This window comes from Carcharhinus amblyrhynchos, chromosome 33, assembly GCF_965287045.1.
Source record: "Carcharhinus amblyrhynchos chromosome 33, sCarAmb.v2.hapA, whole genome shotgun sequence".
NCBI lineage: Eukaryota > Metazoa > Chordata > Chondrichthyes > Carcharhiniformes > Carcharhinidae > Carcharhinus > Carcharhinus amblyrhynchos.
In genome coordinates this window covers 433,900-505,988 of record NC_137356.1, presented here as the reverse complement: position 1 = coordinate 505,988, position 72,089 = coordinate 433,900, and the positions used below count along the sequence as shown (strand labels likewise).

Here is a 72,089-nt window from a genome sequence, read left to right as displayed (position 1 = left end):
GATGTTCTGGGCCAAGATGTTTGACTCCATCCGCCACAATGGTCCTTTATCTAAGGTATGACTCCAAGTAATGGAGAGTTCCCCGACTCCTCTTGACTTCAGTTTTGCTTGGACTGCTTGATTGAACACTCAAGTTAAATACTGTCTCGATGTGTAAGTCATCTCACCTCACCTTTTCAGCTCTTCTATCCATATTTGGACCAAGGCTGTAATGAGGTCTGAGGCCCTCAGGAACCCAAACTGAGGATCACTGAGCAAGTTACTGCTGAGTAAGTGCTACATGACAGCACTGTCAACAACATCTTCAATCAGTTTGTTGAGGATTGAGAGTGAACTGATTGGTGATAATTGGCCAGATTAAGAGTTATTCCTGCTTTTTCAGGATAGAGGTATACAATTTTTCACATTCTCGGGTAGATCTAGGCATTGTAACTATTCTTGGAACAGCTTAATTCAAGACTAGATCTGGGGCACACACTGAGTTGTTGGACACATAGCCTTTGCTGTATCCAGTGAACTCAGTCATTTCTTGATATCATGTGGAGTGAATCTAATTAGCTGAAGCCTAGCATCTATGATGTTGGAACCCAACGACTTGGTATTTCTGGATGAATTTCAATTTCATTTCTCCCTTTGCATCTAGTAGAGCACTAAGGCAGATACTCAGAGAGTTTTATAGCACAGAAAGAAGCCCGTTGGCCTATCATAACTGTGCTGACCATCAAGCACCTATCTTTCTCATCCCATTTTCCAGCACTTTGATCCATAGCCTTGTACGCTACGGTGTTTCAAATGCTCATTAAATGCTTTTAAAGGTTGTGAGGGCCCTGCCTCTACTGCCCTTTCAGGCAGTGAGTGCCAGATTCCCACCACCCTCCGACTTTTTCCTCAAATCCTCTAAAAATCCCTTGCTCCTTTAGTTTAAATCCATGCTAACTGGTTATTGACCCCTCTACTAAGGGGAAAAAATATCTTCCTATCTACCTTATCTACATCCCTCATAATTTTGTACACCTCAATGAGGTCTCTCCCTCAATGTTCTCAACTCGAATGAAAACAACCCCAGCCTAACTAGCCTCTTTCATCTGTTATCAAAGTTAGTAATTCCTAAAACAGGTCACTAGTCTGTCACCAGGGGCTTATAGCTTGAGGGGCGCCACTCCATATTAGATGTGGCTGACCAGGAGTTTCTCCCACTCGTCATCAACCATTGATGTGTTTGAGAAGATTTGCAGGTTGATACTCATCAACTCAGTGTTTAACCGCATTATAAACATACCTTCCTTGGCCATGAAGTCCTGGGATTGGATTCCAACCGGAGCCTCTGGCTCAGAGGCAGGGATGCTATCCACTGCGCCACAAGACCTCCTCACTTCTGGTTGAAGATGGTTGCAAATGCTTCAGCCTTGTCTTTTGCAGTGACATTTAGGGCTCTGCCATTGTTGAGGATAGCTATGTTCATGAACCATCATCATTCTCTGGTTAAATGTTTAATTGTTCACCAACATTCATGACTGGATGTGTCAGGATTTCAAATCAAATGCATTAGATCCTTTAGTTCTAGGACACAGAGATTTGTGGACATAATACTACTTCCGCTGATTAGCCTGCATTGGTTTTATGCTGTAACTCCACCAGATGGTGCTAATACAAGGAATGGTTTAGAAGAGTGAGACACAACTTGCTTGAAACCATTAAGATCCTGATGGGTCTTTACAGGTGCATATGGAGCAGATACTTCTTCTTATTGGAAATGTCGAACTAGAGGTCACAGTTGCTAATTTCAGATGGAGATGAGGAGAAATTATTTCTTTCAGGGACTTGTGAGTCCTTGGAACTCTCTTCCTCAAAATGCAGTGGAAACCATCTGAATATTTTTAAGGCAGAGCAAGATAGATTGATTAACAAGGGGGGGAAACGTTTTTGGGTGTAGGCAGGAATGTGGGGTTGAGGTTACAGTCAAATCAGCAATGATCTCATTGAATGGTGGAACAGGCTTGAGGGACTGTGTGGCCTACTCCTGCTCCTAATTTGTATATTCATATTTGAACGTAGTTTTATTTTTTATTTCAGCTATTTGCTTGGAGCAGATTTTCTGATTTCAGTTTGTTGTTTAACTGTTATTACATTGTAAAATGTGCTTGCTACAGGTGTAAATTGAAACTTGGTGATTTTGTGTGAGAAGTTTGCAAAGGGTGGTGGAATATGGTAGACCGAAAAGGCTGCTAAAACTTGGTGGGAAAATGGACAATATTGTAAAGGCGCAGAGTGAACTGTTCCGCAAAAGGTTAATGGTTGATCTCTGACTGCACTATCTTGAGGCACAAGGACTGCAGAAGTAATAAACAAATTATCGTAAAGTTCAACAAAGCAAGATATGGTAGTGCCCTACGATCGGAGAAGGGAAAGATGATTAACTTTCATTGATTTAAGTGGTTGAAGTTGAGGAGAACAATCAGTAGCAGTTTGACCTTTGGCTCAAAACATGATTCAATTCACTACTGTGTCAAGATAAAGATGCAAAGGAACTACAGTGGAGACACAAGGTGTTGTTAACTATGACAGTGTTAAGTATGAAGCAGTGTTAATTGTGTCAGTAATGTTAACTATGACAGCAGTGTTAATTATGTCAGTTCTGTTAACTCATCATGATCCCACTATATTACCCTTATGATGATGGGCTTCCGTGAAATAGGTACTAAATAGGCTCAACCCCAAAAAGTTCCTGCCTGTTGGGCTAGCTTTTAGATAAGAACATAGAACAGTACAGCACAGTACAGGCCCTTCGGCCCTCGATGTTGTGCCGAGCTATGTCCAAACCCAAGATCAAGCTATCCCACTCCCTATCATTCTGGTGTGTTCCATGTGCCTATCCAATAACCGTTTGAAAGTTCCTAAAGAGTCCAACTCCACTATCACAGCAGGCAGTGTATTCCACACCCCAACCACTCTCTGAGTAAAGAATCTACCTCAGACATCCCTCCTATATCTCCCACCATGAACCTCATAGTTATACCACCTAGTAACAGGTACATCCACCCAAGGAAATAGTCTCTGCACGTCACTCTATCTATCCCCCTCATTATCTTATAAACCTCTATTAAGTCACCTCTCATCCTCCTCCGCTCTAAAGAGAAAAGCTCCAGCTTCCTCAACCTTTCTTCATAAGACCTACCCTCCAAACCAGGCAGCATCCAGGTTAAGTCTCCTCTGCGCACTCTCCAATGCTTCCACATCCTTCTTATAGTGAGGTGACCAGATCTGAACACAATATTCCAAATGTGGTCTCACCAACATCTGATATAGTTGCAGCATAACCCCATGGCTCTTAAACTCAAACCCCTCTAGCCTCTAAACACTATAATACACTATAAGCACTAATACACTATAAGCCTTCTTCACGGCTCTATACATTTGAGTGGCAACCTTCAGAGATCTGTGGATATGAACCCCAAGAACTCTCTCTTCCTCCACATTCCTCAGAACCCTGCTGTTGACCCTGTAATCCGCATTCAAGTTTGTCCTACCAAAATGAATCACCTCGCACTTATCGGGGTTAAACTCCAGTTGCCACTTTTCGGCCCAGCTCTGCATCCTATCAATGTCTCTTTGCAGCCTACAAGAGCTATCCACCTCATCCACTACTCCACCAATCTTGGTGTCATCAGCAAATTTACTAACCCACCCTTCAGCCTTATTGACCAAGTCGTTGATAAAAATCACAAAAACAGAGGACCCAGCACTGATCCTTGTGGTACACCACTGGTAACAGGCCTCCAGTATGAAAATTTTCCTTCCACCACCACCCTCTGTCTTCTATGAGACAGCCAGTTACTTATCCAATCGGCCAAGTTTCCTTCTATCCCACACCTCTTATTTTTTTCATGAGCCTACCATGGGGAACCTCATCAAATACCTCACTAAAATCCATGTATACGACATCAACTGCTCTACCTTCGTCTATACGATAGATAGGAATGAATTCCAGTTTGGATAGCTTTGCATCCAGGATGATTTTCATTGATGGACAAATTCAAATTAAGAATGTTGGTTCTTAGAATCCTTACAGTGCAGAAAGAGGCCATTTGGCCCATTGAACCTGCACTGACCACAATCCCATCCAGGTCCTATTCACGTAACCCCATATAATTACTCTGCTAATCCCTGGACACTAGGGTCAATTTAGTATGGCCAGTCAACCTAACCTGCACATCCTTGGACTGTGGGAGGAAACCCACACAGACATGGGGAGAATGTGCAAACTTCACGCAGACAGTGACCCAAGGCTGGAATTGAACCTGGGTCTCTGGCGCTGTGAGGCAGCTGTGCTAACCACTGTACCACCGTGCCACCCCATGCTGGGGAAATATTCCATCACATTCCTGACTTCTGCTTGTAGCTGGTGGCTTCCATTCAGTAATTTAGACATTTTTGATGTGGAGAAAGATCATGCAATCAAAGCTATTTGAACGCAATTATTCTTGACACTGGAGTATACAAATTTTTTCCCCACAGATATTTTGTCAAATGTGTTTTAGAAATAAAATACAATCAAAAGTGATGTAGGGTATAGGGTATCATATATATTTGATGCGTATAAATAGAGTGAATGCAAGCAGGCTTTTTCCACTGAGGCTAGAGGAGAAAAAAATCAGAGGGCATGGGTTAAGGGTGAAAGGAGAAAAGTTTAAAGGGAATATTAAGGGGGGATTCTTCACGCAGAGAGTGGTGGGAGTGTGGAATGAGCTGCCGGATAAAGTGGTAAATGCGGGGTCACTTTTAACATTTAAGAAAAACTTGGATGGATTCATGGATGCGAGGGGTGTGGAGGGATATGGTCCAAGTGCAGGTCAGTGGGATTAGGCAAGAAAATGGTTTGGCACAGACAAGAAGGGCCAAAAAACCGGCTTCTGAGCTGTAATTTTCTATGGTTCTATGGGGAACTAAGAAAATCAGTTGACGAGAGGTGACTTACAATTGCATTAGTTAGTTATTTGGCTTGTTCAGTATCTTTCTACACAGTTACAAATTGGTCAGTACTTTCTGTTCCATCTTAGATTAAGAGCATTGGGTTGTTCCCTTATCTGTAACATGTCTTGATTCTAGGAGTGAGCAAGAATATTTGTTGAAGAGGGAGTGGGAGAAATTGTAATAGTTCAAGTATTTCTATTGATGGAGCTTGTAATCTAATTTAGAATTACAATGTGATTTTAGTTGGAATAATAAGTCTATAAGACTTTGAAAAGGAGTCTATAATGCACAGCAACATAGTTAGAACAAACAGCTATAAATATTGCTGGGGAAGAGTTGGAAGCAGATACCTTAGTCAGGCTCAGATCCACTCCCCTTTCCTGGTCTCCATTACTAGAATTATATTAATTGATATGCAAGTAGAATCTTAGCCATAACCTATCAGAAGCTGCTGTGTATCCAGCCAGTAGAAACCTAGTGGCCTACCCCTGTGGTTAACCGTTCGATGACCATTTCTTCAGCTGTTTATTGTGGGGCAATGGCGATTGACTGCACAGCATCATCCCATCCTGTCCAAATCAGTAGATTTGCCTGCATCCAAGGGTTAAATAATTCCTGTTTTTCACTAACCGCCTATGTTTAGACACATTCATGTCATGTGTTTCATTAATGAATAACTGTCTGAAGAATCTTTCTTTGAAAGGGATATTCGGAAGTGATTCACTCTGTGTAAGGTGGTCACTTTATTAAAAAATGATTTTGTTGAAATAACAACTCGCCTCTCCAGGCTAATAGTTAAAAAATGATTGAAGTGAAATTGGATAAATGCCAAGTTCTCTGTCTGTGGTTGTCAGTATTGGCTGTGACTATGAACTTTAACTTGAGTCACACGGCATACTTGCTTTCACTGTTTGGAAGTGTCTAAACAGCTCCATGGTAGAAAGATCTGAATACTTCAAACCACATGGTTATTGATTCCTTATTGATGGGTCATATCGGGAAAACACACTTGGCCATGTCAAGTTGAAGATAAAAAGTACACAGTCTGACTCTCTGGCTTGTAGGAGCAGCCGACTGTAGGAGCAGGTTGGAGATGCTGCAGAGATGGAAGCAGACTGATACAGACCCAACACAGTTCTCAGAATGAATAGTTTACACTAAGGGACAGGACCTGCTTGGCTGCAGTGGTACAGTGTGTGCAGTACTGTATATACTTCCTGACACTCAAGATTTGCATATTTCTGCTCAGTGATCTTGCAGGACCATTCTTATAGTGTGTACAATCATCTGTGAGTCATCAGTAATCAGGTCAGCTTTTCACAATCCCAACCACAGTACTGAGTGTGTGTCACCAGACAAACAGTTTAAAATAAATTGTCCCTGGGATGTGACTGCCAAGACTATAAGTGCATATAGAAAGTAGGAGCAGGCCATTCGGCCCTTTGAGCCTGCTCCGCCATGACCATGGCTAATCATCCGATTCAATATCCTGATCCCTCCTTCTCCTCATATCCTTTGATCCCATTCGCCTCAAGTGCTATACCTAATTGCTTCTTGAAAACATTCAATGTTTTGGCCTGAACGACTTTCTGTAGTAGTGAATTCCATAGGCTGACCACTCTGTGGGTGAATAAATTTCTCCTCATCTCTGTCCTAATCAGCCTACCCCTGTATCCTCAGACTGTGGCCCCTGGTTCTGGACATTCCCACCATTGGACAAAACCTATCATGTCTAGTCCTGTTAAAATTTTGTAAGTTTCTATGAGATCCCCCCTTCATCCTTCTGAACTCCAGCAATTACAATCCTTACCGAAACAATCTCTCCTCATACATCAGTCCCGACATCCCAGGAATCAATCTGTTAAGCCTTGTCTGCACTCCATCTAGGGCAAGAACATCCTTCCCCAGAAAAGGAGACTAAAAGTGCACACAATATTCCAAGTGTGGCCTCACCAAGGTCCTTTATTACTGCAGCAAAACATTCCTTCCCTGTTTCTGTACTCAATCCTTTTGCTATGAAGACCAACATAACATTTGCCTTTTTTGTTGCCAGCTGCATCTGCATGCTTATCTTCAATGAATGGTGTATGAAGACACCCAAGTCTCATTGCACATTCCCTTCTCCTAACTTATAGTCATTCAGATGGTAATCTGTTTTCCTGGTTTTGCTACCAAAGTGGATAACCTCATACTAATCCAAATTATACTGGATCTGCCAATCATTTGCCCATTCACCCAACTTGTCCAAATCACACTGTAGAATTTCTGCATCCTACCCAGTTTTGTGTCATCTACAAATTCAGATATATTACATTTAGTTCCCTCATCTAAATCATAGTGAACAGCTACAGTCACAGCACTGATCCCTGTAGTACCCCACTGGTCACTGTCTATCATTCGGAAAAAAACCTTATTCTTACTCTGTTTCCTGTCTGCCAACTGGTTTTCTAACCATCTCAGTAGATTACTCCCAATCCCATGTGCTTTAATTTTACATGCTAATCTCTTCTGTGAAAGCCTTCTGAAAGTCCAAACCACATCCACTGGCTCTCCCTCATCAACTCTGAGTATCCTCAGTAAATCTTCCTTGCACAAGTTTCTTCAGAGAAAGATAACAATATAGACTAGTAAGATATAATAGGCCAAATTCTAACTAATACTGCTGAGAAATGGTAAAATTAATAGGCCATATTAAGGTTTCTTTCTCTGAAGGCTTCATGGTCAAATCATGAGATGTACTAAATTATTTTTCAGGTGGGACTTGACCTCATGGTTACCAGTCCAGAATATTACAATGCATAGCCAGGAAATATCCTGCTTTAAGTATCCAGAGGGGTAATAATCCCACTTCAAAATAGCAAAAAAGATAAGGATAAACCCAGCAACTTGTTCTTTGTTCCAACTACAGACCAGTCAGTTTAACTGTGGTGGTGGGAAAACTTTTGGAAAATATAATTTGGGATAGAATTAATCAGCGTGTGGATAAATGCATGTTAATTAAGGAAAGCTAACAGATTTCTTAAGGGAAAATCGTGTTTATGTAACTTTCTGGATGTTTTTGAAAGAACATAAGAACATAAGAAATAGGAGCAGGAGTAGGCCATCTAGCCCTTCGAGCCTGCCCCGCCATTCAATAAGATCATGGCTGATCTGTCGCGGCTCAGTTCCACATTCCCGCCCTCTCCCCATAACCCTTAATCCCCTCTCTTATCAAAAACCCATCAACCTGCGTCTTAAAAATATTTAGCGAGGCAGCCTCCACCACTTCAACGGGCAGAGAATTCCAGAGATTCACCACCCTTTGAGTGAAGTAGTTCCTCCTCAACTCCGTTCTAAACCGCCCCCCCTTTATCTTGAGGCTGTGCCCCCTAGTCCTACTGTCTTTTTTGAGTGGGAAGAGTCTCTCCACCTCTATCCTATCCATCCCATTCATCATCTTATACGTCTCAATGAGATCTCCCCTCATTCTTCTAAACTCTAACGAGTACAAGCCTAGTTTATTCAGCCTCTCCTCATAGCTCAACCCCCTCAACTCCGGTATCAGCCTAGTAAACCTCCTCTGCACTCCCTCCAAGGCCAAAATACCTTTGCGCAGGTGCGGCGCCCAAAACTGCACACAGTACTCCAGCTGCGGCCTCACCAAATCCCCTATACAGCTGCAGCAAGACCTCCCTACTTTTATATTCAATCCCCCTCGCTATGAAGGCCAGCATCCCATTTGCCTTCCTGACCACCTGCTGCACCTGCAAGATGGGTTTTTGCGACTCATGCACAAGGACCCCGAGGTCCCTCTGCACCGTCGCCTGCTGCAGTTTTTCGCCCCGTAAGTAATAGTCCTTCCTACCATTATTCCTACCAAAGTGGACCACCTCGCACTTGCCAACATTAAATTCCATTTGCCATTTCCTGGCCCATTCGCCCAGCCTATCTAGATCCTTCTGCAGACTCTCCACACCCTCCGCACAATTTGCCGTTACCCCAATCTTGGTGTCATCAGCAAATTTCAACACCCTACATTCGGTTCCCTTCTCCAGATCATCTATATAAATGGTAAAAAGCTGAGGCCCCAGCACCGACCCCTGGGGCACTCCACTAGTCACCATCCGCCAATCCGAATAGCACCCGTTGTCCCCCACTCTCTGCCTCCTATTTGACAACCAATCCTCTATCCACGCTAACACCCTACCCCCAACTCCATGTCCCTCGACCTTCTGCAATAACCTCTTGTGAGGTACTTTGTCAAACGCCTTCTGAAAATCTAGAAAGACCACATCCACCGGCTCTCCTCTATCCACCGCCCTAGACACATCCTCATAGAACTCCAGTAAATTTGTCAGACACGACTTCCCTTTAATGAAACCGTGCTGTGTCTGCTCTATCAAGCAATTCCCTTCAAGATGCCTTGCAATTTCCTCTTTAATGACAGATTCTAACATTTTACCTACCACAGACGTTAAACTAACCGGCCTATAATTCCCCGCCTTTTGCCTGGCACCCTTCTTAAACAACGGCGTAACATTAGCCGTTTTCCAATCATCCGGCACTTCCCCGGAATCCAGCGATGTCTGGAAAATAACCACTATCACCTCTGCCATTTCTTTCAGAACCCTCGGATGCATTCCATCCGGTCCTGGGAACTTGTCCACAAAAGAGGTAACAGAGAGTTGATGAGAGTAATGCTGTTAATGTGATGGTGACATAGTTGTTAGCACTGCTGCCTCACAGTGTCAGGGACCCGGGTTCGATTCCCACCTTGGGTTACTGTCTGTGTGGAGTTCACATGTTCTCCCCATGCCTGCATGGGTTTCCTCCGGGTGCTCCGGTTTCCTCCCACAGTCTGGAAGACGTGCTGGTTATGTGCATTGACCTGAATAGGTAATTAAGCGTGGCCATTTCACGGAAACTTCATTGCACTGTTAATGCAAGCCTTACCTGTGACTAATAAATAAACTTTAAACTTCACATGAATTCTCAAATGACATTTGCTACAGTGCCACACCTGGAAAAAAGTCATAGTTCATGGACTAAAAGAGACAATAGCAACACGGGTGGCATGGTGGCACAATGGTTATGCCTGCTGCCTCTCAGCACCAGGGACCTGGGTTCAATTCCAGCCTTGGATGACTGTGTGAAGTTCTCCCCGTGTCTGTGTGGATTTCCTCTGGGTGCTCCGGTTTCCTCGCACACTCCAAAAATGTGCAGGTTTGGTTGATTGGCGATGCTAAATTTCTCAGTGTCGGAGGGGTTAGCAGGGTAAAGATGTAGGATTACAGGGATAGGGCCTGGATGGGATTTTCATCGGTGCAGGACTGATGGGCCAAATGGCCTCCTTCTGCACTGTAAGGATTCTATTCTAAAATGGATACAAAGCTGACTGATTGACAGGAAGGTTAACGGATTCTTTTTGGGATGGAAGGAAGCTTGTAAAGACAATTGCTGGACTTATGACATAATTTGTTCCTGCCAACGGCATTGTAAATTAAAGGGTCGTAAGTCAGAATCGATTTATCTATGGGAACAATATTATAAACTGGGGACTGATTCCTGAACCCCTATTTTGACTGAAAAGTAACATTACCTTTCCATCAGCTGTGGCCGTGATGGCATGAACGGAGGTATAGAATCACCCTGATTTGATATTTTGTAGCTTCAAAGCGAAAACCACTTTCTAATGAGTGTTAAGTAAATTCAAACTTCTTGTAAAACATGCATCAGCTCACCAGTTTCCGCTGAGTCAATTAATTCTAAACTGGGGCTTTTGTTAGGTAAAGTTTGTGAGATTTTCTATATCTGAGAAGCAATGACGTTGTAAAAGGCAGAACATAAAGGAACACAAAAGTTGGTAAAGACCAACTGTTCACTGGCAAGGCATCGCAAAGTAAAAATCAGCACTGTAAAACTGAAATAGGGTGTACATTTATAAATGTCAGTAAGCGCCACTCATCAGAAACTGAACATCATAAAGTTGATCGATACCTGTCTGTATTGGAGTTCCCCAGGGTATTTTGATCTTCCTGATAGATATTAATGATCTAGACCTTGGTGCACAGGGGACAATTTCAAAATTTGCAGACATGCTAAACTTGGAAGCTTTGTAAATTGACAGGAGGACAGTATACAACTGCAAAAGCATATAGATAAGTTAGTGGAATGGGTGGATAGGTGGCAGGTAAAATTCAACGCAGAGAAATGTGTGATGATATACTTTGATAGGAGGAATGTGGAAATACAGTATAAAATAAAGAGTAAAACTCTAAAGTAGAAGAGGGACTTGGGTGAATGTGTGTATAAGTCATAAAGATGACAGGGCAAGTAGAGAGTGTGGTTAATAAAGTATATAGTATCCCTGAGTTTTATTAATAGGTCCACCTTGTTGTCTAACGAGGGGCATGCACACGGTGGGTCGTGCGTGAGCCGCTCTTGGATGGTTCGAAAGTGGCCTAGTACTTCGCGTCGTTGTGTGTGCTTAAAACTGGACCAGCAGATGGGCACCACAACAGCTCAGTGACTATCACTGCTAGCTGTGCAGATACATGGATTTGGGCCAGTGTCTGTGGGAGTTTGCACATTCTCTCTGTAGATGCGTGGGTTTCCTCCGGGTGCTCCAGTTTCCTCCCACACCCCAAAGATGTGCTCTTAGGCTGATTGGTGTAACAAATTGTCCCTAAACTATTCTCCCTTGAATCTGGTTTCCAATGGGGGTACCATACGCATACACACGGGTCAAGGTAGGTGTAGGAAAATGCTTTGTTAAGATGGCGGCGCGGGCTCGTTGGGCCGAAGGGCCTGTTTCCCGTGCTGGGTTGTTCTTTGTTCTTTGAGCATAGAATACAAGAGTAAGGAAGTTATGTTGAACTGACATAAAGCACTAGTTGGTCCTCAACTGGAGTATTGCATCCAGTTCTGGTGCCACATATTAGGAAGGATGTGAAGACATTGGAGAGAGTGAAGCAGAAGTTTACACAAATGATTCCAGGGATGTGAAACTTCAATTATGAAGATAGATTGGAGATGTTGGGACTCTGGAGAAAAGAGGGCTGAAAGGAAATTGGGGCCTGGATAGAACATAGAGGAGGAAAACTGTTCCCTTTGGTGGAAGGATTGAGAACCAGAGGGCAGAGATTTAAAATAATTGGTAAAAGAAGCAAAAACAAAAGCATGGTGAGTGGTTAGGTTCTGGAAAGCACTGTCTCAGAATCTGGTAGAGGCAGGCTGAATTGTGACATTCAAGAGAGAATTAGGTGACTATTTGAAAAGAAACAAGCTGCAGGGCTACAGGAAAAGGCATGAGAATAGATGAAATGCTCATTGAGAGAGTTTGTGCAGACATACTGAATGGTCTCCTTCCACCCAGTAACAATTCTGTGATTCTCAATCTCTTACAAAGTGCCCAGGCACAGAGTACACACATAGTCAGGGAATTGTGTTCTTCAAACTGAGGATTGCTGAGCATGAGAATTAGCTGCACAAATTTGTGGAGACAAGTGATTTCTGAGAAACACATTCTGGAAGTGCGCACCCCTACAGATAATGAAACAAGAGGAGGAAAGTTGATGTTGAGAGGTAGAACATAGAACACTACAGCACAAATAGGCCCTTCGGCCCACAAGTTGCGCCGATCACATCCGTACCTACCAAGCCGTAGAACTATCTGTAACTCCCAATCCCATTAAATCCCATTTACTCATCAGAAGTCTTTTAAAAGACCCCAGCGAGTTCGCCTCTACCACCACCGACGGCAGCCGATTCCACTGACTCACCACCCTCTGAGTGAAAAACTTACCCCTAACATCTCCTCTGTTCTTGCTTCCCAGAACCTTAAACCTGTGTCCTCTCATAGCGACCATTTCAGCCCTGGGAAATAGCCTCCGAGAATCCACCCTATCTATTCCTCTCAACATTTTATAAACCTCTATCAGGTCGCCTCTCAACCTTTGTCTCTCCAGGGAGAAGAGACCTAGCTCCCTGAACCTATCTTCATAAGGCATGCCTCCCAATCCAGGCAATATCCTTGTAAATCTCCTCTGCACCCTCTCAATAGCTTCCACATCCTTCCTGTAGTGAGGCAACCAGAACTGTGCACTCCAAGTGGGGTCTGACAAGGGTCTTATAAAGTTGCAGCATTACCTCGTGATTCCTAAACTCAGTCCCTTGATTAATGAAGGCCAGTACACCATACGCCTTCTTGACCACATCCTCCACCTGCGAGGCTGATTTAAGAGTCCTATGGACCTGGACCCCAAGATCCTCTGCTCCTCAACACTGCTAAGACTCCTACCCTTGATATTGTACTCCTTCATCCCATTGGTCCTGCCAAAATGGACCACTACACATTTATCCACGTTAAAGTCCATCTGCCACTTCTCTGCCCAGTCTTGCATCCTATCTATGTCACGCTGCAATTTCTGACATCCCTCCAGACTATCCACAACACCACCAACCTTTGTATCGTCGGCGAACTTACCAACCCATCCCTCCACTTCCTCATCCAGGTCATTTATGAAAATGACAAACAGCAAGGGTCCCAGAACAGATCCCTGGAGCACTCCACTGGTGACCGACCTCCATACTGAAAAAAATAGGCTGGGAAATCTTGAGAGTCTGGTCTGCTTCAATAGGTTTACAATTCCCAATGCCAATGATGAGGACAATGGGAAAGTCACTGGGCAGCAACGTATAAACCATGGGGAAAAGAGATATTTAGCATGAGAATATGAGATACTACGATTAAGGGGCTCATCGGCCAGTTTGGCATTGATGACCTGAAGGACAAATTGTAAGGAAAGAGGTGCATCAGAGTTGTGGAAAATCTTCTGAAAAATGAATGAAACCAATCAAAAGTCATGATTCATGTTGTAACCAACAACAAGAAAGATAGGGTGAAGGTCTTTCATAGAGCATTTGAGGAATTAATCTCTGGTTTAAAGTACAAACTTTGAGGTTAGAAACCTCGGGAAAACCTGGTATCATGTGCTAGAAAAGATCAGAAGCAGATTAAACATTTCAACAATGGCTATAAATATGGGAATATGATATAGAAAGGCCATCAACAGCATCACAATTGTAATTTTGCCACAATTTGTAATCGCATGACCTGACATTCCTCTTTTAACCATTATTATTAAGCCAGAGATCCAACTGTAATTCAGTGAGGAGAGGAGGGTAGAAGAGCATTGGGACAGCACAGGATGTATGTAAAAATGAGCTGTCAACCATGAGGATATATATCACAGGACCACATGCACATTAATCAGTACTTGTAGAATGTTATAAACAGAGCTAAACAATTCCACAACCAAGGATCAAAGCTCTGCAGCCTTGTCACATCCAGTCACAAACAATAATGAACAATTAAACCACTAGTGGGAGGAAATGTTCTATTACTTTCTTAGTCTTAATAATGGAAAAGCCTACCAAAAGACAAGGTTGAAGTATTTGCAACCATCTTCAGCCAGAAACACTGAATGGATAATTCACCTCTCCCTTTTCCTGAGGTTCCCACTATCACTGGCAAGTTTTCAGCCATTTAGATTCACACCATGTGACATCAGGAAACTGCTGAGGGCACTGGATACAGCAACAGCTATGGCTCCAAATAACACCCTGGTTGTAGTGCTCAGGACCTGTCCTACAGAACCAGCCACATCCTTAGTGAAGCTTCACGAGTAAAAGCTAACCAAAAAATTGAAAAAATGCCCAATTACATTCTGTCCACAAAATAACAGGACAAATCCAATCTGGCAATTACCACCCCATCGGTTCACTGTTAATCATCAGCAAAGTTATGGAAAAAGTAATTGACAGTATTTTGATGTGCACTTGCAATGCTGGAAAATAGGATTAGAATAATTGGGTGGCTTGTCTTTGATCTGCACAGGCACAATGGTGTGATTGGCCTTTTTCTATGCTGTATACAATGATGACTCTATGACAGTGTTATCAAATGGTACTTACTCACCAATAATCTGTTCATCATCGCTCAGTTTGAATGATACCAGGCCCATCTGGCTCCAGACCTTGTTACAGCTTTCATTCAAACATGGATAAGACAGCTGAATTCAAAAGATGAGGGGGCAGTGACTGACCTCAACATCAAGGCAGTAATGGCCAAGTCTGGCACAAGGATCCATAGCAAAATTGATGTTAGCAGAAATCAGGAGAAACACTCTAAGGCATTTCTGCAGATGTTCCTCAGGTTAGTGTCCTAGGTATAACTATCTTCAGCTGCTTCATCAATGACCCTCCCTCCATCATAAGGTCAGAAGCAGGAATGTTCACTGAAGATTTCACATTATATAGTTCCTTTTTAAAACTCCTTAGATAATATAATAGTCTGTGTCCATACTTTACAAGAGTAAGGAAGTTATGTTGAACTGACATAAAGCACTAGTTGGTCCTCAACTGGAGTACTGCATCCAGTTCTGGTGCCACATTTTAGGAAGGGTGTGAAGACATTGGAGAGAGTGAAGCAGAAGTTTACACAAATGATTCCAGGGATGTGAAACTTCAATTATGAAGATAGATTGGAGATGTTGGGACTCTGGAGAAAAGAGGGCTGAAAGGAAATTGGGGCCTGGATAGAACATAGAGGAGGAAAACTGTTCCCTTTGGTGGAAGGATTGAGAACCAGAGGGCAGAGATTTAAAATAATTGGTAAAAGAAGCAAAAACAAAAGCATGGTGAGTGGTTAGGTTCTGGAAAGCACTGTCTCAGAATCTGGTAGAGGCAGGCTGAATTGTGACATTCAAGAGAGAATTAGGTGATTATTTGAAAAGAAACAAACTGCAGGGCTACAGGAAAAGGCATGAGAATAGATGAAATGCTCATTGGGAGAGTTTGTGCAGACATACTGAATGGTCTCCTTCCACCCAGTAACAATTCTGTGATTCTCAATCTCTTACAAAGTGCCCAGGCACAGAGTACACACATTTAGGTATGTGACAAGTAACATTCACGCCACACATATGCCCAGGAATGACCAACTGCAACAAGAAAATCTAACCACCTCTCCGTAACATTCAATGATATTACCATCATTGATTTATTCGCCATCAATATTCGAGGGCTGCATTATTGAACTGAAAATTAACTGGGCTACCAACATAAATACCATGGCTACAAGACCAGGCCAAAAGCTGGCAATTCTGTGGCAAGTAACTCATCTCCTGACTCCCCAAAGCCTGTCCACCATCTACAAGGTACAAGTCAGGACTGTAATGGAATACTCTCTACAGCCCTGGATGAGTGCAGCTCCAACTTAAGAAGCTCAAGACCATTCAGCTCACTAGATCGATGCCTCCCCCACCAAGAAAAGATTGCAGCAGCATGTATTATCGACAAGATAAGCTGCAGCAATGCATTTAGACAGTTAAATGGGTAAGATGGGTATAGAGGGATATGGGCCAAACACAGGCAATTGGGACTAGCTTAGAGGTTAAAGAAAGGGCAGCATGGCAAGTTGGGCTGAAAGGCCTGTTTCCTTGTTGTAAACCTCTATGATTCTATGAGCCTGATTTCACTATCAAGTTTTGCCCATTTTTGGGCAACAACATTTAGTAAAGTAAAGCTTGAAGCAAGTAGTGTGGCGATCCGCATCCACATCTGCACCAGTTGCCTCCTTATCAAGGTCCGAAAATGGCATCCGTCAGGGTCGTGTCCAAAATGGGTTGCACGCCCAAAACGGGTTGCACACCCAAACTTAGCGGCACTTCCCCCTTTACCACTGTGTTCACATGTCCAGGTTCAGCGCGATATGGTCCACAAAGGTCCTGGTTTGGGCGCTCCAGCTTCTGAGGAGGTATGTCCCAAGCTTTTGGCAGCTCTCTGACTCAGATCATTGTAGGGGGAGGAGGAAGGTGGCTCAGATAGTTCTCTGACTCAGACCGGTGGTGGAGGAGGGGAAGGGAGGTGGGTCAGATGGTTCTCTGATTTAGATTGGGGTGGGGGGGGGGGGGGTGCGAGGGAGGTGGGTCAGATGGTTCTCTCTCTCAGATGGGTAGCGGGTGGTGTGAGGGAGGTGGGTCAGATGGTTCTCTCTCTCAGATGGGTAGCGGGTGGTGTGAGGGAGGTGGGTCAGATGGTTCTCTCTCTCAGATGGGTAGTGGGGGGTGCGAGGGAGGTGGGTCAGATGGTTCTCTCTCTCTCTCAGATGGGTAGTGGGGGGTGCGAGGGAGGTGGGTCAGATGGTTCTCTCTCTCTCAGATGGGTAGCGGGCGGTGTGAGGGAGGTGGGTCAGATGGTTCTCTCTCTCTCAGATGGGTAGTGGGGGGTGCGAGGGAGGTGGGTCAGATGGTTCTCTCTCTCAGATGGGTGGTGGGGGGTGCAAGGGAGGTGGGTCAGATGGTTCACTGATTTAGATTGGAGCGGGGGTGGAGGGAAGTGGGTCAGATGGCTCCACTCAGATTGGTTTGGGTGGGGGGGAGAGGGGGAGTCTGCTGCCACTCTGCCTCTGCTCAGTGAGGGGGAAGCGGGGTCTGCTGCCACTCTTTATGTGATTGATGGGGAGGAGAAAGGGGTCCACTGCCACTCTGCTTGTGATCGGGGGGGGGGAAGGGGGACAGGGAGCCACGATCGGCCTGGGTAGCTGGGGATGGGGGGGTTAAGAGGGTCATTAAAGTTGTTGGGGGGGACAATGTCTGTGGGGACTGGGGGAGGCATTATCCGGCCCAGGAGCGATGTGACAGGGGAGCGTTTTTCTATCTTTTTTACTGCACATGGGCAGTTGGAGCTGCTGACTGGAGCTGCAGGGTTTTGGCCATGTTAAGCCCTGCCCATAGGCTTCTGCAGCACGATTCAGAATCGCTGCTATTTTTTCAGGCAGAGTGCATATGGGGGTGCCTGAGAACGAGACTAAAAGTCGGATCTGAAACGCTCCCAGTTTCAAGTCTGCCCAGTACCTAGAATGAAAATGGTAAAATAGGGCTCATGACTCTATGACTGCAACAATTGATGAAGGGAAACTTCAACGCACCTTCCGAGCCCTTGGTAGTAGGTGCGGATGCAGGATAAAAAATGTCCTCCACAGAATCATTGAATGGTTGCAACACAGGAGGAGGCTGTTCAGCTAGTCGTGTCCAGACTGCATCTCTATAAAAACAACTCAGCTGGTATCTTTGAGATAAGCAGTGGGGTCTAACAAGGTCTTGTTCTGGCACTTTCTGCTGTCATTTGCCATCAGAGTGTGTCCACTTTCATACTGGAACTGGTGAAAAGATGTTGAGCTTTGCTTGCCTGAGATCCAAGATAAAGAAGTGCCGGAAGATTGGAAAGCGGCTAATGTTACGCCGTTGTTTAAGAAGGGTGCCAGGCAAAAGGCGGGGAATTATAGGCCAGTTAGTTTACCGTCTGTTGTAGGTAAAATGTTAGAATCCGTCATCAAGGAGGAAATAGCAAAGCATCTTGAGGGGAATTGCTTGATAGAGCAGACGCAGCACGGTTTCGTTAAGGGGAAGTTGTGTCTGACGAATTTATTGGAGTTCTATGAGGATGTGTCTAGGGCGGTGGATAGAGGAGAGCCGGTGGATGTGGTCTTTCTTGATTTTCAGAAGGCGTTTGACAAGGTGCCTCACAAGAGGTTATTACAGAAGGTCAGGGGGCATGCAGTTGGGGGTAGGGTGTTAGCGTGGATAGAGGACTGGTTGTCAAATAGGAGGCAGAGAGTGGGGGTCAATGGGTGCTATTCGGATTGGCGGTTGGTGACTAGTGGAGTGCCCCAGGGGTCGGTGCTGGGGCCTCAGCTTTTTACCATTTATATAGATGATCTGGAGGAGGGAACCGAGTGTATGGTGTTGAAATTTGCTAATGACACCAAGATTGGTGGAACGGCAAATTGCGCGGAGGGTGTGGAGAGTCTGCAGAAGGATCTAGATAGGCTGGGCGAATGGGCCAGGAACTGGCAAATGGAATTTAATGTTGGCAAGTGCGAGGTGGTCCACTTTGGTAGGAATAATGGTAGGAAGGACTATTACTTACGTGGAGAAAAACTGCAGCAGGCGACGGTTCAGAGGGACCTCGGGGTCATTGTGCATGAGTCGCAAAAACCCAGCTTGCAGTGCAGCAGGTGGTCAGGAAGGCGAATGGGATGCTGGCCTTCATAGCGAGGGGGATTGAATATAAAAGTAGGGAGGTCTTGCTGTGGCTACATAGGGCATTGGTGAGGCCGCAGCTGGAGTACTGTGTGCAGTTTTGGGTGTCGTACTTACGCAAGGATATTTTGGCCTTGGAGGGAGTGCAGAGGAGGTTTACTAGGCTGATGCCGGAGTTGAGTGGGGTTGAGCTATGAGGAGAGGCTGAATAAACTAGGCTTGTACTCGTTAGAGTTTAGAAGAATGAGGGGAGATCTCATTGAGACGTATAAGATGATGAATGGGATGGATAGGATAGAGGTGGAGAGACTCTTCCCGCTCAGAAAGGACAGTAGGACTAGGGGGCACAGCCTCAAGATAAAGGGGGGGCAGTTTAGAACGGAGTTGAGGAGGAACTTCTTCACTCAAAGGGTGGTGAATCTCTGGAATTCTCTGCCATTTAAAGTGGTGGAGGCTGCCTCGCTAAATATTTTTAAGACGCGGGTTGATGGGTTTTTGATAAGCGAGGGGATTAAGGGTTATGGGGAGAGGGCAGGAATGTGGAACTGAGCCACAACAGATCAGCCATGATCTTATTGAATGGCGGGGCAGGCTCGAAGGGCCAGATGGCCTACTCCTGCTCCTATTTCTTATGTTCTTAAGTCCTCTTCACAGAATTGCTCTATGTTGTCGCACCTTCATTCCATATTGAGGTAAACCTTCAGCAGAAAATGGACAGACTTGCTCACACCTGTACATGGAGGGGAGAGGGGGCGTCCACTGCCACTCTGCCTCTGCTCAGTGAGGGGGAAGGGGGGTCTGCTGCCACTCTTCATGTGATCGATGGGGAGGAGATGCACTCTTTTAACCGTATTAATATCCTTCCTGTAATTAGGTGACCAAAACTGCACACAATTCTCTAAATTTGGCCTCACCAATGTCTTATACAACCTCTCCATAACATTCCAACTCTTATACTCAATACTTTGATTTATAAAGGCCAATGTTCCAAAAGCACTCTTTACGATCCTATCTACCTGTGACGCCACTTTTAGGGAATTATGTATCTGTATTCCCAGATCCCTCTGTTCCACTGCACTCTTCAGTGTCCTACAATTTACCTTGTATGTTCTACCTTGGTTTGTCCTTCCAAAGTGCAATAAGAACATAAGAACATAAGAAATAGGAGCAGGAGTAGGCCATCTAGCCCTTCGAGCCTGCCCCGCCATTCAATAAGATCATGGCTGATCTGTCGTGGCTCAGTTCCACATTCCCACCCTCTCCCCATAACCCTTAATCCCCTCGCTTATCAAAAACCCATCAACCCACGTCTTAGAAATATTTAGCGAGGCAGCCTCCACCACTTCAACGGGCAGAGAATTCCAGAGATTCACCACCCTTTGAGTGAAGAAGTTCTTCCTCAACTCCGTTCTAAACCGCCCCCCCTTTATCTTGAGGCTGTGCCCCCTAGTCCTACTATCCTTTCTGAGCGGGAAGAGTCTCTCCACCTCTATCCTATCCATCCCATTCATCATCTTATACGTCTCAATGAGATCTCCCCTCATTCTTCTAAACTCTAACGAGTACAAGCCTAGTATATTCAGCCTCTCCTCATAGCTCAACCCCCTCAACTCCGGTATCAGCCTAGTAAACCTCCTCTGCACTCCCTCCAAGGCCAAAATATCCTTGCGTAAGTGTGGCGACCAAAACTGCACACAGTACTCCAGCTGCGGCCTCACCAAATCCCCTATACAGCTGCAGCAAGACCTCCCTACTTTTATATTCAATCCCCCTCGCTATGAAGGCCAGCATTCCATTCGCCTTCCTGACCACCTGCTGCACCTGCAAGATGGGTTTTTGCGACTCATGCACAAGGACCCCGAGGTCCCTCTGCACCATCGCCTGCTGCAGTTTTTCGCCACATAAGTAATAGTCCTTCCTACCATTATTCCTACCAAAGTGGACCACCTCGCACTTGCCAACATTAAATTCCATTTGCCAGTTCCTGGCCCATTCACCCAGCCTATCTAGATCGTTCTGCAGACTCTCCACACCCTCCGCGCAATTTGCCATTCCACCAATCTTGGTGTCATCAGCAAATTTCGACACCATACACTCGGTTCCCTCCTCCAGATCATCTATATAAATGGTAAATAGCTGAGGCCCCAGCACCGACCCCTGGGGCACTCCACTAGTCACCAACCGCCAATCCGAATAGCACCCATTAATCCCCACTCTCTGCCTCCTATTTGACAACCAATCCTCTATCCACGCTAACACCCTACCCCCAACTCCATGCCTCCTTACCTTCTGCAATAACCTCTTGTAAGGTACCTTGTCAAACGCCTCACACTTGTCAAATACCTCACACTTGTCTGCATTAAACTCCATCTGCCATTTTTCAGCCAATTTTTCTAGCTGGTCCAAATCCCTCTGCAAGTTTTGAAAACTTCCTCACTGCCCACTACACCTCCAATCTTTGTATCATCAGCAAATTTGCTGATCCAATTTACCACATTATCATCCAGTTCATTGATATAGATGACAAATACAGTCTCACACTGTCACACTCTCTCTCACACAGTCACTCTATCTCACAGTCACTCTCACACAGTCACCCTGTCTTACAGTCACTCTCTCACACACCACAGGCTGCAATTCTCCCATTGTGACCCGCAACTTTTCTGGCGGGTCGGGCTGGGAGGTGTGCATCGCCGCCTTGTTTCGGGATTTGCACATGCGCCAGGAATGTATGACCCAGAGCCGGAGAACAGCTGGAAACTAGACCACACTAGAAATTGGTAGGAAGGTAGATAAGTTATTTAAATCTGTTTTTAATCTGTTTTAAATATGTATATTAGGTAATTATCGGGATCTTTCAGATCCTGATCTAAAGTCCCACCGCGCTAGGAGTACTTCATTCCAGAGGAGTTTAGACTAGTTCCTCGCATTTGGGGAACTAGCAGGAGACCCCGCCAGCATGAAGAGGGGGGGGCAATCGGAAGTTGGGCAGTGGGGGGTTGGTGACCTCTGGTCATGGGCACCCTGGCAGTTCCAGCCTATGCTCCTGGCACGGCCCACTAGGCATTGGACAGTGTCAAGGGGGCAGGGCCTATTGTGCGTGGGGCCTAGGGGAAATCAGTGGGGTGGGGAGGTCCCATTGCCATTCTGCAGACAGGATCAGTCTGGGATGGAGGGAGGCAGAGATTGGGGCAGCAGAGGGGAGGAGATGGTCTGCCGGGTGGGAGGGAGAGATGCCTCTGAGAGGGGTCTGACCCCGGTGGGGGAGTGGGGATTCTGACCCCCGAGTGCGGGGAGGGGGAGAGTCAGCAGGAGTTGCGGGGGTGGTGGGGGGAGGTGTCTGCTGGGGTGAGGGGAATGGGGGGATTGCCACTGCTGAATGTGGGGCCTGGATACCAGGGCACTCTGGGACGGTGACAGTAGGGTCAGGGCTGGCCTGGGAATTGTTGTGGAGGCTGTGATTGGGCCAGAGAGGGTGCTGGAGGGATAGCACTGCGGAGGTCCTGGGCTGGCAGCAAATGGGAGACTGACAGATCAGAGCCACTGCGCATGTGCAGAGTTCCAGGACTGTTGGACTCGTGTGTCAATAGGCCCTGCCCCCCTGGGTTTTTAATGATATTCATGATTGGGACCTCTGCTATGCACAGAGTACAGAATTCATGTTAGAATATAAAGTAACGAGGGGCACAGATCAGCTAGATAGTCAATATCTTTTCCCAAAGCTCGGGGAATCTAAAACTAGAGGGTGTAGGTTTAAGGTGAGAGGGGAGAGATACAAAAGTGTCCAGAGGGGCAATTTTTTCACACAGAGGGTGGTGAGTGTTTGGAACAAGCTGCCAGAGGCTATAGGAGAGGTGGGTACAATTTTGTCTTTTAAAAAGCATTCAGATAGTTACATGGGTACAATGGGTATAGAGGGATATGGGCCAAATGCAGGCAATTGGGATCAGCTTAAGGGTTTTTAAAAGAAAAAGGTGTCATGGACAAGTTAGGCCAAAGGGCCTGTTTCAATGCTGTAAACCTCTATGACTTAATTTGACCATCAACATCAGGAAGAGAAATGTCATGGTCTAGGATGTTGCCATACTGTATCTATCAGCACTGACAATATGAGTCCGGAGGTTGTTGATAGTTTCACATATCAAGGCTCCACAATCACTAGTTTATTAGTTTATTTATTTATTAGTCACAAGTAAGGCTTACATTAACACTGCAATGAAGTTACTGTGAAATTCCCCTAATCGCCAAATTCCAGCACCTGTTTGGGTCAATGCACTCAACCAGCACGTCTTTCAGACTGGGAAGAGACTGGAGCACCCGGAGGAAACCCATGCAGACATAGGGAGAAATGCAAACTCTGCGCAGACAGCGACTCAAACTGGGAATCGAACACATGCCCCTGGTGCTGTGAAGCAGCAGTGCTAACCACAATGCCACTGAGCCACCCAGTAAAGATGCACCTTCACAGACTTCATGACTGTAGGTTGCCCTCAAAATGTCTCTGCCAAGGAGCCTTTCTCACCCTGGGATGATTACACGCTGAGTCTTGATTGGTCACCTAGGCCAGGTGATCCTTACTCTGCCCTTAAAGAGACAATCACCACACTAACAATCTGTCACTTGAGACTGAAATTAAGATACACATTGTGAAATTTGTAGCTGTTATGCCCAAGCTGAGTAAGAGAGTTTGTGCTAACAGCAACCTGACTGAGAAAGCCTGTGTCCTCAATGTACTCCTCTACAGGGTGAGATCTGGACAGTGCGTGCAAGGCAGGAGAAAAGACTGAGTGGTTTCCACCTGCTCTATCTCAAACATCCCCTTAGCATCTCTTGGCTAAAAGGTTGCAGAGCGTGGTAATTCCATCAGCATACTCTCATTGCTAAACATGTGGTTTCTCACTGTTAAGCTAATGACATCTGTGCTGGCTCAGCCACGTCCATTGAATGGGTAAGGGCTGTATACCCAAAAACCTTCTGTACGGTGAATTGGGCAATGGGACATCCTTAGCTCTGCTACTAGAACACTTGCAAACAAGATATGAAGATGGAGGACACTGACAAGTGGGAGACAATCAATAATGGCCGTAATTTCTGGAGGTTGGCTGTTTGGAAGGGCATTGGAACAGGTCCTGACTAAGGATAAGTCAGGACCTTGTGGGAAACTACTAAATTGGTGGAGAGCAAATTATGTCAGAATTAGGTAGGAGCTAGAGGGAGTTAATTGGGAGCAGATGATATTGGGCAAATCCACATTTGACATGTGGGAGTTTAAAGACTTACTGATCAGAATTCAGGACCAACATGTTCCAGTAAGGAGGAAGCACAAGGATGGTATGGTAAGGGACCCTTGGATAACGAGGGGGGTTGTGAATTTAGTTGAAAGGAAAAAGGAAGCTCTAGCAACCTGCGAAAGATAGAAATTGCAGAAGAGAAAATGATGACAAATCTGATAAAAGGTATCAGAAATATTGAGAAAGTAATTGTTTCTTGCGTGAAGCAATAATCTATACACATCCTGCAAGTGTGGTTACTGCTGGTAAAAGCATCCATTCTCGCTGTTGTGTCATTTCGACAAGCTGCAGGAAGCCCAGTGATCAGAGTTATTGAAAGCTAAATATGTGGTTTCAAATTGACAAAAGGCAGTGGGTGGCTGTTTAGTAATGATATAAAGCACTGAGCCACAAGATTTGCCCATTACAGAGTGAATGATTCTGTCTGGGGACCGGCGGCGCTCTTGAATTGATGAACATCACTTTGGTTTTAAATCTAACTTTACCAAAAAGTTTTCCTTGATTGATTTTTTTTGCACCCAAAGAGCCCCAAAAATGGGGGACAATTATGTTTATCCTTCAATTTTTGTTGTGGATGGACAGACAGACACAGTCCCTTTTGCAACCTCGACTAAACGGAAAAAATTGACTTTTGCACACAAGTTCCTTCTGATGCTGGTGTTATTGGCTCTGATTGGAGATGGATTTGGAGCATTTTATCTGTGGAAACTGCGATCTGATGTTCAGGAATTCAGTTCCATGTTTTTAGCCACCAAGGTAAACCATATACAATTTATCCTTCTCTTATACAAAATTAGGTTGTTGAAGATACATGTAGATAACTGCAATCCGCATACAAAAAGAAAATTTGGAATGTCAGTAACTATTTTGTTACCGTACACTTTTGAGCCTAGTACTATATAATAAATCGGTTGGACTTACACCTGGTGTTGTCAGACTTCTTACTGTGTTTACCCCAGTCCAACGTTGGCATCTCCACATCATGACTTTTGAGCCTATCAGCTAATTGATACCTCTGTGACAACGTATAACAGACTGTATTAATAAAATGCTAGACACTTTCAATTCTGCACAAAATCCTTCAGGGCTGGAAATGACTAGGGTACATTCAGGAAGAATTTTTTTTAAATTAATTTGTGGTACATGGGCGTTGTTGGCTGGCCAACATTTATTGCCCATCCCTCGTTGCCTGAAAGCAGTGAGAGTCAATCACATTGCTGTGGCTCTGGAGTCACATGTAGGCCAGATCAGGTAAGGACAGCAGATTTCCTTCCCTAAAGAACATTAGTGAATCAGATGGGGCTTTTCCGACAATCCACAATGGTTTCCTGATCATAAGTAGATTCTTAATTCCAGATATTTTTTATTGACTTCAAATTCTACAATCTGCCGCAATGGGATTTGAATCCGGGTCCCCATAACATTAGCTGAGTTTCTGGACCCATTGATTCCCACATTCCATGAATGAAAAGAAATATGGAATCATAGAGTCCACATTGAATGTTTAATTGTGATAACACCCCCTCCTGAAGCAATACCACTAGGCCATCACCTCTCCTTGAATGTACATCATTTCAATTGTTGAACAGGTCAAGTATATGTCAGCAAAAATAAATCTAACCCAGGAGTTTAATCAATTAAAGTCAATTAAGCTCTCAGGGTTGCTGTGTTCACCACAAGTCACTAACAAACTCTCCATGAATGAATGAACTGAATTAATAGTCACATTGCTGATAGTCATATTGTTCAAATGAAGGTGATTCTCTGATGTTGAAGACCGCCAGAGTTTATTAATCACCTCAACTCTCACAAGGTTTACTAGTGGGAATCTGCTTTGTTGCCAATGTGTGGCTTGTGTGCTGTAACCACAGAATGTATACACAGGCTACTGAGCAGGTTGGGCCCATTGCTTCAGGAGGGTGGGTTATCACGATTAAACATTCAATGTGGACTATACTGTATAGTCCAGTATTTCCTTTCATTCACGGAATGTGCAATCAATGGATGAACCAGTATTTATTGACATTCCTAATTACCCTTGACCTGATTAGCTTGCTAGGCCATTTCAGAGGCAACCACATCTTGAGTTACATGTAGGCCAGGTCAGCAAAGAATAGCAATTTCCTCCCTTAAAGGACATTAGTGAACCATATGAGTTTTTATGACAATCAGCAATGGTTTCATGGCCATTAGAATTCCAGGTTTTTTGACGGAATTTAAATTTCAGCATCTGCCATGGTGGGATTTGAATCCAGTTCCCAGAGCATCACCCTGGGTCTCTGGATTACTAGTCCAGTGACAATCCACTATGCCATCACCTCCCCATGAGGCAGAATGGAAGGAAATCGTAGAGATGAACAAAAGCTATTTTTCAAATCTTGTTCCTCATAATCAGTTTGAAAACAGCATTGGACAGACCTGACAGTGACAGTGACTATACTCGGAAAGTTAAAGTTATAGAGATGGATCAGATATCTGCAAGAATTTAATTTACATTATAGAATGTTTTGGGATATTTATCTTGTCAATATTTAATAAATAAAGGGGTAAAGATAATCAAATTAAACCACATTAATTTGCAAAAAGGCAGAGTTGGAAAGAGCTGCTATTGTACTTAGTAGAATGTTTGATTGCATAAAATAGCGATACAGCGTGTGATCAGGAGGAAGGTAATGGCGTTGTAGAGTACATTAACTTTGTGATTATGAGAGAGAGTGATAGATTATAATGTTCATTCAATCAGAGATCTGGGGTTATAACAAAGTTTGAGTTGTGACAAAAATTGTGAATTATATAAAAGATTTTGCATAAAAGTTATTTTCAAAATAGCAAAGCATTAAAACTGCAATCTCTTGTTGTTCAATGAATTAGATATAATAATTTTACTGTAAATATGTATGCAAATTACTGTCAGCATATTAACTTATGTTCATCTTTTGTAAAAATCACAGTAGATTAAGACTGAAACAAGATCTGATATGTTGCTCTATTATTTATTAATATTGGGAGCGACTCAGGCGAGGCAGAGGTATTCCTGTAGCAACAAATAATTACCACAAAAATCATGCTATTCAGTTTCTTAGACATGTTAACAAAAACTTACTGAGATAGCAGGACCAGTGAAGATACTCTTCAAGGCACACATAGGTATGATTTGCTTGTGAAACAATTTAAGAAGAGTAGGATAGGCCCAGAAAGGTAATGATAAGTACCTGGAATTTAAATTTTAAAGGAAAGCTAAAATGTTGGACCATTTTTGGAAAAGAGGTTTCAAGGTTGAATTTTTTCAAGATGTGAACTGAATTGGCAAACTGACCTTATGGTGAAGAAGTCCAAAACTCATAAATTAATTGAGAAGGAAGTTATAAGTAAGAAAATAAGTCAGGGCAAGTTTTTCACTGGATTTGTGAATAAACATGAGAAATGCATTGAGTGAGCATTAGAGATAACAGAAAGGAACAATGTAAAAATCGTATGCCATGTATGTGTTACTGTGTGATACAGGCAACTAATCTGCACGCCAGACCCCACAAACAGCAATTAAATAAATTTTGGTGGTGTCATTTACCTGAGATGACAGTTGGGGCTTGGTTTAAAATCTCATTCAAAGGCATTCCAAGTGCCTCCCTCTGTACGGCACTTTAGCATGAGCATAAATATTCTCAGGCCTCCAGAGTAGGGCTTGGACCCACAATATTGAACTCAGATATGAGAGAGCTATCACTGAGTCATGGTTGGTGCCATGAACAGAATGAATAGGGAAAGTTTATTTTTGCTGTATTAAGAATTAGTGATTCATTTAAAATTATCACTAAGAAAGTGAGTAGAAAGATGATCATAATTAAAATAGACAGAATTTTACAAGGAGTGAACACCGAAACTTGAAAAGTAAAATTAGATAAATATCTTAAACAGAACAATGTACAGAGTTATGGGGGAGACAGCATGGTGTTAGGATTAGTATTGGATTGTTTTAGTGAAGAGGTCGCACATAACCAATAGCCAAATGACATAATTTTGTGTGATAACTTTCTATCATTCTAGTCTAGAATTGGGTCAATACCACTGGCGGATTAACCTAATTCTGGGAACATTATAGAAACAAGGTGATGATGTTTCAAGCACTTCACACAATGTAACCTGCCCTCTATGTCTCCTTCCATTTTATATATTTTTGTTTTTATCTATTTTATTGTCAGATATTTATTGTTTGACTGAACATCTATGGTTAATCTAAAAGCCACAGAGACATGTAAGTGTGGTGAAAACAAGTCTTACTCTGAATTTAGACTCCATTTCCTGCTATTCTGCTTTGTCATCAAGTGAAATAAACACTGGATGGAATTATGTGTCAAGCAGCACCAAATCCAGCAAACATATTAATTAAAACAAGAACGATATTAAGATGGCATGTTGTGTGACAGTGTGGTGTCACGGTGAAGGAACGCTCTGAGAAGAATCTCATTCCATCTACTTGCACTACATTTAAGCTTCTGGGGTTAAATATGGTTTTGCTAAACCAGTTCACTATCTAATCCTTCCTGAACCAAATGTTAACATTAAACATTAAACTTGTTTTACTTTTGAGCTTCTGGGGATTCCCTTGAATGTTTGCATAAGATGTGCACGTTATTGATGTTTTTCTCTTTTAATCCACAGGTGCTTCGGTCCACCTTGTTATCCAACAAGGGGCATACACGCGGTGGGTTGTGTGAGGGCTGCTCTTGGATGTTTCGAGAGTAGCCTAGTGCTTCACATCGTTAGTGTACGCTTAAACTGGACCAGCTGATGGGCAACACGACAGCTCAGTGAATATCACTGTTTGCTATGCAGATACATGGATTTGGGCCAGTGTCTGTGGGAGTTTGCGCATTCTCCCCGTGCTTGCGTGGGTTTCCTCCCACACCCCAAAGATGTGCTTTTAGGCTGATTGGTGTAACAAATTGTCCCTAAATTAGTCTCCCCTCAATCTGGTCTCCAATGTGGAGTGCCATAAGCATAGACAAGGGTCATGGGTGGAAGAGGGAACTCACAATGTTGAAATGGTGGCATGGGCTCGTTGGGCTGAAGGGTCTGTTTCCCATGCTGTGTTGTTCTTTGTTCTTTGTTTTGTTGAATTCAGCTGCAATGAAGCTTTCAATGCTTTAATAGAAAAGTCATACTAACTGCCAGAGGCAGTCAGTCGGATAGGTAATGTAAACTATTAAAAACAAAAAATACTGGAAATATTCAGCCCCTAAAAGAGAAACATAATTTAACATTTCAGCTGATAGGTCTTAGTGCAAATGAAATTACTGACTGTAGGAATGGAACACATCAGTGAATCTGATCAAGGTTTCCATAAAACTACAATGCACTGCTTTGGCAATCCAGCCAGGACCTCTGGGTGAGTAACTTCCATTATACTGATATTGTTGCACATTCTGACTGTTTTTCCCTTATATTATTTCAGAACACTTCACTTATTGTTGGAAGTCTCCAAGGTGAGTGAAGCTACCATTAAATTAAAACAAATTTACAAGTGCAGTAATATATTCCTACAAGATGTATGCATTCAGTAGAATTGTATATTGCATGATTGTTATCTAGGAATATGTGTGATTTGCTGAAATAGTTAAGTAACCTTTTACCCTGAGATTTGAATTTGTGTCCAGTCCAGCTTGATAGATTTAAGGTGATAGTGTGAGGGTCCAACACTGAATTGGAACAGTATAAATGCAGTGAAGATCCACAACACTCGGTTTGTCTCAAAATATTCAGAAAGACCACAGGGATGGCCGGTGTAGAATATAGAAAAAAATCATGCATCTTCTTGTCTGATCTTATTAAAAGCAGTTACATTGTTAAATTAATGTTACTGATATTTACCCAGTGCTATATCAGATTTGGGCTGATTGAAGGACAGTTTTAGGAGGAGCTTTATTCTATAACTAATCCACACTGCAAGTGTTTGATGGTGAAATTTGAAAGGGTTAGTGTTGACATTGCAAGGGTTATTGCTGATAATTGTACTGGTGACATTGGCAGAATTTGAAGCAGGTACCAGGAAGGATTGATCATGTTTAGAAGAGTTTGATATCAACACTGGACAAAGTCAGGCAGCAGAAATCAGTGTGAATGTTAGCAATTGATGATGTTGTTGGGTTGTCGACAATAGAAAAGCCTGGAGCTCATTCTTGGATTTTTCGATCATTAATTTTAAATCTGAGGTGATAGATTCTTGTTAACCAAAGGTATTAAACGATATGAGATAAAGGTGGGTGTATTGAGTTTCGTTGCAAGTTTTAACATGCTTGCCTTCATCGGCCGGGGTATTGAGTTTAAAAATTGGCAAGTCATGTTGCGGCTTCATAGAACCTTAGTTAGGCTGCACTTGGAATATAGTGATCAATTCTGGTCGCCACACTACCAGTGTGGAGAGGGTCAGAAAAGATTTACCAGGATGTTGCCTGATGTGGAGGGCATTAGCTATAAGGAGAGGTTGGAGAAACTTGGTTTGTTCTCACTGGAGTGACGGTGTTTGAGGGGCAACCTGATAGAAATCTACAAGACTATGAGGGGCATGGACAGAGTGGATAGTCAGAAGCTTTTTCCCAGGGTGTAATTGACTCTTAAATTACTAGAGGGCATAGGTTTACGGTACGAGGGGCAAGGTTTAAAGGAGATGGATAGGATAGACGTGGAAAGACTCTTCCCGCTCAAAAAAGACAGTAGGACTAGGGGGCACAGCCTAAAGATAAAAGGGGGGCGGTTTAGAACGGAGTTGAGGAGGAACTTCTTCACTCAAAGGGTGGTGAATCTCTGGAATTCTATGCCAGTTGAAGTGGTGGAGGCTGCCTCGCTAAATATTTTTAAGACGCGGGTTGATGGGTTTTTGATAAGAGAGGGGATTAAGGGTTATGGGGAGAGGGCGGGAAAGTGGAACTGAGCCACGACAGATCAGCCATGATCTTATTAAATGGCGGGGCAGGCTCGAAGGGCTAGATGGCCTACTCCTGCTCCTATTTCTTATGTTCTTATGAGTCCAAAGATGCGCAGGTAGGTTGATTGGCCATGCTAAAATTGCCTCTTAGTGTCCTGAGACGCGTAGGTTAGAGGGATTAGCGGGTAAATATGTAGGGATATGGGGGTAGGGCCTGGGTGGGATTGTGGTTGGTGCAGACTCGATGGGCCAAATGGCCTCTTTGTGCACTGTAGGGATTCTATGGAGACATACAAGGCAAGTTTTTTACACAGAGGGTAGTGGATGCCTGGAACTCAGTGCTGGGGGAGGTAGTGGAAGGAGATACGATAGTGAGTTTTAAAGGGCAACTGGACAAATATGTGAATAGGATGGGAATGGAGGGATATGGTCCCTGGAAGGGTAGGGTATTTTGGTTCAGTTGGGCAGCATGATCGGTGCAGGCTTGGAGGGCCAAAGGGCCTGCTCCTGTGCTGTAATTTTCTTTGTTCTGTTCTTTGTTCTGTAGTACTGCGTTGATCACTATCCTGCATGTTCCATTTAAGTTTCATAGTCCCAACATACTTGAAAACCTAAATCAAATGGTCCATATCAAAGGCTCATATAGCACCCTTAGTTTTACAATATACTTCAACATAAAATGCTATTTACTTTCCCAATGGCATTATCTTATGCTGCTTTTGAACATTTAATGCAATATCAGTGATTGTATGATCAACTGAAACCCCCAGGTCCCTCTCTTGATGTCTAACCTTCAACAGGAACCCTGCATAGTACACACATATGGGGTTTTCCCTTTTCAACGACATGATACTGCACTTACCAATATCAAAAGACTTCAGACATTCTCATCCCCAGGCCCTTAACGTAATTAAATTGATTTGCAATCAAATTATTTGTCTAAATATTCCAACCCCTGTGCCCGATTTTGTGCTATCAGCAGATTTATAAATAGCTGCATAACCAACCTCATGTAAATTATTTATCCTGATGATAAATGGCATGGGGCCACAGTGGTTTGCATTGCTGTTTCAAAGTGCCAGGTTCAATTCCGGCCTTGGGTGACGATCTATGTGGAGTTTGCACGTTCCCCTTGTGTCTGCAAAGGTTTCCTCTGGGTGCTCCAGTTTCTTCCCACAGTCCAAAGAGTGCAGGTTAGGTGAATTGGCTATGCTAAATTGCCCCTTAGTGTGCAAAAGTGTGAAGGTTGGGGGATAGGGCAGTGAGTGGGCCTGGGTAAGATGCTGTGGTGGTGAGTTGATGCAGATTTAATCAGCCTTCTGCACTGTAGGGATTCTATAGACAACTATGGATGATATTGGAATAGTGTAGGTTAGATAGGCTTTAGATTGGTTTCACAGGTCGGTGCAACTTCAAGGGCTGAAGGGCCTGTACTATGCTGTAATGTTCTATGTTCTAACAATATGCCCAACATACGACTCTGACTAGTCCATGCACATCTACTCCCATAGATGATGAGCAATAGCGTAACTGAATCCTTCCCACCGCCTCTCTAAATTATGTTAGTCTTTCCTGTAGATACTTAAAGTGAGGGGCTGTGCTGGGGTCACCGGATTTGGGTGCACTGCCCCTCAAGGCAGGTGCAGGACTGTCAGGAACAGAGAAAGGCTGCATGATAGGCCCTCTTTGGTACTCTGGGATTTTGTCCCAACTGTAAAACAAATTCAATGAAACAAAAAATAGTCCTTTGGCCCTCACACACCATGCCCCAGCCATTACAATTCATGCCACTTTGGGCCCCACACCCACCCCCCCATGGCCCCTCAGACCCTTTATGCCAACCATGATTCTCTATCCATCCTCATGGCTCTTTATAGTCCCAATGCCAAATTAGTGCCAACTCATCCCAACCCAGTCATCACTATTTTCCCATACTCTCTCTCTATGCCAACTCATCCAGTATCCACCAAGAGATTAAATAAAACAAAGTTCTAAGTGTCAATTGATGATTTCATTATTTAAAAAATATTTCCATTGATACGTATATTTAAATTCCTTCAAGTATTTAATGCCTTATGAAAAACAACTATTTAAATTCACAGCCCAACATCAAAGAATTTATAGCCACTTGGAGCAGTCAATAAAATTGTGAACCTTCAGGCCCTCCCACTGTAATAATGCTGTATTGTGGAATAAATCAAGCAGCACTAATCCTATAATGATAACCTTCAAGTTTATGTCAACAGACAGCTAGTGACATTGCAAGTAGTTGCAATGTCACTAGCAAGCTGTTTTCTTTTCATTTAGAAAGCAGGAGATTTAATTGCCTTGTCAATTTGACAGTTCCAATTCAATTTTAACAATCTCAAAGGGTACCTTATCTCTCTGAAAGGGGACACTGTTATATATCCAGAAGAGTACAGTACCTCTCCAAATGACTCCAACAGTTTTTTGTCTAAAGCCCAGGAGTTATGTTTTTTACATCCCTTTAATGAAAATTGTATTTGCTTCAGTGTAGCTACACTTTTACATGTGCAGCTGTCTCCATGAATTATGGATGTTTAAACTACAACCTACTCCATTTCTCCACCTTGGTGAAAATGGTGGGTGCTGGGTTTGATTGCGGGATTTGTGGAATCAGGGTTCTGGTGCTATTTTATCCAAGTCAAAGATCCCTTCCATTTCCATAAGAATTCAGGACACTCATCTCAGTGTTGTTCACTTAACCAATTTATCTTCTTCCTCTTCTATTTTTACCCTCAGTGTCTCCTTAAGTTGTTGCCAGAAGAAGGTTCTCAGGTCTTTGTTTCCAATGTCCATACTTGGCTATCTTTTTCTCTCTCTGCCTCTGTACTTAGTAACGCTTTGATTCTTGAACTTCTACTCTTGATTCAACTCATTCATTTATCTTTCCATCCATCCAGCTGATTCTGAACATTCTCTTTCATTTGCACATTTCAAAAGTTGTTATCTTTACCCTCTGTCTTCAGTGTCCAACTCTTGCATCTGTAGAGTGCAACATTTCATTCTAGTGACTGTACTAGGCATTTTTTCAGCTGCACACAGATGCTTTCGGACTCCAAACGTTACTTACGTTTCTGCTCAAGGTTCTTGCTGTAGCTAAATTTAACATGGATTTCACTGTTGGACGTAATGGCATGGTAGCACAGTGGTTAGCACTGCTGATTCGCAGCTCCAGGGACCTGGGTTTGATTCCCAGCTTGGGTCACTGTCTGTGTGGAGTTTGTACATTCTCCTCGTGTCTGTGTGGGCTTTCTCCGGGTGCTCCGGTTTCCTCTCACAGTCCAAAGATGTGCAGGTTAAGTTGATTGGCTGTGCTAAAATTGCCCCTTAGTGTTCTGAGATGCGTAGGTTAGAGGGATTACTGGGTAAAAGATATAGGGCCTGGGTGGGATTGTGGTCGGTGTAGACTCGATGGGCCGAATGGCCTCTTTCTGTACTGCAGGATTTCTATGATCCTCTAGCAGCACTGTGGATCTTCCAAAGTTCTCTCAATTTGGGAACAGTTCCTATACATTCTAAAACTGCATATTTCACTCACCTGTTTAAGCAAAATGAGAGAGAGAAAAACCAGGGAATTATAGAATGGCAGAGACAATGGGAAAGTACTCTAATTGGTAAGATTTGATGACAGATCAAATATCAACCTGTTGATCCTCCCAACAAAGATATACATTGGGGCCTCAACTGTTCACTGTATTTATTGATGACTTAGATTTTAGATAATGGGAAAGAAAACCACATATCCAAATTTGCTGATGTTACAAAGATAAATGCCATTGTAAGCAGTATACATGGAAGAATAAAATTACAAAGGGATACCGATAGATTGGATGAATCAGCAACACTATTGGCAAATGGATTTCAGTGTAAACAAATTTGAGATAAAAGGATAGAATAACGTACTTTCTAGGCAGTGAAATACTTACATGAAGTGCAGTCACTGTTGGAAATGCAGCACCAAACTCCATAAACTACAATGTGCTAATGGTCAAATAAGCTATCTTATGTGCTGTTGATTCAGGGACATATATTGGCCAGGACATTGGAGACTTTCTAGCATTTTTTGAAATAATGCCATTGTCCTTTTACATCAACCTGAAAGGACAGGGTCTCTGTTTAGCATCTCATCTGAAATACAGCGCCTCCTACTGCAGGGAAATGATTTTTTGTGCCAAAATCCTGGTGTGGAGCCTGAATCAACTGACTCAAAGGGCTACCAACTCAGTTACAGCTGACCAAAGCTAGAAACAGTGAAGGCTGAAAGGGACTTGAAGGTCAAAATGTCAAGAACAGTTACAGATGATAATCAATAACGTTCAAGAAATGCTTCTTTTAAAACTTAGAGGACTAGAATGTGAAGGATAGAGAAATCCTGCTTCAGCTATCTCAACCCCTGTCTAGATCAGACCTAAAATATTGTGAGCAGTTCTAAGCACCACATCAGCGGAAGGATATATTACCCCTGTAAGAAGTGATGTGGAGATTTCCTACAATGATACCTGAGCCCCAAGGCTTTAATTAGGAGGAATGATTGCACAAGCTAACATTGTATCGTTCCAATTTAGAAGGTTAGGGAATGATCTAATCAAAATTTACAATATATTAATGTAAGAACATAGGACTTAGGAGCAGAAGTAGGACATTCAGCCCCTCGAGCCTATTCTTCCATTGAAGATTATGGCTAATCTGATTGTGGGCTCAACTCCACTTCTCTCTCTGCTCCTGATAACCCTTGACTTCCTTGCCTATGAGAAAAACTATGTAACATTGCCTTGAATAAATTCAATGAACCAACCTCCAATGCTCTTTGAAAAAGAGAATTTCGCACAGAGAAAAAAAATCTTCTCTCTGTCTTAAATGGGAGATCCCTTATTTTTAAACAGTGTCCCCTAGTTCTAGTCTCCCTGTGATAGGAAACATCTTCTCCGTGAAGTTCCTCTCAGTTTTCTAAACTCCAATGGGTGTAGGACCACCCTGTTCAACCTTTCTTCATAAGGTAATCTTAATTTTAGAAAAGAGTCAAGTGAACCTTCTTTGAACTGCTTTAGTGCAATTGTATCCTTTTTCATATTAGGTGACCAAAACTGTAACTAGTACTCTTAGTGCAATCTCACCAAGGCACAGTATAGCTCCAGTGAAACATCTCTACTTATGTATTCAAATCACTTTGCAATAAATGCCAACAGACCATTTGTCTCCCTAATTAATTGCTGTTCCTGCATTTTGTGACTCATGTTCCAGGCTTCCCAGATCCCTCTATATCTGAAAGTTTTACAATCTCTGTCCATTTAAATAATATTCAGTTTTTCTATTATTCCTGCCAAAGTGACCAAGTTCAAATATTCCCACATTATACTTCATCTGCCAAATTTTTGTCCACTCACTTAACTTGTCCATATCGTTTTGTAGTCTTTTTATCCTCATTTGACAACTTACTTTCCTACCTACCTTGTTGTCTACGATAAATGTTAGCTACCATACGTTTTGTCCCTTCATCAAAGTCATGGATATGATAGGCAACCTATGGCTCGGAGGCCACAAGCGGCCCATCTGTCTTCTGAGTGCAGCCCTCAAGACATTTTTTGACTGTTGCCCACATGAATGTGGAGGATTGTCATATTCTGCTGATTTCCATCTGCAGTTTTTTCCTACCGGTATGATTGAAGTGATACGCGTGTAACTCAAGGCCAAGCGAAATGAGGTGTGTGCTAATTGCTCACAGCATTGCCTGTGAGAGCCGTGTGCTCTCTCTGTGTCCAAAGCGTAAATATTTATTTTGTTTTACCATTTTTTACCATTTGAGATTGATGCTAGTTCTACTAATATATAAATGATTAAGTATTCTTTATAACTCCTTATAGAAACATAAAAACTAGCAGCAGGAGTAGGCTATTTGATCCTTAGAGCCTACTCTCCCATTCATTATGATCACGGCTGATTATCTAACTCAACAGCCTGTTCCTGCTCTCCTGCGTGTTGTATTAAATGTATTTAGAAACTTTTTTGCCCTTTTGCCCTTTATGTATTTGTAGAAGCTCTTTGGATTCTCCTTTGCCTTATCTGCCAAAACAATTTCATGTCCCCTTTTTGCCCTCCTGATTTCTCTCTTAACTCTAATCCTACACCCCCTATACTCTTCAAGAGATTCACGATCCCAGCTGCCTATGCATGTCGTGTGCCTCTTTTTTCTTCTTGACCAAGACCTCAATATCCCGAGTCATCCAGGGTTCCCTACTTCTGCCAGCTTGCTCTTCACTCTAAGAGGAATGTGTTTATCCTGAACCCTAGTTAACACATTATTGAAAGCATGCCACTTTCCAGATGTCCCTTTTCCTTCCCACAGACTCTCCCAATTAACTTTTGAAAGTTCCTGCCTGCTACCATCAAAATTGGCCTTGCCCCAATTTGGGACAGACCTACCATTCTCTGTAGCTTTCTTAGAACTAATGGAATTATGGTCACAGGTCCCATAGTGATCCCTCACTAACACTTCTGTCACCTGCCCTTCCTTATTTCCCAAGAGGAGGTCAAGTTTTGCCCCTCTCTAGTCGGGCCATCCACATACTGAATGAAAAATTCCTCCTGAATACACTCAACAAATTTCTCTCCATCCAATCCTCTAATACTATGGCTGTCCCAGTCAATGTTGGGAAAATTAAATTCTCTGACTATTACCACCATATTTTTCTTTAATCTTATTCATGGGGCCAAGGTTAGTGAACATGCCCGATTTCAATCTTGCAGCCCATCGCAATGAAAGAAGGCCACTGATGTGGCCCATTCATTAGCCAAGGTTGCCCATCACTGTTGTAAATAGTTGAGACCCTAGCACTGATCCCTGTGACATTTTACTCATTACAGCTTGCCAACCTGAAAAATACCTATTTATCCCTGGTCTCTGCTTTTCATTAGCTAACCAGTCCTTTGTCCATGCCAGTAGGCTGCCCCCTAACCAGAAGCTTTTATTTTGTGCAGTAACATTTGATATATCACCTTGTCAAAACCTTTGGAAATCCAAGCACACATCTACAGGTTCCCCTTTATCCCTCTTACTTGTTACTTCCTCTAATAAATTAGTTAAACATGATTTATCTTTCACAAAACCATGTCAACTTTGCATGATCCCATTCTGATTATCTAAGTATCCTGTCATAACCTCCTTAATAATAGATTCTAGCAATTTCCCTAGGTCAAATGTTAAGCTAACTGGTCTATAGAACATAGAACATTATAGTGCAGTACAGGCCCTTCGGCCCTCTGTTGCGCCAACCAGTGGAACGAATCTAATGACCCTCTAACCTAAACTATTCCAATGTTATCCATATGCCTATCCACTGACCATTTGAACGCCCTTAAAGTTGGCGAGTCCACAACTGCTGCAGGCAGAGCATTCCACACCCTTACTACCCTCTGAGTAAAGAACCTACCTCTGACATCCGTCCTATAATTACCACCCCTCAGTTTCCTGCTTTGTGTCCCTTCTTGAATAAAGGTGCTTCATTTGCTATTTATCAACTTGCCAGGACTCTTTAAGAATCCAAGGAATTTTAAAATTATAAACAATGCCTATCTTTACAGCCATTTCTTTTAAGACCTAAGAAAGCAGGCCATCAGATCCTGGAAATTTGTCAGCCTTTATGTTTAATAGTTTTCCCAGCACATTTTCCCCAGTGATGGTGATTGTTTTAAGTTTTTCACCTTTTGATTATCAAATATCTTTGGGAAGTTTTCTAAATCTTCTATAGTGATATCAGACACAAAATACTCAAAAGTATAACTACTCAAAAACCTACCATTTCCTTGTTTTCTGTTGTTAATTCCCAGACTGACTCTCTAGAGGACCAACATTCACTTCAGTTACTCTTTTCCTTTCTACTTATTTGTAGAAACTCCAATTACCTGTTTTCATATTTCTAGTTACCTTTCTCTCATACTTTAATCTCTTCTGTTTTCTTTAGTCATTCTTTGATAATTCTTAAAATCTATTTGATTTCTAGGTGTGCCTTGAATCTGCACAGAATTGCACGGTGTTTTTTTCCAGTTGATACTATATTTAATTTCTTCATTCCTTATACTATTGGGTTAAATCTTTGCTGAGAGTTATTAAATGCCTCTTTAAAAGTCTGTTGCTGCATCCCTACTATCTTACCTTTTAATCTAGTTTCCCAGTTCAAATTAGCTAAATCTACCTTCATATCCTTATAATTACCTTCACTTAGATTTAAAACACTAGTCTTAGACCTACATTTCTCACCTTCAAATGGAGGCAAGCTTCTATCCTGTTATGATCACTGTTGTCTAGAGCCTCCTTTATTGTGAGGTTCTTGACTAATTCTGTCTCATTACTAGAATGACCTGCTCCTTGGTTGGCATTATAATGTCCTGCTCTAAAAAACTGTTCTGAATATACTCTATGAACTTATTTTGCAGGCTACCTTTGCCAATCTGATGCACCTAATCTACTTGTAGATTAAAGTCACTCATGAGTATCTTTCAGTACCTTTCTTTCACACCTAATTTATTATTCCTGTATACTCTGTACTACAGTTAGGGGGACTATAAACTGCTCCCACAAGAGACCTCTTATCTTTTCTATATTTTATCTCTATCCAAATTGATTCTACATCTTGACCCCCAGCCATCAGTTTCTCAGCAGTGGAGGGTGTGAGCAAAGGGTAAATCCGTTGATAGCGGTGGGACCACCAGTCAATAGCAGGCCACACCTGCCACCACAAAACATACCTTGGGAACTGTGGAAAATCTAAAAATTAGAGCCAGACCTTTCAGGAGACAAATTAAGAAAAAACACTTCTACGCACAAAGAGTTTTGGTACTATCTTCCAGAAACGACAATTGATGGTAAGTGAATCGTTAATGTTAAAAATGAGATTGGTTAACAAAAAAATCTATTAAACATATCAAAAGGTTTGGGACAAAGGCAAATATAAAATTAAATATCACGTCAGCCATGATCTCATTCAATTGTAGAACAGGTTCAAGGACCTAAATGGCCTATTGCTGTTCTAATGTTCATTTGAAAAAGGAGTAATTATGCTCACTGTTAGATGGTGAAAGATAGAAGGAGACTCGAGTGGAGCTTAAATGCTGGTGTGTACTATTTGGGAAGAATGGTATGTCTGTCCTGTACATTTTATGGCATTATATGTCCCTGCTTTGGCCAGGTCACCCCACAGCCAATGTAATGAATGTCGGTTCTGGGTCTTCTTCTCTACACTCCTTTCCACTTAGCACTTTTCTTTAGCTCCTTAATTCAAAGTAATACTCTTATTCCAGCCCTACGTTAAAGCTCAGTCTTCCCTGTCAACTGAAATCAGTACTCATGAATGTATTATTCTTAGCCCTCTTTAAGATGACACACTTCACATTCACCTCCATTTTATTTTACATTTCTTCCCTTCATGGATATGCTCTCCCCGCACTGCTTTCCTCTATTGTTATAGAACATAGAACACTACAGCACAAACAGGCCCTTCGGCCCACAAGTCGCACCGATCACATCTATACCTATCAAGCCATAGAACTATCTGTAACTTCCAATGCCATTAGATCCCACATACTCATCCAGAAGTCTTTTAAAAGACCCCAGCAAGATTGCCTCTACCACCACCGACGGCAGCCGATTCCACTCACTCACCACCCTCTGAGTGAAAAACTTTCCCCTAACATCTCCTCTGTACTTGCTTCCCAGCGCCTTAAACCTGTGTCCTCTCGTAGCGACCATTTCAGCCCTGGGAAATAGCCTCCGAGAATCCACCCCATCTATACCTCTCAACATCTTATAAACCTCTATCAGGTCGCCTCTCAAACATCGTCTCTCCAGGGAGAAGAGACCGAGCTCCCTCAACCTATCTTCATAAGGCGACCTATCTTCATAAGGGATTGGTTTAGGTTAGAGGGTCATTGCTTTTTAACTGGTCAGTGCAACATCGTGGGCCGAAGGGCCTGTTCTGCGCTGTAATGTTCTATGTTCTATGCCACCCAATCCAGGTAACATCCTTGTAAATCTTACTTCTGTTGTGGGCAAGGTTTTAGAAAAAATTATTAGGGATAGGATTTATAGTTATTTGGAGTGTAATGAATTGATTAGAAATAGTCAGCATGGTTTTGTAGCGGGTAGGTCGTGCCTTACTAACCTTATTGAGTTTTTTGAGAAGGTGACCAAAGAGGTGGATGGGGGCAAGGCAGTTGACGTGGTATATATGGATTTTAGTAAGGCGTTCGATAAGGTTCACCATGGTAGGCTTCTGCAGAAAATGCAGATGTATGGGATTGTGGGTAATCTAGGAAGTTGGATCAGGAATTGGCTATCAGATAGGAGACAGAGGGTGGTGGTTGATGGTAAATATTCATCATGGAGTTCAGTTACGAGTGGTGTGCCTCAGGGATCTGTTTTGGGGCCACTGTTGTTTGTAATTTTTATTAATGATCTGGATGAGGGTATAGTTGGGTGGATTAGTAAATTTGCTGATGACACCAAAGTTGGAGGTGTGGTAGATTGTGAGGAAGGGTGTCATAGTCTGCAGGGAGACTTAGATAGGTTGCAGAGCTGGGCCGAGAGGTGGCGGATGGAATTTAATGCGGAGAAGTGTGAGGTAATTCACTTTGGTAGGAGCAACAGATGTGTCGAGTATAGGGCTAACGGGAGGACTTTGAATAGTGTGGATGAACAGAGGGATCTAGGTGTATGTGTACATAGATCCCTGAAAGTTGGGAATCAAGTAGATAAGGTTGTTAAGAAGGCGTACGGTGTCTTGGCGTTTATTGGTAGGGGGATTGAATTTAGGAGTCGCAGCGTCATGTTGCAACTGTACACTACTCTAGTGCAGCCGCACTTGGAGTACTGTGTGCAGTTCTGGTCCCCGTATTACAAGAAGGATGTGGAGGCTTTGGAGAGGGTGCAGAGGAGGTTTACTAGGATGTTGCCTGGTATGGTGGGGAGGTCCTATGAGGAGAGACTGAGGGATTTAGGGTTGTTTTCGTTGGAAAGAAGGCGGCTAAGAGGGGATCTTATTGAAACATATAAGATGATTAGAGGTTTAGATAGGGTGGATAGTGATAGCCTTTTTCCTCGGATGGAGAAAGCTAGCACGAGGGGGCATGGCTTTAAATTAAGGGGGGGTAGCTACAGGACGGATGTCAGGGGTAGGTTCTTTACCCAGCGGGTGGTGAGGGATTGGAATGCCCTGCCTGCTGCAGTTGTAAATGCGTCTAGTTTGGGGGCGTTTAAGAGATCTCTGGATAGGTTTATGGACGAAAAGGGATTGGTATAGGCTAGTGGGTCATTGTTTTTGTAACTGGTCGGCGCAACATCGTGGGCCGAAGGGCCTGTTCTGCGCTGTAATGTTCTATGTTCTATCTCCTCTGCACCCTCTCAATAGCTTCCACATCCTTCCTGTAGTGAGGCGACCAGAACTGCGCACAGTACTCCAAGTGGGGTCTGACAAGGGTCCTATAAAGTTGCAGCATTACCTCCTGATTCCTAAACTCAATCCCTCAATTAACGAAGGCCAGTACACCAAACGCCTTCTTGACCACATCCTCGACCTGCGAGGCCGATTTAAGAGTCCTATGGACCCCAAGATCCTTCTGCTCCTCAACACTGCTAAGACTCCTACCCTTGATATTGTACTCCTGCATCCTGTTGGTCCTGCCAAAATGGACCACTACACATTTATCTGTGTTGAAGTCCATCTGCCACTTCTCTGCCCAGTCTTGCATCCTATCTATGACACGCTGCAACTTCTGACATCCCTCCAGACTATCCACAACACCACCAACCTTCGTATCATCGACAAACTTACTAACCCCCCCCTCCACTTCCTCATCTAGGTCATTTATGAAAATGACAAACAGCAAGGGTCCTAGAACTGATCCCTGAGGCACTCCACTGGTGACCGACCTCCATGCATCCACCCTTCTGCAGGCAAGCCAGTTCTGGATCCACAACGCCAAAGCCCCTTGGATCCCATGCCCTCTCACCTTCTCAAGAAGTCTTGCATGGGGGACCTTATCAAACACCTTGCTGAAGTCCATGTAAACCACGTCCACCGCTCCTCCTTCGTCAATGTGTTCAGTCACATTTTCAAAGAACTCAACTAGGCTCGTGAGGCATGACCTGCCCTTGACAAAGCCATGCTGACTATTTCTGATCATTCTAAACTTCTCTAAATGCTCATAAATCTTGTCCCTCAGAATCCTCTCCATCAACTTACCAACCACTGTGGTCAGACTCACCGGTCGGTAATTTCCCGGGCTATCCTTGTTCCCTTTCTTGTTCTTTTCATTTTGAACTGACAGACCTCACTATGCCTTGTTCACGCTGGCACTTTCCTTCCTCCGTGCCCCAATGTACTGTTCCCAACCTCTCTCCTCTTTTCCTTCAAACCACTGCTTTCAGTGACCTTCTGCTTCACTGACATCCAATGGCTCAAGTTCTGGATATTGCAATCAAACAATTTACACAGACACAATGGGCCAAATTACTTCCTTCTGTGCTGAAAACTGCTATTAGCTTTGCTTTCTTACCTTCACTGACCTTCATTTCTTCCCCATCATTGCCAATGCTTTCATCCTTTGTTTCTGTCATTTTCTGAACCTGAATGTAGCTGCTTTTGAAGGGATGCTGCATCTATCATTCATTTGGCTCTACGCCTTTTTCTAACTAATTATCAAATATGTATTATGGTGAACATGTTCAAACGTCATTTTATGCATAATATCTGTTTGTTATTTAGACAAGATCTTCCGCGATTCAACAAAGCCTGCAGCTCATGTTACTGGTAAGAATACACCTTGGCGAGTAATTAAATTCAGATTGTCATTCCATGTCACTGCAATAACCTCAAAGCATTAACTGTGATTTTATAAAGATGTCTTAAAACTTGTAAAGGTGCTTGTTACTGTTCTTGTTACTGGTAGTACAAGGGGGTTCAATATAGGGAGAAAGTGAGAATATGGAACTGAGATAGAGGATCAGCCGTGATCAAACTGAATTCAATAAATCTACAAGAAATTTAGGGGCAAGCCCAGGTAACCATGTAAGATTTTGGATTGTCACTGTGGCCCTGGAGGGATTGGGATTCATCTTCCAAAATCCTGTGGACTCTGGAGCAGTTCCTACAGATTGGAGGAATGCAAACATAACCCCACTGTTTAAAAAGGGAGGGAGAGAAAAAAGGGAGGATTACAGACCAGTTAGCCTGACATCAGTAATGGGGAGGATACTGGAGTCTATTATAAAAAAAAATAACAGAACATTTGGAAAACATTAACAGGATTGGACAAAGTTAGCATGGGTTTATATAAGCAAATAATGCATAACAAATCCATTGGAGTTTTTTGAGTATGTAATTGGTAGAATAGTTATGGGAGAACCAGTGGATATGGCATATTTGAACTTAGCCTTTTGATAAGGTCCTTCATAAGAGGTTAATGGGCAAAATTAAAGCATATGAGATAGGCATGGATCAAGAATTGGTTAACAAGGAAACAGAGAGTGGGAATAAATGGGTCTTCTTCTGAGTGCCAGTGCTGGGCCCCACCTGTTCACAATATATAAATGACCTGGATAAAGGAACCAAATGTAACATTTCCATGCTAACAACATATAACTGGGCAGAATTGTGAGTTGTGAGGAGAATGTAAGGAGGCATCAAGGTTATTTATACAAGTTGAGTGAATGGGCAAACACATGACAGGTGCAAACAACGTGGCTAAATGTGAAGTTATACACTGGTGTGAAAAACACAAAGGAAGAGTATTATTTAAATGGTGATACACTGGCAAGTGTGGATGTACAAAGGGATCTGGGTGTCCTTGTACACCAGTCAATGAAAGTTTAGAGGCATGTGCAGCAACTAATTAGGAAGGCCAATAGAATGTTGGCCTTCATTGTTAGAGGATTTGAGTTCAGAATTAGGATTGTCTTACTGTAATTATGCATGATCTTGGTGAGACCACACCTAAAATATTGCGAGCTGTTTTGGTCTCTCTACTGAAGAAAGGATATACTTGCATCAAGGTTCATTAACTGACTCTGGGGTTGGCAGGACTGTCTAATGTTTGACTGGGCCCACATTCAGTAGAGTTTAGAAAGGTGAGAGGAGATCAGATTGAAATGTAAAATTATAACAGGACTGGACAGATTAAATGAAAGGAGGATGTTTTCACTGGATGGGGAATCTGAAATCATGGGACACAGTCTTAGGATAAAGGGATGAACCATTTAAGACTGAGATAAGGAAAAACTTCCTCACTCAAAGAGCAGTGAACCTGTGGAATTCTCTACCACAGAGGCCAAGTCACTGAGTATATTCATGAAAGAGATAGATTTCTTTTAGGTTTTTATGGTATCAAAGCATATGGGGAGATAGAGGGTCAGCCATCATCATATTGAATGGCAGGTTCAAAAAGCCGAATGGCCTACTCTTGCACCTAGTTTAAACATTTCGATAAAAGATCACTCATACATCACAACGCTGAGAATCTGCTTTCCATTTATGTGATTCAATTCCCAAACTAAATGGTTACCTCTTAATGCCCTACAAAATCTTGGTTTTATGTAACTGCTACAAGGTTAGTTAGAAGTTGGGAAGGTTGTCCCATAGACGATTATATCCAGAGACATAGTCATTTTCACAGCTTTTAGTGTGTCAGACAAAAGTCTCCTGGCCCTCATTGATCCTGCTCCATGTGCAGCAGAGCTGGGAGCACACTCTGGTAGATGAAACACAAGTGTTAAGAACAATTTTTAGTCAGGAGTGCTGAGTGGATGACTTTTTTCAGCTACTTTGTCATACCCACCATCATAAATACCAGCTTCAGGTCATTTTAGTTGGCTCAATATTAAGAAGTAATTGAATGCGGTGGACAAAAGAAAGACTATGAACCCTGACAGCACATTGGATGTACTGCTCAAGGTCTGCGTACCACAACCCTAGCTAAGTTGTTCCAGTATAGCTATGATACTGGTATCTACCCAGAAATTTGAAAGATTAGCCAGATATGTCCTATCCTCATAGAACAGGTCAAATCTATCTCTGTCAATTACTGTCCTCTCTGCCATCTCCAATCAGCAATAAAGGGACTGAAGGAATTATCAATAGTGTTTCAACTAGACATCTATTCACCAATAATCTTCTCACTAGTGCTCAATTTGGGTTTCACTACTCAGTTCCAGATCTCATCCAGATATGAATGACATAGCTGAAGACCAAAGGAGAGATGTGAGAAACTTACCTTGACATACGGACGGTATTGATGGAGAAATGAACTGAGAAACTCTAGCACAAAATGCATTAGGGGTCAAGATGTAAACTATTCAATGGCTGGAGTCATACCTGATACAAAGTTGAATGGTTGTAATTGTGATGGTGATCTGCCTAAGGGCAGATTATTTCTCCACACCTCATGGTCATGGGCTTTCTCTTCAGTTACTCATAAGAGCCTCCCATTTCCAATTTTAATGAGCAATATGATTAGGGAAAAAGATACATGAGATGTCTTCATCCCATTGCCTTCTTTGTGTGCTTAAAGGAAATATAACTCCTACTTATCAAGAAGATGCTGCTGTGGTTGTTGGTGGTCATTCAGAGAAATATGGGTGATATGAAGGCAAAAGCATTTGAAGGGAAGATTAGAAAGAAAAAACTTTCATCAGTTAACTCAACAGCAGATTAGGAAATACTTACCCAGATTCACTTTGATTTATAAATAAGGTGAATCATTAAACTGAAATCATTATATTGATCCCTTCAATTGACCCCTAGCCACAACATTTTTTTGGAAAAGGTTCCAGATTTCTACTAGCCTTTTTTGTAAAGAAGTGCTTTCTGACATCAGCCCTGTACAACATCACTCTTATTTTAAGGTTATTCTCCCTTGTTCTGCACTCTCACCAAAGGAAATATTTTCTGTACCTATCCTGTAAAATCCTTTAATCAGCTTATACACCTCAGTTAAACCTCTAACCTTCCATATTCAATGGAATATAGGCTTAATGTAGATTAAAGAGGTTGGTTTTAAGCAGTGTTTCAAAAGAGATGAAAAGATTTGGAGAAAGGGTCCTGAAAAGTGGCTTAGTAGTGACAGGGTGAAGGAAGCGGAAGATACACAGGAGGCCACAGTAGGAGGAATGTAGAGTTCTCAAAGTATTGTAGGGTAGGAAGTGATTACAAAGATGGAAGAAGTGAGAGAATGAAACATCAGAATTAGATTTTTAAAATTGACCGTTTGCTGGACTAGGGAACTAATGTATATGAATTGAACTTGGTGCGAAATAAGTTACAGACAGCAAAAGTTTGGATGAGTCCAAGAGAGGCTGCAAGATGGAGGTGAATCAGGAGAATGATGGAGTAGTTGAAGCAATTAAAATTTGAATGGTCACCACAGATAATTTATAATGCTGAAAGGATAATGGAACTTGGCTGTTTGGAACAATATTTATAAATGTTCTTATTCTTTCAGGATGTAACTGCAGTGCCTCTGGGTATGACCGACTACAGTGGGAGCACAACAAAGGGTTTGCTTTCTTGCGTGGAATTGACTATAAGGAAGGAGCTTTGGTGATTAAAAAATCTGGACATTACTTCATTTACTCCAAGATCCTATTGGGAGAAATAAGTTGTGGTGATGAAAGAAACGGGTTTCTGAAGCAGACAGTTTTCAAAGAGGGAGCAGCATACCCAGGACCTATTGAATTAATGGCTGTTCGGAAATTCTTCTGCACAGGGGAGAAACCAGACCAATGGCTGGACAATAGCTACCTGGGGGCAATATTTGATTTCAATGAAGGGGATCAGGTGTTCATTAAAATAACAGAAAAAAAACTTCTGAGAATCTCCAATGATGCAGAAACATTCTTTGGTGCTTTTATGATTTAATATGTCTACCAGACTTTCTATTCATTTGTCTCATTCAGCAAACATGTACTCATTTTCTGCTTTGCGGATGTTAATATCTGAATGTGCCACTCAATAGTGATAAACTAAGTATGTATTTTTGCTTTTAACGTGGAAGCACTTACTCGGATTCCAACTTGGGTTGGAATCTTGTTGTAATGTTGAATGTGCCCATGTGCCTCATTTCCTACTGCCAGTAGCAGCACAAGATTCCAGCAACTGTGAAAACCTGCCAGTTGTATAATGCCCATTTAATATTAATTGTTTTTGTAAATCTTTATTTATTGCTGCTTCTCTGGTTCTTATTTTTGTATTGCAGATTACAATTCCCACAGCCCCAGAATGAGAAAATTGTTCAATTTACTGTTTTACAATTTGTATAACACCAATTGACAGCATTGAAGCCCTTACCTTTAAAGTTCATTCTGGGAATGTGAGTGTCCATCTTGAGTTGCCTTCAGAATAGTGAGCCAGCGAATTCCTGAATTGCTGTAGTCCATGTGGTGAAGGTGCTCTGCAGTCTTGTTAAGTTGGAAGTTCCATGATTTGACTCAGCGATGATGAAGAAATATTGATATATGTCCAAGTTGGGATGGTGTGTAATTTGGGAGATGGTGGTGTTCCCATGCACTTACTCCCCTTACTCTTCTATATGGTAGAGATCACAGATTTGGAAGATGCTGCCAAAAAAACTAGCTGCAGTGCATCTTGTAGATGGTACATGGTATAGTCATGATGTGCAGGTGATGAAGGGACTGCATGTTTAAAATGATGGATGGGGTACTTATCAAGCAGGTTGCTTTGTCTTGGCTAGTTTCGAGCTTCTTCAGTGTTGTTGGAGCTATATTAATCCAGGTAAGCGAAGAATATTCCATTCCACCCCTGCATTGTGCCTTGTAGGTGGTTAAAGGTATTGCAGAATCAGGAGATGAGTCACTCAATCAACTGCTCTAATAACAAACAAATTCATTTACTTTCATATGCTTTCTTGTAGGGCCTGTGTCAATCTATGCATACAAACTGCCCTCCATTTGTGCTACCCCACTGGGGTACAAAGACAAAATACTGTGGATGCTGAAATCTGAAATTAAAAACAGAAAATGCTAGAAATGCCAAGAAGGTCAGGCAGCATTTTTGGAGAGAGAAACCGAGTTTACGGAGGTCTGTGATTTTCCTCAGAACAGTTAGACTAGCTGAATGTTTCCAATATTTTTATTACTCCTCCTCCCTTTTACAAGTCCTGTTCCAGAAACTCTAAAAAAAATCTATACTATCCCTAAAGGACTCTCTACCTTAATCTGCCCACTCCCAATAAGACTGTCTACCTCATGTTACAATCCCAGCTAGTGTTTGAACTAGATGGGAAGATCCCAGAATAGATCAAAAGATCGTTAATTTAACTTTTTTTGTCAAATGTGGAGAAACAGTCAAAGGATTGCTAATTAGTCTTAACAACAAGAATAAAACCTTTTCTTAAACATGGAAACAAATGGATTATAATTTACTTCGTTAATTAATTTTAAAATACTTATGAAAAGGGACAAAACTGGTCCACATGTGCAAGTTCTAAATTGGGGCAAGGCGAATTTTGATGGAATTAGACAGGAGCTTGCAAGGGTTGATTGGAGTAGCTTGTTTGAGGGCAAAGGGGCCTCTGGCAAGTGGGAGGCATTTAAAAGTGAAATAGCTAGAGTTTAGGGTCTACATGTTCCTGTTAGGGTGGTCAGAGTAGGGAACCCTGGATGATGAAACACATTGCGGTTTAGGCCAGGAAAAAGGAGGCATGCCTCAGGTACAAGCAGCTGGAATTAAGGGATTCCCTGGAAGTGTACAGGGGATACAGATTATACTCAAGAAGGAAATTAGGAGGGCATAAAGGAGGGCATGAGATGGCTTTGGCTGAGACGATTAAGGTGAATCCAAAGGGATTCTTTAAGTATATTAAAGGAAAAAGAATAGAGAGAGAATAGGACCCCTAAAGGACTAAAGCGGGCACATATGTGTGGAATCTCGGGTGATGGGCGAGGTTCTCATTGAATATTTCCCTTCTGTGTTTACTGTGGAGAAAGACATGAAGATTTGGGAACCTGGGAAGTTAGTGGTGATATATTGCGGACAGTTCACATTACAGTATAGGAGGTGATGGGTGTTTTAAAATGTATGAAGGTGACAAATCTCCTGGCCCTGACCAGGTATGCAAGAACACTGTGTGAGGCTAGAGAAGAAATTGCGGGAGCCCTAGTGGAGATATTTGCATCATTGTTAGCCATGGGTGAGGTACCAGAAGACTGGAGGGTAGCAAATAGAACATAGAACATTACAGCGCAGAACAGGCCCTTCGGCCCACAATGTTGCGCCGACCCGTTAAAAAACAATGACCCTCTAACCTAAACCAATCCCTTTTCATCCATAAACCTATCCACGGATCTCTTAAACGCCCCTAAACTAGGCGCATTTACAACTGCAGCAGGCAGGGCATTCCAATCCCTCACCACCCTCTGGGTAAAGAACTTACCCCTGACATCCGTCCTATAACTACCTCCCCTTAATTTAAAGCCATGCCCCCTCGTGCTAGCTTTCTCCATCCGAGGAAAAAGGCTATCACTATCCACCCTATCTAAACCTCTAATCATCTTATATGTTTCAATAAGATCCCCTCTTAGCCGCCTTCTTTCTAGCAAAAACAACCCCAAATCCCTCAGTCTCTCCTCATAGGACCTCCCCTCCATACCAGGCAACATCCTGGTAAACCTCCTCTGCACCCTCTCCAAAGCCTCCACATCCTTCCTGTAATGTGGGGACCAGAACTGCACACAGTACTCCAAGTGCGGCCGCACCAGAGTTGTGTACAGTTGCAACATGACGCTGCGACTCCTAAATTCAATCCCCCTACCAATAAACGCCAAGACACCGTATGCCTTCCTAACAACCTTATCTACTTGATTCCCTACTTTCAGGGATCTATGTACACATACACCTAGATCCCTCTGTTCATCCACACTATTCAGAGTCCTCCCGTTAGCCCTATACGCGACACATCTGTTATTCCTACCAAAGTGAATTACCTCACACTTCTCCGCATTAAACTCCATCCGCCACCTCTCGGCCCAGCTCTGCAACCTAAATCTCCCTGCAAACTATGACACCCTTCCTCACAATCTACCACACCTCCGACTTTGGTGTCATCAGCAAATTTACTAATCCACCCAACTATACCCTCATCCAGATCATTAATAAAAATTACAAACAGCAGTGGCCCCAAAACAGATCCCTGAGGCACACCACTTGTAACTGAACTCCATGACGAATATTTACCATCAACCACCACCCTCTGTCTCCTATCTGCTAGCCAATTCCTGATCCAATTTCCTAGATTACCCTCAATCCCATACATCTGCATTTTCTGCAGAAGCCTACCATGGTGAACCTTATCAAACGCCTTACTAAAATCCATATATACCACGTCAACTGCCTTACCCCCATCCACCTCTTTGGTCACTTTCTCAAAAAACTCAATAAGGTTAGTAAGGCACGACCTACCCTCCACAAAACCATGCTGACTATCTCCAATCAATTCATTACACTCCAAATAACTATAAATCCTATCCCTAATAATTTTTTCTAAAACCTTGCCCACAACAGAAGTAAGACTCACCGGTCTATAATTCCCGGGGAAGTCTCTGTTCCCCTTCTTAAACAATGGGACAACATTCGCTATCCTCCAATCTTCCGGTACTATACCTGAGACCAACGATGACCTGAAGATCAGAGCCAGAGGCTCTGCAATCACCTCTCTTGCCTCCCAGAGAATCCTAGGGTAATGTTGTGCCCATACTTAAGAAGGGCTGCAAAGAAAAGCCTGGGAATTATAGACCGGTAAGCCTAACACGTGTGGTGGGTAAGTTACTAGAGAGAATTCTGAGGATAAGATATATTGGCATTTGGAAAGACAGGGTTTGATTAGGAGCAGTCAGCATGGCTTTTCTACGTGGGAGATCATGCCTTACAAATTTGTTAGAGTTCTTTGATGAAGTGACCAGGAAAGTTGATGAGGGCAGAGTGATAGACATAGTCTATATGGACTTCAGAAAGGCCTTTGATAAAATTCCACATGGTAGGCTGCGCTGGAAGGTTAGATCACATGGAATCTAGGGAGAGCTGGCAAATTGAATGTACAATTGGATTGACGGTAGGAAGCACAGAGTAATGGTGGAAGGATGCTTGTCGGATTGGAGGCCTGTGACTGTGGTTTGCCTCAGGGGTCAGTGCTGGGCCCATTGATGTTTGTTATCTATATCGATGATTTGGATGAGAATGTACAAGGCATGATCAATAAGTTTGCAGATTACACTAAAATAGGTATTGTAAACAGTGAGGAAGGTTATCAAAAATTGCAGCAGGATCTTGATCAGCTGGGGAAATGGGCCGAGAAATGGAAAATACAGTTCAATACAGATAACTGTGAGATGTTGCATTTTGGAAAATCAAATTAAGGTAGAATTTTCACAGTGAATGGTATGACCTTAAGAAGGGACCTTGGAGTTCAGGTGCACGTTTCTCTAAAGGCAGAGTCACAGGTAGATTGTCAGGGCATTGAGTATAGAAGTTGGGAAGTTATGTTGCAGTTGTGCAGGATGTTGGTGAGGCCTCACCTGGATTATTGTGTACAGTTTTGGTTGCCTTGCTATAGGAAAGATGTTATTAAACTGGAGAGAGTGCAGAAGAGATTTACAAGGATGTTGCCAAGACTCAAGGGATTGCGTTATAGGGAGAGATTGGACAGGCTAGGACTTTTTTCTTTGGGGTATAGGAGACTGAGGAGCGATCTTATAAAGCTGTATAAGATCATGAGAGGCATGTATTGAGTGAATGCACTCAGCTTCTTTTCCTGAGAACTAGAGGGCACAGGTTTAAGTTAAAAGAATTAATGAGAACCTAAGGAGCAACTTTTTTATACAGAGGGTGGTACAAATGTGGAATGAGCTGCTGGAGGAAGTAGTTGAGGCAGGGACATTGACAACATTTCAAAGCATTTGGACAGATACATAGATAGGAAAGGTTTAGAGGGATATGGGCCAAATGCAGGCAAATGGGATTAGCTTAGATGGACTTTTTGGTCAGCATGGACCAGTTTGGGCTGAAGGGCCTGTCTCCGTGCCATAGATTCTATGATTCTATATTAGGATACTCCTTCACTCCCCACTTTGGCTTAACAAATTACACACAGGTTTTATGATTAATACAGATGATAAAGTACATTTGAAGCTACAATGATCTCATTAGCATTCAAAGTTAGTGATTTTAGATTTCTCCTCAGAATCCCCTCCCAGACGACTGTCATATGAGAGTTTCCAAACTCCACTCCCAAAATAAAATCTCCTCTTGTAGCAGTACTTCCACTTAGTTGTTTAATATCCAGAGCCGACTCCAGATTTTACAAATGATATTTGTGAACAAAGCTCCTGCTCCACTTTTAACAGTGAGTGTATTGCAGGATTTTCTACCAACTTCTTTAGAATTTCTTTGTCTTGTTCTCTTCCATTGTTATGCAAATTCTGGCATCCAACCAATACTCTCTTCCCAATTACTTTAAGATTTGTTTCCCAGACAGAAGTAAGACATTCTAAACGTTAGGATTATTTTTAAAATCTTCCGCTAGCAATATTGCCAACTGATTCCTTCTCAGTTCTACGATTTTTTTAAATTTGCGGGTCATGGGCACCGCTGGCTGGCCAGCATCTATTGCCCATCCCTTGTTGCCCAAGGGCATTGAGAATCAATCACATTACTGTGGCTCTGGAATCACATGTAGGCAAGACCGGGTAAGGATGACAGATATCCTTTCCGAAATGACATTAGTGAATCAGAAGGCTTTTCTGACAATCAACAATGGTTTCATGGTCAGCAGTTGATTCTTAATTCCAGATTTTTTTTATTGAATTCAAATTCCACCATCTGCTGTGGCAGGATTCAAACATTACTGAGTTTCTGGATTAATAGTCTAGCGATAATACCACTAGGCCATCGCCTCCCCAGAATAGTATCCAATTCTCCTTCTAGTTCCTCTTTGTTCCTTTAAATTCAGACCTTCTGGAAACTGCTCATCATTTTTCTGGTTTCCTTAACATAGAACATAAAACATAGAACAGTACAACACTGTACAGGCCCTTCAGCCCTTGATGTTGTGCCGAGCTATGTCTGAACCAAGATCAAGCTATCCCACTCCCTATCATTCTGGTGTGTTCCATGTGCCTATCCAATAACTGTTTGAAAGTTCCTAAAGTGTCCGACTCCACTATCACAGCAGGCAGTGCATTCCACACCCCAACCACTCTCTGAGTGAAGAATCTACGTCGGACATCTCTCCTATATCTCCCACCTAGTTATGCCACCTAATAACAGCTACATCCACCTGAGGAAATAGTCTCTGAACGTCCACTCTATCTATGCCCCTCATCATCTTATAAACTTCTAGTAAGTCACCTCTCATCCTCCTCCGCTCTAAAGAGAAAATTCCCAGCTCCCTCAACCTTTCCTCATAAGATCTACCCTCCAAACCAGGCAGCATCCTGGTAAATCTCCTCTGCGCTCTCTCCAATGGTTCCACATCCTTCTTATAGTGAGATGATCAGAACTGAACACAATATTTCAAATGTGGTCTCATCAAGGTCCTGTATAGTTGCAGCATAACCCCACGGCTCTTAAACTCAAACTCCCTGTTAATAAACGCTAACACACTATAAGCCTTCTTCACGGCTCTATCCACTTGAGATCTGTGGATATGAACCCCAAGATCTCTCTGTTCCTCTACATTCCTCAGAATTCTGCCGTTGATCCTGTAATCTGCATTCAAGTTTGTCCTACCAAAATGAAGCACCTCGCACTTATCAGGGTTAAACTCCATCTGCCACTTTTTGGCCCAGCTCTGCATCCAATCAATGTCACTTTGCAGCCTACAAGAATCCTCCACCTCATCCACTACTTCATCAATCTTGGTGTCATGAGCAAATTTACTAACCCACCCTTCAGTCCCCTCTTCCAAGTCATTGATAAAAATCACAAATAGCAGAGGACCCAGCACTGATCCCTGCGGTACACCGTTGATAACTGGCCTCCAGTCTGAAAATTTTCCATCCACTACCACCCTTTGTCTTCTATGAGACATGATGTTGAGATGCCGACATTGGACTGAGGTGAACACAGTAAGAAGTCTCATAACACCAGGTTAAAGTCCAACAAGTTTATTTGATAATAAACCCACTAGCTTTTGGGGTTTGCCCCTTCGTCAGGTAAGTGGAGAGTTCTGGTCATAAACAGAGCATATAAAGTCACACGCAGTTTACAGAATACTGATCAGAATGCGAGTCTTTTTCTGCTAATCAATCCTTAAAGGTGCAGACAATGTGAGTGGAGATAGCATTAAGCATAGGTTAAAGAGATGTTTATTGTCTCCAGACAGGACAGTAAGTCAGATGTAGCAAGTCCAGGCAAGTCATGGGGGTTACAGATAGTGTGACATGAACCCAAGATCCTGGTTGAGGCCATGCTCATGTGTGTAGAACTTGGCATCACAACACGCTACGGCAACGGATAAATGAACACCACTCAACAATAACCAGGCAAGACTGTTCCCTTCCTGTTGGCGAACACGTCAGAGGTCATGGGCATTCGGCGTCTGATCTTCAAGCAAACATTCTCCAAGGCAGCCTTCATGACACACGACAGTGCAGAGTCGCTGAGCAGAGACTGATATACAAGTTATGCACACATGAGGACGGCCTCAATTGGGATCTTGGGTTCTCGTCGCACTATCTGTAACCCCCATGACTGGCCTGGGCTTGCAAAATCTCACTAACTGTCCTGTCCGAAGACAATACACATCTCTTTAATCTATGCTTAATGCTATCTCCACTCACATTGTCTGCACCTTTAAGAATTGATTAGCTGTAAAGGCTCGCATTCTAATCAGTATTCTGTAAACTGTGTGTGACTTTATATGCATTGTTTATGAACAGAACTCTCTTACCTGACGAAGGTGCAAACCCCGAAAGCTAGTGGGTTTACTATCAAATAAACTTGTTGGACTTTAACCTGGTGTTGTGAGACTTATTTCTATGAGACAGCCAGTTACTTATCCAATCAGCCAAATTTCCTTCTATCCCACACCTCCTTACTTTCTTCATGAGCCGACCATGGGGAACCTTATCCAATGCCTTACTAAAATCCATATATACATCAACTGCTCTACCTTCGTCTACACACTTAGTTACCTCCTCAAAGAACTCAATCAAATTTGTGAGGCAGGACTTACCCTTCATAAAATCATGCTGACTATCCTGGATTAAGCTGCATCTTTCCAAATGTCATAAATCCTATTCCTCAGGACCCTTTCCATTAACTTACCGAGCACCAAAGTAAGACTAGCTGACCTATAATTACCAGGGTCATTTCTATTTTTTTTCTTGAAGAGAGGAACAACATTCGCCACTCTCCAGTCCTCTGGCACAATCCCCATGGACAATGAGGACCCAAAGATCAAAAGCTAAAGGCTTCGCAATCTCATCCCTTGCCTCCCAAAGTATCCTAGGATGTATCCCGTCTGGTCCAGGAGACTTATCGACCCTCAGGTTTTTCAAAATTGCTAATACATCTTCCCTCAGAACATCTACCTCCTTCATCCTATCAGCCTGTATCACACTCTCATCCTCAAAAACATGGCCCTTCTCCTTAGTGAACACTGAAGAAAAGTATTCATTCAACGCCTTACCTATCTCTTCTGACTCCATGCACAAGTTCCCACTACTATCCTTGACTGACCCTAACCTCACCCTGGTCATCCTTTTTTCCTCACATAAGGGTAAAAAGCCTTTATCCGACCTGCCAAGGACTTCTCATGCCCCCTCCTAGCTCTCCTAAGCCCTTTTTTTTTAACTCATTCCTAGCTACCTTGTAGACCTCAAGCAACCCAACTGAACCTTGTTTTTTCCTTACATATGCTTCCTTTTTCCTCTTGACAAACATTCAGCCTCTTTTGTGAACCATGGTTCCCTCACTCAGCCATTTCCTCCCTGCCTGACAGGGACATACCTATCAAAGACACAAAGTATTAGATCCTTGAACAAGCTCCACTTTTCATTTGTGTCCATACCTGACAGTTTCTGTTCCCATCTTATGCTCCTTAATTCTTGCCTAATCGCATCATAGTTTCCCCTGCCCCAATTATGAACATTGCCTTGTTGTGTGACCCTATCCCTCTCCATTGCAATAATGAAGGACGCCAAATTGTGGTCACTGTCTGCAAAGTGCTCTCCCACAAACAAATCTAACACTTGGCCCAGTTCATTACCCAGTACCAAGTCCAATGTGGCCCCACCTCTTGTCAGATTATTCACATATTGTGTCAGGAAACTCTCCTGCACACACTGTACAAAAAAGTGTCCCATCCAAACTATTCAACCTATGAAGGTTCCAATCAATATTTGGAAAGTTAAAGTCACCCATGATAACTACCCTGTGACATCCACACCTATCCATAACCTGCTTTGCCATTTCCTCCTCCACATCTCTATTATTATTTGGGGGCCTATAGAAAACTCCTAACAACGTGACCGATCCTTTCCTATTTCTAACTTCAGCCCATATTACCTCAGTAGGCAGATCCCCTTCGAAATACCTTTCAGCAGCTGTTAAACTATCCTTGATTATCCTCCACCTCTTTTACCACCTTCCCCACTCTTACTGAAACATCTATACCCCGGAACTGCCATCAGCCATTCCTGTCCCTGTTCTAACCATGTCTCCGTAATGGCCACGACATCATAGTCCCAAGTTCACCTATCTTATTCCTGATGCTCCTTGCATTGAAGTAGATACACTTCAACCCACCATCCTGTCTGCCTGTACACTCCTGCGACCTTGATACCTTCCTCAGTACCTCGCGACCCTCAATACTGGCTTTTGGACTACAGCTTGTTTTCAATAGAATCCAAAGTGGTAAACTTGTTGCTGAGGGGAACGACCACAGGGGATCACCGCGCTGGTTGCTTCCAGCCCCTCTCACCATCACCCATCTATTTTCATTCATCGGAGTACCTTAATTCCTGAAGCTTTTATCTATGATCACCTCTGCCTCCCAGATGATCCAAAGTTCATCCAGCTCCAGCACCAGTTCCCTAACACGGTTTTTGAGGAGCTGGAGGTAGGTGCACTTCCCACAGGTTAGCTGTCCTTTAGATTTCTGGCACTGGCTTTTTTAAATATTACTCCATTATATGGTTTTCCTCCTAACAAAGCTGAGAAATGTTTTCTCTCTCTAGCATTTTTTTAGTCTTTCTTGGGACAGGGTGTCGTTGGCTGGCCAGCATTTATTGCCCATCCCTAATTGCCCTTGAGAAGGTGGTGACGACTGCCTTCTTGAATTGCTGCAGTCCATGTGCTGTAGGTTGACCCACAATGCCAGTAGGGAGGGAATTCCAGGATTCTGACCCTGTGACTGCAAAGGAAAGGTGATATATTTCCAAGTCAGAGTGGTGAGTGGCTTGCAGGTGATAGTGTTCCCATGTCTCTACTGCCCTTGTCCTTCTTGATGGAAGTGGTTGTGGGTTTGGGAGGTGCTGTTTAAAGATCTTTGGTGAATTGCTGCAGTGCATCTTGTAGATAGTGTACACTGCTGCTACTGAGCATTGGTGATGGAAGGAGTGGATGCTTGTAGATGTGGTGCCAATCAAGCGGGCTGCTTTGTCCTGGATGGTGTCAAGCTCCATGTGTGTTGTCAGAGCTGCACCCATCCAGACAAGTGGGGAGTATTCCATCACACTGCTGACTTATGCCTTGTAGATGGTGAATAGGCTTTGGGGAGTCAGGAGGTGAGTTACTCACTGCAGTATTCCTAGCCTCTGACCTGCTCTTGGAACCACTGTGTTTATGTGGTGAGTCCAGTTGAGTTTCTGGTCAATGGAAACCTCTGCCTATCGCCAGCTGGCTCTGGCTTCCAGCGAAAACTCAGAAAGCCCTCCCTCCTTCTCTGTAAGGGCATCTAGATGCTAAGCAATGCCTGCAACCTTTGCTCTCTATACGTGCCATAGAATCCCAGCTGGAACTAAAATCAACACCCCCCCCAAACAAACAACTTCAATCCAGCATGAATTTAACAATTGGTCCTTCCAGGATTAGAAACCTTAAATTAAACACACTTAAAACTATACCTTACTTTTCTAATGTTTACCATTACAAATATAAATTCCTTAAAACCATCTTTGTTTTCCTAACAGTCAGATGACATACTTTATTCTGCACTGTTCTAACAGGACAGCTCCCTTCCCTCGGTTCCATTTGACAGAACCAGCCATTTCAGTTGGCACTCTGGTTACATGACGTTTATGAGTTGCCTGGTCCTTGCCTGTGAAAATATGTTCTGCACATTGCAAACTGCCATTTTATATTGTTGTGATTTAATCTTATACTAACTAGCAAACTTTAAATACATCTTTAAATATAAATTGATGACTTTATTAACCTTTTTATATTCAAATGAAATCCCATCTTTAACCACTGCTCCCTCTTCAGAGTTCTTGAACATGTTATCACCTCCCAAATCTATTTTCATCTTTCCAAAAAAATCGATGTTTGAATCCTTCTAATAGGCTTCCGCTCCTGACATTGCACCAGTACGGCTCCTACAAAGTCACAAGTGATATCCTATGTGTCTGTGACAAAGGTACACTTTTGCTCCTTGACCTTCTCAATCTGTCTGCAGACTTTGACACACTTGACTAGATTATCATCCACACCACCTCCAAAGCCTCTCCACACTATCATCTCAGCGGGTGGGGACATGCTCCTCCAAAAGCACAGTGTTAATTTTCACATGTACATTACTAACATCTAGCTCTACCTCAATTCCTCTCTCCACTCTTGCTAAATTATCAAACTTCTTATCAGACCTGATACTGGACGAGCAGAAATTGCTCTCAATTAAAAATTTTCAGTCTCTGCTCCAAACTCAGCGCACTAACTGCTGACACCATCTCTTTCCCTGACATCAGTCTGAGATTAAGCTAGCGTGTGTCACATTAACCTAAAGATGAGCTTCTGCCCTCATATTTTCATCCTAAAATTGCCTGGCTTTGCTCTATCTCAACTTATTTGCAGCTGAAACACTTATTTATGCCTAAAATCCTTCTAGACTTGGCAATTCCAATGTACTCCTGGCTGGTCTCCCACGTTTATACTCCATGAACCTGGAACATCCAAAAGACTCATTTTGCAGTAAGTCCTATTCACCCATCATCCCTGTGCTTGCCGACCTATGTTGACTCCTGGTTAAAAGCATGTTTGGATTTAAAAATTTTCATCCATCTTTTTACATCTGTCCATGGCCTCATCCATCCCTATCATTGTTCATCCAGACTAGAGCCCTTGAGATATCTGTGTTCCGATAATTCTGCCTCATTAGTTTCATAGATTTTAATTACTCTTCCATTTATGGCTGTACACTCTATTGTCCAGGCCTCAAGCTCTGGAATAATTTCCCAACATTTATTTCACTTTCATTTTTTAAGACACTGCTTAATTTCGATCTCTTTAACCAAGTTCTGTTAATCTGATCTAATATTTCTGATGTGGCTCGGTGTCATATTTTGTTTTACAATGTTCCTGTTAGGGACCTTAGGACATTTTATTATGTTAAAGGTAACATATAAATGTAAGTTCTTGTGAAATGACAGTCGGTGGCTGCTTGCACCAAACAAGTTTTAGAGTTCAATTTCAATGTTGGCCAGTATTGGATATTCAGAATTTCAATAACGTTTATTGTAGTTTCTGGTGTAATTGCAGAGCATTTAATGTAAAGTTAGGAAACAGGATTGATAGAAGCTACTTGAATAAAATGTTACTTACAAACTCCATCCCAAATATTGTATGCAGGATAAAGCTGTGTGTGGTTTCAGCTGGAAACTGATCCTATCTAATTAGTGTTTTTGTTCACAACCATATTCAAAACCTTATTGGCTGGTATATCACCCAGAAAAATCCACTTTAAAAATCAACATGCTGCTGGCTGAGATGTTGGAGATTTACACGGTCAGCACAAGCTTCTCCCTATGACTGTCATATTCTCTTTGTTAGTGCAATTGATGACACAATGCTGATGAAACTCAGATCATATTATTGTTTCATATGTGTTAAAGTCTGTTGCAGGATGCAAATACTGTGGTGTCAATGCCTTTAAATGTATTTGGCAATCCTCTTCTAGTCAGTCAGGATTTGAGAATGTGTTAAATTATTCAAAAAAATCACCTTTTACAAAGTCAATGCAATATAAATATGTTTCTTTTAATTTGAAGAAAAGTTTGTCCACAATTAAGTTTATAATTATTGTAATGCATTGCTGTTTGAAATTTTTAAAAATACATTTACATAATGAAAAAAATCAGAGTGTTAAGTTCATCAGTAAATCTGTCAAAGCAAAATTATTCTGATTTCCTGATAAAAATGCACCAGACCCACAGTAAACACCAGCTACTCAATTCCACTGCACACATGTTACTGGCAAACAAGGCAACTGAAATCAACTATATGGGAGAGATGGCACAGAAACAGGCCACTTGGCAAAACTAGTCCATGGCCGTCTTTATGCTCTCTTCTACTTTTCCTATTTTTCTTGATCGAAATCTATCAACATAACCCTCTAATCTCTCATATGCTTTTCTAGCCACTCCTTCACTGCATCAATACTATTGTCTATCCACTCCCTGCAGTAGTACATAATACTGAGGATAGCAGTGACTAGTAAGACTCAGGTTGTGCAGTTCTCAGCTTAATAATAGACTAAGATGGCAGCACCACCTCACATCACCCACTGCTATAGGCCAGTTCTGTATTACACATTATTCCTTAGTGACAGTGCATACTCTGGGCCTGTACTTACTGAAGGATGACTGAATGCATTTGCTGATCATGCAGCAATGTTCTGAATGTAAAATTTTGAAGTCAGTGTGCAGCTATGATGTCCAATGATAAACCATGTTACTGAAAGTCATCAACATCTACACAGTCGCATCTGAATTCTCTAAAGTTACATTTCTCCTGTTCATTGGCAAGCTGCCTCCAACCCCCAAATCCATTTCCACTCTGGAATATTACCCTTCCCATCCCAACCCACCCTATCACCACAGAAATTTTCCTCTCTCACCTCCAGGCTGAACTTTGTCCTTCTGACTGGCCTCACAAGATCCAAATTATTTAGATCTTCACTGTCTGCATCCAATACATAATAATTCCCATTTACTGCTGTCCATGAAGAAACTCATTGGCTCCCCATCCATTGTGCATTGATTTTAAAATTCTTACTTCATTGATATATATGCCAATGCCACAACCTTATCTTTTCCTCTGCCATTTGCACCTTCAACTCTTCTTAGCCCAGACTACTGTGCTTCACTCTCTTCTTCCTCTTTCACATATATAGCATAAGTTGTTCCATCCAAAAGTCTCTCTCTAAGCCTCACTCTTACACTTCCTCTCAACCCATGTCGTAAAGCCTCCCTCTTTAATCAACCTTTAAATCACCTCTCCTAATCTTGCCCTTATCACTGCATAATGTCTGATCTATTCTTTGTGAAGCAACTTGGTTAGTTTTGTTATGTTAATGATGCAAAATTAATGTACAGCATTGCTCCTATCATCATGTGCCATTTAATGGCCTTAAAAGTTGTAAAGGATCAGTTAAAGCCAAGCAACATTTTCACATAATGCTTTAAAGTTTACAGTGACCGTGCATAAGACAAAGAAAAATTAGTGAAAGGAATTAAATAAATCTGTATGGTGGAACCTTATTGTGAGCAGGAGGACACATTTCACCATGTTTCCAGAAGAGACCTGACAAGGAAATCAGTCACTGAGGAACAAAAACAGAAAATGTTGGAAAGTCTCAGCACATCTGATAGCCTCAGTGGAGAAGGAATGGAGCCAGTGTTTCGAGTCAGGATGACCCTTCGTCAGAGCTGAAGACAAGAAAAACAGAACAAATTTATACTCTGAGGGTGAAAAGGGGAGGATGGTCGTTGGGGTGCTGTAATTGATAGGCATGGGATTGACAAAAAGGCAAAGGGAATGGTGCTAAGGGCATTCATTATGAGATTGGAATGTGTAAATAGCAGAACAAAGGTGCAGAGTGCAGGAATGTGGCAGATGGCCCTAGTGAGGGAGAAATGAAATCAGATGGAAAATGAGATATTAGAAGTGGAAAAACAAAAATAATATAAAGTAACAAAAATGGACGAATAAGATGAAAAGAAGAAAATAAATAAAATACATGGAAATGAGTGGAGGTAGAGGAGACAGTTCATGCTCTGGGGTTGTTGAACTCAGTGTTCAGCCTGGAACGTTGTAATGTCACTGAGGAAGTCTGCTATTCTTCTCTTAAACTTCAGCACATAAATTCCTGTGAAATGAATCATTAAATTGTAATTCCCCAACATGCATACTGAAAACCAAACTCACTTTCTATCAACGCTTCTCATCTCAATAATGGTTTTGCTATCAATCCGGTAATTCTTTCTTCAGCTAGATGCCACTTGCAAATTAACGACAATGTTGATAAGACCTGCAATGAAGAATTTCAACACTCTCCTTCAGAGTCTAGTCAAAGTGTTAAAAAGACAGCAGTACAAATATTTTTTTAAATGTATATGTTCTCATTCCCAGACTGATATTGATCTGCACACAATTCCAGCAAAAATGCTAGATTATATATCTGCCACCTGCCTCTTTCCTCTGTCTGTTTCCCTTGACACTTTGAAATGTAAAATTTCATGAAATTTCAATTCAACCTATCAAATTACATAAAACTGATTTATCCTCACATTCTGTCTACATAGTATTCTAGCAGAGATTCTCCAATATCGACAAAGGCCAATGTTGGGCGGGAAAAGCAGCATTGAGGCTGCCAGTGGCAATGGTGGCTTCTTCTGCCATTCGTGCAGGACTATGAATAATAAAAGGGGCAGGGGTTCCACATCACATTGTGGGCAGCCTCTAATTTAACTGTCCTGCCATCAATTCAACGATTCCATGATCAAGGTGCCATTTTTAAAGGCTGCCCCAGTGAACCATAGAATCATAGAATCCTACAGTGCAGAAGGCGGCCATTTGGCCCATCGAGTCTGCACTGGCCACAATCCCACCAGGTCCTATCCCCATAGCCCCACGCATTTATCCTAGCTAGCTCCCCCTAACAGTAAGGGGCAATTTAGCATGGCCAATTCACCTAACCCGGACATCTGTGGGAGGAAACCGGAGCACCCGGAGGAAACCCACGCAAACACAGGGAGAACATGCAAACTCCACACAGACAATGACATAGGCTGGCAATTGAACCCAGGTCCCTGGCGCAGTGAGACAGCAATGCTAACCACTATGCCACCGTGCCACTCTCATCACCAATGCACAGCAAGCAAACCAGGAAACAATCTTCATCCAAGTTTACCCCATGGCATCACCCTGGCATAAAACTAGCATTATTCTAGTATCCCCTGGATTTACCCTGGTATTATCCTGGCAGCCCTGGCATTACCCTGGCACAATCTTATACCACCCCCCCAACCTCCTGGGTGCTGCATTCACCTCCAAGCTTTGGGGCGTAGCGTAGTGATGGCATTGTGTTAGGGCCAGGGACCTGGTTCAATTTCTTAGCTTGGGTCACTGCCTAGGTGGAGTTTGCACATTCTCCCTGTGTGTCTGTGTGGGGTTCCTCTGGGTGCTCTGGTTTCCTCCCACCAGTCCAAAGATGTGCTGGTTAGGTGAACTGGCCATTCTAAACTCTCCCTCAGCGTACCTAAATATTCAGAGCGTGGCGACTAGGGGGTTTTCACAGTAACTTCATTGCAGTGTTAATGTAAGCCTATTTGTGACTATTAAAATAAACGTCAAACTTTTGAGCTCTATGAGAAAGCTGTCCTAGAAGAAGTGCTGGCCTTCTGAGAGCAGTCATGTTTCATAGCATTCTGACATCACACTGCCATGGACACTTTATTTGACGTGGGGAGATGAGCCTAATAACGATATGTTAATTTATTACAATAAGGTTCCCGGATGTTGAACAGCAGGAAACACGGTCAGCCAATAATGTGTATGAAAAGCAACTTAGACTTTCTCGTGATATTTTCCACTCTCATCACCAAACATGCCTGATGGGAAAGGAGGCGGAAAATCCCAACCGAGCTGTTGCTGGCAATATAGTTGCAGTATTGCTTTGTTGCCATTAGTAACTGAAATAACAACAAAATAGGCAAAAAGATACCTTTTTGTTTTTTGCTTCTGTTACACATCAATAATACCAGACAAATATATTCTGCTTGTGCACAACTGGATTTCTCTGCCTTGTATGCTTTGCTCGCTCTAGACTTGACTATTCCAATGCAAGTCCTAGCCTACATAAACTTGTGGTCATCCAACACTGCTGCCCATGTCGCAATAAGTTCCACTGTCCCATTATCAACCCCTGTTTACTGACCTACATTTGTGCATGGTGAAGCAGTGCCTTGATTTTAAAATTCTCATCTTGTTTTTAAATCTCTCCATGACCTCACCCCGACCCTATCTTATTAATCTCTTCCAGTCTCATAACTCTCTGGGATCTCTGCGCTCATCTAATTCTGGTCTCGTGAGCATCCTCGATATTAATTATTCCACCATTGGTCACAATGCCTTCAGATGCCTAGCCTGAAGCTCCCATGTTCCCTCCCTAATTCTCTCTACTCTTTTCCCTCAGATCTCTGGATTTTCTATATAAATCTCTGCACACATTCCAGTCTCTGCCCTCACAAGCCTCCCCAGCAAATATGCAATGAAAAGGAAACAGTAAACCAGTGGTCTCAGTGGCAAATCTATGCAGTTAGTGTTGATTCAAATTCAAAGCAGATTTCTTTCAGAAACTACTTTGGTAAACAGATACAAATTAATTTGTGAGGAGTGGCAATTAAACGTAGCAGTTTGGGAGGTACAGGTGAGTTGAGGCTGCAGGAGGAAGGAATGTGCCTCCATATTAAGCAGAAATTTATGGAGTTGGGGTGGAAACTTAAGGCCAAGTCAGACAGAGTGGTTATCTTGGGACTCTTGCCTGTGCCACGCGATAGTTTAGAGCGGAACAGAGAGAGGGAAAGTTTGAACTCGTGGCTGAGGGGATGGTGCAGGAGGGAGGGGTTCAGGTTCTTGAGCAATTGGGGCTCATTCTGGGGAAGGTGGGACCTCTACAAGAGTGATGGTCTACACCTGAATCAGAGGGGAACCAATATCTTGGGGGGGGAAAATTTGCAAAGGCTATGCAGGGGGGTTTAAACTGATTCAGAGGCGGGGTGGGATCCTGAGTAGCAGGGATGAAAGTGAGGGGGGCATAGATGGGGACTGCAATGCACGGCATCGTGGGGGTGGAGCGGAGCAGGGTTTGAAATGCGTATACTTTAATGCGAGGAGTATTCACAATAAAGTGGATGAACTTGCAGCGTGGATCAGTACCTGGAACTTTGATGTTGTGGCCATTTCAGAGACATGGATAGAGCAGGGACAGGAATGGTTGTTGCAGGTTCCGGGGTTCAAATGCTTCAGTCGGAGTAGAGAAGGAAGTAGAAGGGGGGGAGGGGTAGCAGTATTAGTCAAGGATTGTATCACAGTGTCAGAGAGGAAGTTTGATGAGGACTTGTCTGTTGAGGTAGTATGGGCTGAGATTAGAAATAGGAGAGGAGAGGTCACCCTGTTGGGAGTCTTTTGTAGACCTCGTAAAAGTTCTAGAGAGGTTGAGGAAAGGATTGCGGAGACGATCCTGGATAGGAGTGAAAGTAATAGGGTAATTGTTATGGGGGACTTTAACTTTACTAATATTGATTGGAATAGCTATAGCTGTAGCTCATTAGAGGGGTCAGTTTTTGCACAAAGCGTGCAGGAAGGCTTTTTGACTCAGTATTTAGATAGGCCAACTAGGGGTGAGGCTATATTGGATTTGGTGCTGGGAAATGAGCCAGACCAGGTGTTAGACTTGGAAGTTGGTGTGCATTTTGGTGATAGTGACCACAATTCGGTTACGTTCACCTTGGTGATGGAAAGGGATAGGCATGAACCACAGGTCAGTAGTTTTAGCTGGGGGAAGGGTAATTATGAGGCTATTAGGAGAGAATTAGGAAGCATAGGTTGGACTAGGAGACTACTAGGTCTGGGAACGTCCAAAATGTGGAGTTTTTTCAAGGAGCAGCTACTGCGAGTCCTTGATATGTATGTCCCTGTCAGGCAAGGAGGATATGGTCGAGCTAGGGAACCGTGGTGCACTAAAAAAGTTGATTCGTTGGTTAAAAGGAAAAAGGAGGCTTATGTCAGGATGAGACTTGAGGGCTCAGGTAGTGCACTGGAAAGCTTTAGATTGGCTAGGAGGGAGTTAAAGAGTGAGTTAAGATGGGCTAAAAGAGGACATGAGAAGACTTTGGCTGATAGGATTAAGGAGCATCCTAAGGTGTCCAATAGATATGTTAAGAACAGAAGATTGGTTAGGGCAAGATTAGGGCCAGTTAGAGACAGCAGTGGGAAGTTATGTGTGGAACCGGAAGAGATTGGAGAGGCATTGAACTAATATTTCTCTTCGGTATTCACGCAGGGGGACATAAATGTAGCTGTGGAGAACACTGGGTTACAGGGTTGTAAACTGGACAGTATTGCAGTTGATAAGGAGGAGGTGCTAGATATTCTTGAGGGTTTGAAAATAGATAAGTCCCCTAGGCCGGACAGGATTTACCCTAGGATTCTCTGGGAGGCAAGAGAGGCGATTGCAGAGCCTCTGGCTCTGATCTTCAGGTCGTCGTTGGTCACAGGTATAGTGCCAGAAGATTGGAGGATAGCAAATGTTGTCTCATTGTTTAAGAAGGGGAACAGAGACTTCCCCGGGAATTATAGACCGGTGAGTCTTACTTCTGTTGTGGGCAAGGTTTTAGAAAAAATTATTAGGGATAGGATTTTTAGTTATTTAGAGAGTAATGAATTGATTGGAGATAGTCACCATGGTTTTGTGGAGGGTAGGTCATGCCTTACTAACCTTATTGAGTTTTTTGAGAAAGTGACCAAAGAGGTGGATGGGGGTAAGGCAGTTGACGTGGTATATATGGACTTTAGTAAGGCGTTTGATAATGTTCACCATGGAAGGCTTCTGCAGAAAATGCAGATGTATGGGATTGAGGGTGATTTAGTTAATTGGATCAGGAATTGGCTAGCAGATAGGAGACAGCGGGTGGTGGTTGATGGTAAGTATTCGTCATAGAGTTCGGTTACAAGTGGTGTGCCTCAGGGATCTGTTTTGGGGCCACTGCTGTTTGTAATTTTTATAAATGATCTGGATGAGGGTATAGTTGGGTGGATCAGTAAATTTGCTGATGACACCAAAGTCGGAGGTGTGGTAGATAGTGAGGAAGGGAGTCATAGTTTACAGAGAGACTTGGACAAGTTGCAGAGCTGGGCCGAGAGGTGGCGGATGGAGTTTAATGCGGAAAAGTGTGAGGTAATTCACTTTGGCAGGAATAACAGATGTGTAGAGTATAGGGCTAACGGGAGGACTCTGAATAGTGTGGATGAACAGAGGGATCTAGGTGTATGTGTACATAGATCCCTGAAAGTTGGGAACCAAGTAGATAAGGTTGTTAGGAAGGCATATGGTGTCCTGGCGTTTATTGGTAGGGGGATTGAATTTAGGAGCCGCAGCGTCATGTTGCAACTGTACAAAACTCTGGTGCGGCCGCACTTGGAGTATTGTGTGCAGTTCTGGTCCCCACATTATAGGAAGGATGTGGAGGCATTGGAGAGGGTGCAGAGGAGGTTTACCAGGATGGTGCCTGGTATGGAGGGGAGGTCCTATAAGGAGAGACTGAGGGATTTGAGGTTGTTTTCATTAGAAAGAAGGCGGCTAAGAGGGGATCTTATTGAAACATATAAGATGATTAGAGGTTTAGATAGGGTGGACAGTGATAGCCTTTTTCCTCGGATGGAGAAAGCTAGCACGAGGGGGCATAGCTTTAAATTAAGGGGTGGTAGTTATAGGACGGATGTCAGAGGTAGGTTCTTTACCCAGAGGGTGGTGAGGGATTGGAATGCCCTGCCTGCTGCAGTTGTAAATGCGCCTAGTTTGGGGGCGTTTAAGAGATCCGTGGATAGGTTTATGGATGGAAAGGGATTGGTTTAGGTTAGAGGGTCATTGCTTTTTAATTGGTCGGCGCAACATCGTGGGCCGAAGGGCCTGTTCTGCGCTGTAATGTTCTATGTTCTACATTGAGGTGCCTTGACAACAAGGTAAATTTGTTTACACAAAGTGCTGAGATCAGGTAGACCTACCTATCTACCTATCTGGTGGGGAGGGGAGCAGACTCCACTGGTGAGACTGTAAGTACGGGTGCAGCATTGCCATCACTGCGCAGTTCATGGAGCAGCCATGAAGGACAAATCATAGAAACATAGAAAAACTACAACACAATACAGGCCCTTCGGCCCACAAAGTTGTGCCAAACATGTCCCTACCTTAGAGATTACTAGGCTTACCTATAACCTTCTATCTTAAGTTCCATGTACTTCTCTAAAAGTCTCTTAAAAGACTCTATCAAATCCGCCTCCACCACTGTTGCTGGCAGCCCATTCCATGCACTCTCTAGTGAAAAACTTACCCCTGACATCTCCTCTGTATCTATTCCCCAGCACCTTAAACCGGTGTCCCCTTGTGGCAACCATTTCAGCCCTAGGAAAAAGCCTCTGACTATCCACTCGATCAATACCTCTCAACATCTTATACACCTCTATCAGGTCACCCCCTCATCCTTCGTCTCTCCAAGGAGAAAAGGCCAAACTCCCTCAACCTATCCTCATAAGGCATGCTCCCCAATCCAGGCAACATCCTTGTAAATCTCCCCTACACCCTTTCTATGGCTTCCACAGCCTTCCTGTAATGAGGTGACCAGAACTGAGCACAATACTCCAAGTGGGGTCTGACCAGGGTCCTATATCGCTGCAACCTTATTTCTCGACTCCTAAACTCAATTCCTCAATCGATGAAGGCCAGTACACCATACACCTTCTTAACCACAGCTTCAATCTGCACAGCTGCTTTGAGTGTCCTATGAACTCGGGCCCCAAAATCCTTCTGATTTTCCACACTGCCAAGAGTCCTACCATTAATATTATATTCTGCCATCCTATTTGATCTGCCAAAATGAACCATTTCACACTTATCTGGGTTGAACTCCATCTGCCACTTCTCCGACCAGTCTTGCATCCTGTCAATGTCTCGCTGCAACTTCTGACATCCCTCCACACTATCCACAACACCTCCAACCTTTGTGTCATCGGCAACCCATCCCTCCACTTCCTCATCCAGGTCATTCATAAAAATCACAAAGAGGAAGGGTCCCAGAACAGATCCCTGGGGCACTCCACTGGTGACCGACTTCCATGCAGAATATAACCCATCTATAACCACTCTTTGCCTTCTGTGGGCAAGCCAGTTCTGAATCCACAAAGCACTGTCCCCTTGGATCCCATGTCCCCTCACTTTCTCAATAAATCTTGCATGGGGCACCTTATCAAATGCTTTGCTGAAGTCCATATATACTACATCTACTGCTCTTCCTTCATTAAGGTGTTTAGTCACATCTTCAAAAAATTCAATCAGGCTCATAAGGAGTGATCTGCCTTTGACAAAGCCGTGCTGACTCTTCTTAATCATAATATACCTCTCCAAATGTTCATAAATCCTGCCTCTCAGGATCTTCTCCATCAACTTACCAACCACTGAGGTTAGACTTACTGGTCTATAATTTCCAGGGCTATCTCTACTCCCTTTTTTGAATAAAGGAAGAACATCCGCAATCCTCCAATCCTCCGGAACCTCTCCCGTCTCCATTGGTGATGCAAAGATCATAGCCAGAGGATGAGCAATCTCCTCCCTCGCCTCCCAAAGTAGCCTGGGGTTCATCCCATCTGGTCCCGGTGACTTATCTAACTTGATGCTTTTCAAAAGCTCCAACACATCCTCTTTCTTAATATCTACATGCTCAAGCTTTTCAGTCTGCTGTAAGTCACCCACCAAGATCCTTTTACATAGTGAATATTGAAGTAAAGTATTCATTAAGTAGCTCTGGTGAAGCCTTCCATTGTTTGCTGAAGCTGCTGAGAGAGAGAGAGAGACAGAGCTAAGATTTTACCTGTTAAAAACCTGTTTAAAATAAGTTTAAAGCACTTTACTCTTGTAGAACTGTTTAAAGCATTTATTTATTGTATTTACTGCTTTAAGAATTCTGAGGGTGTGGTGAAAAGGCATTTGTGGACCAGCCTGCTTAATTATCAAGGGGCCACACGGTGAAGCCTTCCATTGTTTGCTGAAGCTGCTGAGAGAGAGAGAGAGACAGAGCTAAGATTTTACCTGTTAAAAACCTGTTTAAAATAAGTTTAAAGCACTTTACTCTTGTAGAACTGTTTAAAGCATTTATTTATTGTATTTACTGCTTTAAGAATTCTGAGGGTGTGGTGAAAAGGCATTTGTGGACCAGCCTGCTTTAAATCAGCGCCAGGTTTAAAAGGAGGCCTGGTGTAGACAGCGGGCAGCGTCTAAGCGGGCAGCAGAGTGAGGGGGAAGCAGAGTGAGTTAATAGGGCTTAATATCAAAAAGGGCTTGGAGGAAAAAAGGCCAGGTGAGTTTGTTTGAAAAAAACAAGGAAAAAAAATTTTTCAAAACTACTACAGCAAGAAACAAGGAATAAAAATTTTTTTCCCATAAAAAATTACAGTGAATAATGGAGGGGCATGTGATGTGTGGTTTGTGTATGATGTGGGAACTGGTGGACCCCAGGGTCCTTCCCAGTGA

The 72,089-nt window shown here is 42.9% G+C and overlaps 1 protein-coding gene across 1 annotated transcript; it reads left to right on the top strand.

Moving 5' to 3' along the window:
• The first annotated feature begins 24,838 nt into the window (after positions 1–24,838).
• LOC145361073 (tumor necrosis factor ligand superfamily member 14-like) lies at positions 24,839–48,501 on the top strand. Its single transcript, XM_080216643.1, has 4 exons — positions 24,839–25,102; positions 29,799–29,829; positions 44,048–44,092; positions 47,778–48,501. The coding sequence occupies exons 1-4, from the start codon at positions 24,881–24,883 to the stop codon at positions 48,191–48,193; spliced, it is 714 nt and encodes a 237-aa protein (XP_080072769.1). The 5' UTR covers positions 24,839–24,880; the 3' UTR covers positions 48,194–48,501.
• The last annotated feature ends 23,588 nt before the right edge of the window (positions 48,502–72,089 follow it).

Coding starts and splice junctions, on each gene's coding strand:
- LOC145361073 (XM_080216643.1), top strand. CDS start 24,881: ATGGGGGACAATTATGTTTATCCTTCAATTTTTGTTGTGGATGGACAG. Junction 25,103..29,798: donor CCATGTTTTTAGCCACCAAG/GTAAACCATATA, acceptor ATATTATTTCAG/AACACTTCACTTATTGTTGG. Junction 29,830..44,047: donor TATTGTTGGAAGTCTCCAAG/GTGAGTGAAGCT, acceptor TTTGTTATTTAG/ACAAGATCTTCCGCGATTCA.